Here is a 71547-nt window from a genome sequence, read left to right as displayed (position 1 = left end):
CCCGCATTATACTGGTGGGCAACCTAGAACTTAAATGTATTCCCGCATTATACTGGTGGGCGACCTAGAACTTAAATGTATTCCCGCATTATACTGGTGGGCGACCTAGAACTTAAATGTATTCCCGCATTATACTGGTGGGCGACCTAGAACTTAAAAGTATTCCCGCATTATACTGGTGGGCGACCTAGAACTTAAATGTATTCCCGCATTATACTGGTGGGCGACCTAGAACTTAAATGTATTCCCGCATTATACTGGTGGGCGACCTAAAACTTAAATGTATTCCCGCATTATACTGGTGGGCGACCTAGAACTTAAATGTATTCCCGCATTATACTGGTGGGCGACCTAGAACTTAAATGTATTCCCGCATTATACTGGTGGGCGACCTAGAACTTAAATGTATTCCCGCATTATACTTCTTCCGAGAAAATTTTCGACAATCGGCAGAAAATTTTCTGCCCCGATTTTTGGTGGTTTCCCTGGCGTTGCGTCTTGCTGCCATTATCAATTATTTTGTTCTCCTGCAGCAGACAAAAGGATTTAGTCAGTTTTAATCGTGGTGGTAGAGGGTGCCTTTCCGGCGAACGATTTTTCTCTTTTCCCCTTTTCTTGCTCTTTGTCCCCATAATTGATTAATGGGCAGAGTTGCCTGCTGAGGGTCTCTAGCCTGCTGGGGATTGACTTTCAATTAATCCCCTTTTCTGCTTTCTCTTTAAGCACATGCTGTGGGAGTCTGCTTTTAACTCCTGAAACCACTCCCTTTATGAGCTTACTTCCTCCAAAATTGCCGGGCACGATCACTGCATTGCCTGGGATCGGCCTTTAGGACTGTTTGTATTATCCTGCATTGGATGAATTCCCCTCCGGTTTCTGGTAGTAAGCTTTGAAAAATCCTTTCAAGACACATTTTAGGAAAAGAAGTAAAAGGTAGAAAAAGGAGAAAATCTTTCTGAACCGATACTTTGGTGGGAGGAGAAACTCAAAAGAACTTATCTGGAGTATATGACTGGTCCTCGTGATCATGTCATGCACCATAGATTCCCGACCCAGTCTATTTGTATCAATCGATTTTCCCGATGGTCTGATTTGCTGGGGATGATAAAGGAGTGTCCATTTCGTTTCGAATGTGGTAGCTTTTGGTGGATCTGTCTTGTCGCCTCATAGTGCCCTTCGAGGGGTTTTCACTAATGAGACTCTCTCTTTTCTCTCATCTCCCGGCGCCTTATGGTGCTTGTGAAGGTATTCACCAATAAGACTCTCTCATTTCATATCCCTCATCTTACATCGCCTCTCGGTGCCTGTGAAGGTTTTCACCGATAAGACTCTCTCATTTTATTTCTTTCGAGGAATCGGGGCGTTGTAGACACGATCCTCTCTTTTGGGGATTCCTTTGACCATCAATTCATTCCCAGTCTTGCGATCCTCTTCTTTGCTGGGGATCGGTGTATTATCCTCGGCCGTATTTGCCTGACTCGACATCTCTTGAACATTGATCGGGAGGTCTTTTGGACGTTGATGTTGGCACTGGTGTGGGGTTGAAGAAAGGCTATAAAACTGAAAATAATTTGATGGGTGATGTGCTACAACTTTTGGAATTAAACCTTTGTTGGAACTTAAAACATAACCTCTGCCCCAGTTTTCTTGCTTGGGGAATTTATTTTTTTACACTTATGTTGCGCTATGTGCGTTACGCACACTGTGCCTATTGTGCACACTATGTACACTATGCATCCTATATTCGCTATGATGCACACTATGACCGAGCCGTGAGGCGCCTACGTATCCTCTTCGAGGAATCAGGTCAAACGTAATTCCCACGGTTTTATATTCCTTTTTATTTTTTCTTTTCTTTCTTTTCATTTTCTTTTCCTTTTCTTTTTTTTTCCTTTCTTTTCTTTTCCTTTTTTTTCATGTCTTTTCCATTAGTGATTCCAAAAGAGGGGTATGAAAGAATAACTTAAGGCTCAAAGGGGGAAACAAGGGTTAAAAAGTGTTTGGATAGAAGAAAGAATTGCCTCCGTCATCTCATTATCCAATAAATGCCAAATACAAACAAGTAAACCAAAAATTGCCATAATTAAATAAATTACGCATAATATCTCTTGACTGCATCTGAATTGATAGCCATGTCGACACATCTACCTTCGACATCTGTCAAACACAAAGCACCGTTGGACAATACTCTGGTCACGATATAAGGCCCTTGCCAATTTGGGGCGAATTTGCCTTTTGCCTCGACCTGATGTGGGAGGATCTTCTTCAATACCTGCTGCCCTACCTCAAACTTCCTGGGGCGCACCTTCTTATTATATGTTCTTGCCATTCTCTTCTGGTACAGCTGACCATGACACACTGCTGCCAATCTTTTCTCATCTATCAGGCTCAACTGTTCCAATCGAGCTTTTACCCATTCATCATCATCAATCCCGGCTTCAGCGATAATTCGGAGGGACGGAATTTCGACCTCCGCCGGTATTACGGCCTCAGTTCCATACACCAACAAATAAGGAGTTGTGCCTATGGAAGTTCGGACGGTAGTGCGGTAACCCAACAAAGCAAAGGGTAATCTCTCGTGCCATTGTCTGGAACCTTCCACCATCTTTCGCAGTATCTTCTTGATATTCTTATTGGCTGCTTCGACTGCTCCATTCGCCTTGGGACGATATGGGGTGGAATTGCGGTGGGTAATCTTGAATTGTTGGCATACCTCTCTCATCAAGCTGCTATTAAGATTCGCACCGTTATCCGTGATGATCACTTTTGGGATCCCAAATCTGCAGATGATATGGGAGTGAACAAAGTCCACCACTGCCTTCTTGGTTACTGATTTGATGGTTTTAGCCTCAACCCATTTGGTGAAGTAATAAATGTTCACTAGAATGAACCTATGACCGTTGGATGCTGCCGGCTCGATGGGCCCAATGACATCCATGCCCCATGCCACAAACGGCCATGGTGCTGACATCGTATGTAACTCTGTTGGCGGAGAATGAATCAAATCTCCATGTATCTGGCACTGATGGCATTTCCTCACGAAAGTGATACAGTCGTGTTCCATGGTGAGCCAATAACACCCTGTTCGAAGGATCTTTCTTGCCAACACATATCCGCTCATGTGTGGTCCGCAAACTCCCGCATGTACCTCTACCATAACTGTCGTTGCTTGACGGGCATCTATGCATCTCAACAATCCCAAATCCGGGGTTCTTTTGTACAATACTCCTCCACTGAGGAAGAAACCATTAGACAAACGCCGAAGGGCTCTTTTTTGGTCCCCAGAGGCATGTTCTGGATATATCCCCATCCTGAGGTATTCCTTGATATCATGAAACCAGGGTTCGCCATCTGCTTCTTCTTCTATGGCATTGCAGTAGGCGTGCTGATCACGGACCTGGATGTGTAGAGGATCAACATACATTTTGTCAGGGTGGTGCAACATTGATGCTAAGGTGGCCAAGGCATCCGCAACCTCATTGTGAACTCTCGGGATGTGTTTGAACTTCACCGATCGAAATTGCTTGCTCAGATCATGCAAGCATTGTCGGTATGGTATGAGTTTTAGATCTCGTGTTTCCCATTCACCCTGAATTTGATGTACCAAGAGGTCCGAGTCTCCCAAGACCAAGACGTCTTGGACATCCATGTCAGCAGCCAAACGCAGACCCAGAATGCAAGCCTCATACTCGGCCATATTGTTGGTGCAATAGAAGCGTAGTTGAGCCGTAACCGGATAATGGCGTCCTGTTTCAGAAATGAGTACCGCTCCTATTCCAACCCCTTTTGCGTTTGCAGCTCCATCGAAGAAAAGCTTCCAACCCGGTTCCTCGGGCAATTCCAACTCATTTGTATGCATTACCTCTTCGTCAGGAAAATACGTTCTTAAGGGCTCGTATTTTTCATCAACGGGATTCTCTGCCAAATGGTCTGCCAGCGCCTGGGCTTTCATGGCCGTCCTTGTTACATAGACGATATCAAACTCTGTGAGCAGAATTTGCCATTTTGCCAACCTTCCCGTGGGCATAGGTTTCTGAAAGATATACTTCAATGGGTCCAAACGGGATATGAGATAAGTAGTATACGAAGACAGGTAGTGCTTCAACTTCTGAGCTACCCAAGTTAAGGCACAACATGTTTTCTCGAGTTGAGTGTACTTGACCTCATGTACTGTGAATTTCTTGCTAAGATAGTAGATGGCCTGCTCCTTCCTTCCTGTGTCATCGTGTTGCCCCAATACACAACCAAATGAATTTTCCAAGACCATCAGGTAAAGAATTAGGGGCTTCCCGGGCTTAGGCGGGACCAATACGGGTGGATTAGACAGATACCCTTTGATTTGGTCGAAAGCCTCCTGACACTCTGCCGTCCAACCTACTGCAGCATCCTTTCTCAGCAGCCGAAATATGGGCTCACAAGTTGCTGTGAGTTGAGCGATGAACCTGCTGATGTAATTGAGTCTACCCAGCAAACTCATTACCTCTGTTTTGTTCCTTGGCGGTGGCAAATCTCGGATGGATTCAATTTTGGATGGGTCTAACTCAATCCCCCGTCGACTGACGATGAATCCTAGCAACTTTCCTGATGGAACCCTGAATGCGCATTTGGCCGGGTTAAGCTTGATATCATACCTCCGGAGTCTTTGGAAAAATCTCCTTAGGTCTGCTACATGGTCCTCCTGACGCCAAGATTTGATGATCACATCATCGACGTACACCTCGATTTCCTTGTGTATCATGTCATGAAACACAGCAGTCATTGCTCGCATGTACGTTGCCCCGGCGTTCTTTAACCCGAACGGCATTACCCGATAGCAGTAGGTTCCCCATGGCGTAATAAACGCTGTCTTCTCAGCATCCTCTTCGTCCATTAGGATCTGATGATAACCCGCATAGCAATCCACAAAGGATCCGATCTCGCACCCAGCGCAATTATCGATCAGGATATGAATGTTGGGTAACGGAAAATTGTCCTTGGGACTTGCTTTGTTGAGGTTGCGGTAGTCGACGCACACCCTGATTTTTCCATCCTTCTTTGGGACTGGTACCACATTGGCCAACCACTCGGGATATCGAGTGACCCGAATGACCTTTGCCTGCAACTGCTTAATCACCTCTTCTTTGATTTTTACACTCATTTCTGTTTTAAATTTCCTTAGTTTTTGCTTGACCGGAGGGTATGCCGGGTCAGTGGGCAATTTGTGAACCACTAAATTGGTGCTTAATCCAGGCATATCATCATATGACCATGCAAAAACATCTTTGAATTCCATGAGAGTTTTGATCAATTCTGCTCTGACATTCGGCTCGATGTGGATGCTAATTTTGGTCTCTTGGACGTTATCAGCGTCCCCTAGATTCACAGCCTCAGTGTCATTTAGGTTAGGCTTGGGTTTCTCTTCAAATTGGCATAATTCTCGGTTTATCTCTTCGAAGGCTCCACCTTCGTCACATTCCGATTCATCGTCACAAACGACCTTTTGCATCATTGAGTCGGTTTCAGATTGATTTATTAGACTAGGTCGAAGATCCGCTGTGCATGCCATGTCATTAGAACCAGTAAAAAGAGAACTGTTCAGAAAGAAAAAGAACAAAACAAAATTAAGATAGGACAAAAGAAAAGAACTTTATTAAACTTGCGGGATAAAAGGGTTCACACTTTTACAAAAAACGAAAGTAAAATTTGGATTACACCCTTGAATAATCCGAACAAAACAAAACACACAAAACATAAATCAAAGCCTACTACCAAGACTCCCCTCGTACAGGAAGAGGAGTAACCGTCCAATTGTTGGTCCTGGCCTCAGGCCCCACAAACTGTATCTCTGCTCTGCTGGAACCTTCTCCAGCTTCCACCATACTGACATCCGCGAATAAACTCTCAAAACTCTGATTCAGGTCTTCCTTTATACCGATCAAATGTCTTAGAATCTTTGGGACCGGTGACCCCTTGGCACTTGCTTTGACAAAAGACCTTGAGAGGCGTGGCACTGGTTTAGGCAGAAACCAGACCCTCTTCTTCATTTTTCGCGCTTGCTTCCTATCTGCTGCGGTTGGTTTGAACCCCAATCCGAAAGTTTCCAGATTTTTAGGAAGGGAGACAGGTTGGACAATCCCTTGAAGCTCGACTCCCAGGCCTTTTCCCGGCACAAATCCATTACCCAGCATTTCTGAGACCATCATGACTGTTGCGGCAGCTACCCTAGGGTGCGGGATGATTTCTCCTTCAGAAATTTTGTTGGCCGACCCTGTATCGAAAATCTGGTAGACCCAAGGACCTTTGTCATCAGCGGTCTCTATGAAAGGTACAATGGTTCCGCCCATGGTGCACGTTGTATCCTCGCCGTGTAACACGACCTCTTGTCTTTCCCACTCGAACTTCACCATCTGATGTAGGGTGGAAGGCACCGCTTTGGCTGCATGAATCCAGGGTCGTCCCAACAGCAGGTTGTAAGATACTGTGGCGTCCAACACCTGGAATTCCATGGTAAACAGGACCGGACCAATGGTCAGTTCAAGTACAACATCCCCCACAGTGGCAGTTCCGTTTCCGTCAAACCCTCGGACACAGATACTGTTCTTGTGGATCCTTCCGTGGTCGATCTTTAACTGGTTCAAGGTAGATAGTGGGCAAATATTGGCGCTTGAGCCGTTATCCACCAATACTCGAGTTACCACCGAGTCTTCACATTTGACAGCTAGGTATAGGGCTTTGTTATGCTCCGTGCCTTCCACCGGCAGGTCATCATCTGAGAATGTTACCCTGTTCACCTCGAAAATCTTGCTGGCAATGGTTTCCAGGTGGTTTACAGAAATCTCACTGGGTACATGAGCCTCGTTCAATATCTTCAACAGGGCCCGACGATGCTCCTCAGAATGGATCAGCAATGACAACAGTGAGATCTGGGCCGGTGTTTTTCTCAGCTGCTCGACCACAGAATAGTCTTGTACTTTCATCTTCCTCAGGAATTCTTCAGCCTCTTCTTCGGACACAGGTTTCTTGGTTGCAACTGGGTTGGTTCTTCTTAGCTCCACCGGAGCAAAACATCGACCTGATCGAGTCAGCCCTTGCGCTTCACAACTGACTTTTTCCACCGGTTTTCCTTTGTACATCACCACCGCCTTTTCATATTTCCAAGGCACAGCCCTGCTGTCAATCATTGGCAGCTGGACCACAGGCTTTATGGTCACCCGTTCTCTACATACCCCTTTTAACATGACCGCCGGTGTGGGCGGGATCCCTGGTATTACCAACTTGCTTGGCTCGGGTTTGCTTGTTATGGCGGACGGGCTCTTTCCTAATATCACTACCGGCTTGACGCCTTCTCCCTGCGACTGTACACTCGTTCCTCCACTGGTTAAGACTTCTTTCGGGGCGGCTTGGATCATCATCACTGTTTGTGAGGGTTTTCTCAATTCTCCTCCCTCACATACCAACTCAATCATGTGAGTTTCGTGGTGCGCTGGCAGTGGGTTTTGGTTGATGTTAGGAGCTTCTGGTGTCTGGACCTCGATCTTATTGGTGTCAATAAGATCTTGTATGGCATGCCTTAATTTCCAGCACTTCTCGGTATCATGCCCGAGCATCCCTGAACAGTATTCACAACTGATTGATCGATCCAAATTCTGAGGTGGGGGATTTGGTTCTCGAGTCTGGACAGGACTAACCAAACTCAATTGCCGCAGCTTGTGGAACAAAGCGGTGTAGGTTTCTCCCAGCTCCGTGAAGGTTCTCTGCTTCCGCAACCTGTCATTCCTAGCATCTGGATTTCCCCGAAAGCCTATTCCTGAAGGGTTTCTATATGCCCTTGGTGGAGGGTAGGTGTTTTGCGGTGGGTAGTTATTATGTGGAGCTGGGTATGTGTTGTGGGGGGCTGGTGCGCGCCATTGTGGGCGAACCGGAGGCTGAGTGTATGCCTGGGCTTGGTGTACGGAACAATGTGGTTCTCGAGGTGGATAGAAATTTTGTGGTGGGCTGTATGGGTATTCTGACCTGTGAGGTCTGGGTTGGTTGTAGTGTGGCCTGCCAGCCCTGGACCAACTGCCTGCCTCGATCGTGGCAACCTCTTCTTTCTTTCTTCTCAACGCACCTCCCGTGCCGTTTTGAATGGCCTGGGTTGTGGCCTTGAGTGCCGAATAGTTCAAGATCTTGTCAGACCTCAAACCCTCTTCTATCATGACCCCTATCTTGACCACCTCGTTGAAAGATTTTCCAACCGTTGTCACCAAGTGACCAAAGTAGGTTGGATCCAATGTCTGCAAAAAATAGTCCACCATCTCTCCCTCTCTCATGGGAGGATCGACTCTAGCTGCTTGCTCTCTCCAGCGGAACCCGAACTCGCGAAAACTTTCCCCGGGCTTCTTCCCAGTTCTCAATAACGTGAGACGGTCAGGGACTATCTCTAGATTGTACTGGAAATGACCTGCAAAAGCCTGCGCCAGATCATCCCACATGTACCACCTGCTGAAATCCTGCCTGGTATACCATTCCAGTGCAGATCCGCTCAGACTTTGGCCGAAATAAGCTATCAACAGCTCATCCTTGCCGCCTGCCCCTCTCATTTTGCTGCAGAATCCCCGCAAATGTGCCATGGGATCACCATGCCCTTCATATAAATCAAACTTAGGCATCTTAAAACCAGCCGGGAGTTGGACGTCTGGGAAAGGACACAGATCTTTGTATGCTACACTGATTTGATTGCCCAATCCGTGCAAGTTCCTGAAGGACTGCTTCAGGCTTTTGAACTTCCTCAACACTTCATCCTTTTCAGGGGCCTTAACCGGCTTCTCAACCTCTGCCGGTACTTCCAAATGTGGATTGTAATCCTGTGGTTCGGGTGCATGAAACGTAGGCTCGGGGGGATAGTATTGTGTATCGTGAGCCTGAAACAATGGCTCACTGGTCGTTCTTTGCAAAGGGGCTGAGGTTGGTCCTACAAAAATGGGAATATTGGGTGTTGGGAGAGGTTGATGGGGTGGTGGAGCTTGGGAATCATGAGGGCTTCTTTCTTGATGATAAAGGGGATTTGGACGGCTTGTGGAAGGGCCAGAGTGAGGGTATTCCGGCAGGTGTCCCAGTGTTTCAGGGCTTTTTTGTGTTTTGGCTAGGGCTAGCTGCATTGCATTCATCTCTAGTCCCATCGTTTCGATCTTTTCCATCGCTTCTTTTAGCAACTGGCTCATTGGCCTTTCTTCCTTATTACTATTCTCTGAAGTAGTCATGCTTGTTGCTACCGGTCCTTTGGATCTGGTTTGGTAGGAGTGTGTTGCCAGAGTTCTTTAACAACTAACTTGTCTGAATCAGACAGCAACAAACTTTGTTAGCGTTAGAGTTTAACAGATTTGATCATAACACATAGAGGATGCAATGCACCTAGGCAGTTAACCGTTTCTACATGCTTTGCTTCAAACAACATGCGTCATCCCGGTTTGCTCATTCGTCCCCCCTTTTAAGTATTTTGGAAAAACCCTGTGTTTTATGTTATTATGTATTTTCTTTTCTCTCTTTATTAGAAGCGGTCGAATCTTATGGGGATTGCCTACGTATCACGTCCCCGCGTGAATCAGACCAGGCGTAGTTCTGCCTCGAAGTAAAGACACATAGAAATTCTTCCGGAGTCGCTTAATTTCATTATCAAAATTTGCTATTACACATCGCTTCAAACAAAATAGCAACAGTACAGACTTCACGGTTTTAAACTTGGTTTGAGGAAAAGAAAACAACATATGGGGAAACAACAAACAAAATGACCAGGACTCGATCAACAACTAATTTTCCAACTTAGGGACCCACGAGGCATCTTTCGGCCCTTTCGCGGCCCTAGGTGTAAGGTCTCTTTGCAAGCTCTTCAACTTGTTCATAATCCGGTGGACGCAGCCCATGATGGAAGCAATGAGGGTTTCCCGAGGTGTTTGCTCGCATGCCAAACATTTTAGGTAGATGTAATGCCCGATTTCGTCAATTCTTGCTCGAATGTTGTCCCTTTCTGCGAACAACTGCCTTATCTGTTGGCTCTTTAATCCTAGCGTCTGTGCATTGGTGGCGAGCTGATCCTGGAACATATCCATTTGCCTTTCCATTTTTGTCATTGCATTGTAATAGCGTCTCCTATCGGCTTGGGCATCTTGTGTTTGCTTGAAGATCCGCCCTTGCAGGGCGGAATTTGTTTCCTTTGCTGCTTTGACGCTCAGTTCACAATTCCTCATGATTTGCTGTAGGCGCTTCCTCCGGGCCATTGTACCTTCTGCCCATTTGACCCTCATCCTTGCTATGCAAGCCTCTGATTGGTCTAATTCTTCTCAGCTCTGGATGACCTGATTTCTCAAACTGGCTATCATTCTTTCGTCGGAGCAGCGCTTCTGTCGGTCGATGTTATTATTACTGGCTTGTCGAAGGCGGGCCTTCAGGGTTTGGTTCTCTTGGGCTAGCTTGTCTTTTTCAGCCTGCTCTTGGGCGACTTGCACGTTGTTTTCGAATACAATCCTTTCAACTTGTCGCTTCAGCTTCCTGATTTCAACCAGGTAACCTTCTTCTCTTGCGAGCCAGTCCCATTGTTCTTGCGATGACTCAACAAATTCTTGGAGGTGAGGCCGTTTGGTGGGCCTCTTGTTATGCCAAGTGAGATAGGCCGGCGAGACTTCACCCCTAGACACATCATTTACCCGGGTATTTGCCGTCAAGTACTGGCATTCACTCCATATGCAACGAACTGTCTTTTCAGGAAATTGGCCGTCACTGCTGACCTCGACTGCATAAGTGCTGAGATCTTCGTCCGGGTGTAGTACTTGACATCTTCCCAACTGTCTCATTACCCTGTAAGGGGCATAAGGTTGAATACCCCTGAGTCCCATCAAGAGGAAATGAGGACCAGTGGCGGGCATGTATATGATTTCTTCCACAGAAAGCCAACCCAAAGTACAGTTTATTTGGTCTGCGGTGATGACCCGGAGATAGGATAACCATTCTTCAAACCCTCCCGGTGATCGAAAACCTAAAACCCTTAGGCTATAACCCTCGATGCAGCCCCCATTTGTAGACATGTAGCGCATATACTGAGGATGGTGACACAAGTGTTCGATCATCCACATCTGTAACAACAAGTTGCACCCTTCGAAGAAGTCTGCTCCGGCCTTACAAGCCGTGAGGGCTCGGTATATTTCTGACATTATCATAGGAGCAAGGATGCTTTTATCGTTGGTAATCAGGATTTTGACGATTCCAGCCACCTTCAGGTCGATATTTCTATCTTTTCGGGGAAACACCACAAGGCCCAAAAATGCCACCATAAAAGCGAACCGCCTATGCTCCTTCCATTTTACCAGATTTCCCCTGCTGCAAATACCACTTTCTGGATCATTAAATCCCCCTTTGCTCCCGTACCTCTGGTATATGAATTGTAGGGTAGAAAAACCTCTATCCAGTTTAGCGTATGGGACTCCTTTGCTTATCTTCAACAGATCCATGAATTTGTGTGAATTCACAGCCCTTGAAGCGATCAGGTATTTGTATCTCAAACCTTCAGTGACGTCCATGTAACCCGCCATTTCTTCTAAGGTTGGGGTGAGTTCAAAATCTGAGAAACGGAACACGTTGTGGGCCGGATCCCAAAATGTAACCAAAGCCTTTATGATGTCGCACCGAGGCCTGACCTTCAACAAATCAACCAGACCTCCCAGGTGCAGTTTGACCTTGTCTTGCTCTGACTTTTCCAAATCCTCCCACCATAATCGCACTTCCAGGGGGATTTTGCTTCTAACTGTTACCGGCAAACTTGAACTCATGCTCATTCTGCATGTTTATTGGGGTGATTAAGCGAAGATCCAGACTCATTGGACTCAAATACACAAATTGACACACTATTTTTTCTAGAAAAACGAAATTTTGGTTGTTTCCGAAAAAGCACGATGTTAAAAACTTTCGTTATTTGGATTGTACCTATATTTTGAAAAACAAGTTGAGCCCGATGGGGGTTGCCTACGTATTTTGCACCCTGCGAGAATCAAACTGACGTAGTTCAGGCATAAGCCGAATTTTAGAGACACACTATTTCTCTTAGAAATGAATCAAAGACCCTTACTAAAACAAATTAATAAGACACACATTTTCTTTTCTTTTTTTTTTTCAAAATTCTGGCAGAGTTTTAACCATTTTCTGGGTATTGATCTTTCAAAAGTAATTATTTCCTTATCCGTTATTCAGAAACCGGTCGGCATGCAAGCCTTGAAACAAGTAAATGCATAAAGCAAGCAAGATGCAGCAGGACGGTCTTTTCATATCAGGTTGCTAGCCCTAGACGGACCCAACCCCTGTGTTGAGTCCCCTAAGTCAAATGCGCATGATGCAAATAAACGTTCCTACTAGGGATCCGGCATGTGGCTTTGTTATACTAAGTTCATAACCTGGGTATTTGTTCTAGACCTGGCTTACCCGAGCGGACAACTCGAGCCAAGGATGGGAGCTGTGTACCGGTAACCAAAAGGCCATCCGATTTTTCAACTCCTCCGAATCCTCGTTCTATTTTGGTATATGACACTAACAGAAAGAAGTCACGACCAGCGTGCACTCCTCAAGAGAGAAGAGAAGGGTTTCGGCACAGTTTATATGTACAGTTCCAACAATATCAAAGCAGTAAAAGCAGCATTTAGCACATTAGGCTCAAAACATGTAATAAAATCAGATAATAAATAAAGCCAAATAATAGCAATTACACTAAGCTCGAATTCTTAACCCTGAACCAGTGGTTCTGGGTTACAATCCCCAGCAGAGTCGCCAGAGCTGTCACACCTCCTTTTTCCGCACCCGAGGGGGTGCAAGGGAGTTTTTTCCAATTAAAGGACAATCGAAACGGGATTTGTTTATTTATTTCAGAGTCGCCACTTGGGAGGTTTAGGGTGTCCCAAGTCACCAATTTTAATCCCGAATCGAGGAAAATAATGACTCTATATTACAGTCTGCGTACCAAAAATCCGGATAAGGAATTCTGTTAACCCGGGAGAAGGTGTTAGGCATTCCCGAGTTCCGTGGTTCTAGCACGGTCGCTCAACTGTTATATTCGGCTTGATTATCTGATTTTATACAAGTGTGAACTTATGTGCAAAATTTAACTTTTAACCGCTTTTATCATTTACTGTTTTTATCAAAAATTGCAACGTTGTGAGAATGTATCTCGAACCGCGTTACAATCGATGTACCCGTGGTCGTCAACATACTTTGACTCCGTTGAGATTTGGATTTGGGGTCACATCAATGTGCACCCGAGTTTAAGGAAATTAAATTATTAAAGGCGCGCCCAAAGCGACTAGCGTATTTATTTTGGGTAGGACCGTGGAATTTTGCTAAACGGTCCTTCCTGAAATCTAAACAATTTTTAAAAAAACAAATATTTACTGAGGGCCCCGTAATTTGTATTTTATTTGGTGAGGCTCATCTCATTCTTATTTTAAATGAATTTGCAACGTCATGGACACGTACCTCGAACCACGCCACAATCAATGTACCCGTGGTTAGAAACACGTTTCGACTCCGTTGAGAATTGGATTTGGGTCACATAAATGTGCACCCGGGTTTAAGAAGGTAAGATTTATTAAGGCGCGTCCTAAAGAGTCTAACGTATTGTTATTTTAGGAGGGTCGTGAGCTTAGCTAAACAACCCGTCCTGGAAACTAAATGCTTCGATAATATACATTTAACAAGGGCCCCGCATCTGCGCGTTTTGTTTATTTTTCGTCGAGGCTCATCTCGTTCTTATTTTAAAGGGGTATCCTATAACAACTACGTTTCTTGTCGTGTTTGTCCCTATCAATTGAAAACAGTAGATAGTCCTAATTAATTACATGCTTGCAAGTTATTTGTAACGGAATTCGGAAATGCTTAAAAATCAGGAACGAAACTGCGTGCACAGTCAGTCGAATAAATAATCATGGGCCCAAATCCAACCCATGCGTGATGGGCCAAATCTGGGCCACTGCTTGCTCGAAGCAAGCCTGCTTGGCCTGTTTTGACCTGAACTCGACCTTTACGTGGTTGAGATTGCAGGTTTTGTGTTCTTTGTCTTAACATGGAGTTTATTAGTTATATGAGACCATTAATCAGTAAAGGAAGAACTTAACCCATGATGTGCAGTTTTCATACTTGGCATACATTACAACATATACTGCAAAGTAAACTAAATCTGAGATGCAACCTATTTCATTGAGCATATTATCACCTATCAGCATACGTATGTAAGCTATCATTTAACTAACCTATATTGATACACTGGGCATACAGACTGCTTCTATTGTCAACACAAGAATGAAAATTATCATACAGTACATGATATCTAATATAACAATCTATGTATGAAAATCAACTTCAGGTCTTTTCTTTTCACATTCATGCTCAATGTTCCAATTACATTTGATAGTGCCTTGGTTGTGTACCTGATGTAGAGGAACAGAAGAAGAAGGAAAAGGATCAGCTGAGTAGTACGCAGCAAACAACAGCAACAGCAGATTCACAGCAACAACACAACAACAAACCAAACCAAATGTTTTCCACAACCCTCAGACAGCCAACAATATTTCCTAGAACAAAGAGGACCAGCAAATAGTCGCGTGCCAAACCAGTAATCCCAGAAAAAGAGTAATGAAACCAGAAATAAAAGAGTGTCCAATGCAGAAACACCAGCAGTTCAACAATCACAAGCAACTCAGTCGGTGCAAACAACAGAACTTGGCCAAGACAGCTTGACCAATATGGGTTCTTATATAGCTTTCAGACAGTGTGTGGTTACAGTGTTTATTGGAAACTTCCTTATGTTCTTTCAGTTTTCTTTTGAACTCACTAGACCTCTCTTCAGACTAAAAGTTCCAGCCTTAAGACTAAAAATTCCAGCCTTAAGACTAAAAATTCCAGCCCCCTCTTATGTTCTAAAACAGCTTATTTATAAGCCAAATGACCCAGTGCAGTTAAGCTGCCTTCATGCTGCAACTTGCAGTCTGCCCATACTCTTTTAAGCCCATGCGTAAGCATCTTTTGGTGCCAGCCCCCTGTTCCCCACGCCTGGTTTTTGTTTAATCAAGAGTTATGGGCTCATTTTATTTATTCATTTTAAACCCCATACCCTTGTATCTTGTTCCCCATTGAGCATTAGTTTAATCCTAAATTAGTACCCTACTTGTCAGCTTATTAAAAATAATTTTTCTGTTCTTCTCAAACCCCAAACTACCCCTGTTAGCCCTTGATTATTACTGTCCTGCATCACTGCAGCCTCAGGACATTTTGAACTTCTGAAAGTTCCATTTCAGAATTGCCCTAGCCTGATCCTTTTAATTGTTTACAACAATGTAGTTACAAACTAGCATTCATAGATAATGTCCAACACTCAAATCATAATACAGGTCCATTCAGAATATTTGAACATTCAGTCGTAGGAAATTAATCGACGACATTTATCAGGTCGACTATACTAATTATAACATGTAATAATCAGTCGCTCATATAAACAATACATTCAGGGACCTAAAGGGCATCAGACAACTTTTGTTCAATTACTGGGGGCCTATATGAATTAACTCATTTGACGACTAATCTAATTGACGATCACGTTTATCATGGGGTACATTAAGAACACAAACAGAAAACAATTGACCAAATAAGAGGCCTTTGACAGAGATGGAAGAAATCCGAATGAAAAATAACAAAATAACAAACAAACACAACGAAGCATGCTGACAACTTAATTAGAACTAAACAAAGAGAAACGGAAACTTACCGAAAAAGTTTGAAATCAAAACGACCCAAATCTGACTCAACTTCGAACTCTTGAGGCCGAACAAACTTTAATCAGGGTGTTCTCACATGAGAACACCTTGACTAAGGTCTATTAGACCTCAAACCCCTGTTAAGACTGGCCGGATTCCCCAGGTGCATGTGTTCTAAGGTCCAGATTTTCAGATCTGGTTTTTTAGGAGTCGTGGGTAGATTCGGACCAAACCGAGCTTGGTTTGGTCACGAGGAGGGTCAGGGGAATGTCTGGTATGAAGATGGGGTAATTTGGCATAGGTCCGGGTTCGACTCAAATCTTCAAATGAAGATTCGAGACGAAGGAAAGTGATTCGAGGCAAATGGATAGCAGATCCATGTTCAGGAGAGTGAGGGGGACTTAGGGTGTTCAAGAGGTGGTCACCGGCGTTCGTGCCGCCGGGTTCTGGTGAAAGGGAAGCTAGGGCGGCTTGCTAGGGTTTGGGGTTTCAGGTTTGAGCTTGGGGACGATGAAGGGGGGGTTCGGATAGGGGGCGTGGGGAGTGATAGAGGGTTTATATACGGGGTAGGGGATTGGATCTGAGCCGTTAGATCAGATGATCTCAACGGCTTGGATCTGATGGTGAGAAATGAGACGGGGTCGTTTGGTAGTTAAACGGGGTCGTTTGGTTTAAGTGAGGGGTTGGGTCAGACTGGTTATTGGGTCGGGTTTTGAAAACGGGTTGCTGAAAGAGGTCCTGAGCCGTTGGATTGGCCTGGACGGATGGCTCAGATCGAACGCCCTATGCGGCGTCGTTTTGGGGACGTGCCTGGGCAGGCCTGGTTTGGACTGGGTCTTGCCTTGGCTTTGGGCCTCATTTTGGGGCCCAATCCGATTTTCCCTTTCCTTTTTCCAAACCAACAAATTAAACTAACAATTCCTAAAAATTGTAAAAATTAAAATAAACTTACACACATATTGGTTAACACCTATAACAATTAACACACCATTTTAACATATATTTTTGATTTTTTTTTTTTTTTTGGAGTAACTTTCGCGAAGAAAAAATCACGTGCTTACAATCATCACTGCGGAGACAAAAGTAGTAGGGGTCATGTCTTCACATACCCGGCATCTCCTGAAAATGGCATGAGCAATGGCTCTAATCCTGTCTTTTGTTTGCTTCTTTTCTATAAGCAATCGTCTTATCTGATCACTGCATGTCTTTAAAGCTCGAGAGTCCTGCAAATGTTAATCTTGCAACTGCTGCACTTCTACCTCCATTTGGGCCAACAAGTCGTAACAATGTCCACTTTCAATTCCAAAATCTCTAGCCTGCCTAACCGTTTTCCCCTCAAGGGCAACCACTTTTCTCTTCAAATTGGCAACAATTTTCTCGTGGTCCCTTTTCAACTGATTCAAGTACTGGCGACGCTCCTCTGTTCTGGTAGCCCACTTCACTTTAAGCTCTGCCATGATATTATTAGATTTTTCTAATTCATCCTGCCATTCCCTGACTTCATTTTCCAGCCTTTTTATCAATTGCTCATCTGATCGGCTCCTTGGTTGTTTATCGACGGTTATCCTCAATTGCCGGATTTGGGCCCTAAGCGCTTCGTTTTCTCGAGCCAGTCTGTTCTTCTCACCTTGATCCGCGGAAACCTGTACACTGTTCTCGAATTTCAGACTCTCAACTTGCTGCTTCAGTTTACCAATCTCAACTCGATAGCCTTCTTTCTTTGATAACCAGTCCCACTGCTCTTGGGACGACTTGGCGAAATCTTCGAGATGAGGTCTTTTAGCCGGTCTCTCGCACGCCACGTCACCTCCAAACCAATCATGATACCCCGGAGCAACTTCCCCTTTAGCCCTATCTGACACACAAGTGTTCGCCATCAAATGTTGACACTCACTCCAGATTTGGCGAACCTCTTCTTCGGGGAACCGACCGTCAGGACTAATTTCGACCACTTGGGTACTCAGATCTTCATCTCTCGGTACTACTTGATACCTCCCGAGTTGCCTCAGAACCCGATATGGTGCATAGGGCTGGATGCTTTTGAGTCCCATCAATAGAAAATGCGGCCGGGCTGCTGGCATATATATGACTTCTTCGACAGGCAACCATCCAAGAACCCACTGTATCTGGCTGGCAGTGAAGGTCCGAAATAATGATGTCCAGGCCGTGACTCCTTCAGGTAGACTAGCTTCTTTGATTCTTGTGTAAAATTCTCCTATACAAGTTTTCTCAAATGAACCATAACTCAATAGCTGAGAGCGGCGGCACAAATGCTCAATCATCCATATTTGTAACAACAAGTTACATCCCTCAAAAAATTTGCCCCCAGCTTTGCACGCAGTGAGAGCCCGGAAGATGTCAGCCACGATCATAGGTGCTAAAGTGCTTTTCCCCATGGTTTGCAAGGTACTGACGACCCCCGCTACTTTCAAATCAATAGTACCATCTTTCCTTGGGAATACTATAAGGCCCAAAAAGGCTATCATAAAAGCCACCCGTCTGTGTTCCTCCCATTTTTGTCGGTTACTTCTGCTGCATAGCTTAAAGTCTGGATTATTTAACCCGCCCACGTGACCATATCTATCATATATGAAGCGGAAACTGCATAAACCCTTTGCAAAGTCTGGATGATGAACCGTTCGGAGTATTTTCAAGGAATCCAAAAACCGGTGTATGGTAATGGCCCTGGGAGCAATTAAGTATTTGAACCTCAACGGAGCTTGATCACTTCCAATGTACCCCGATATTTCTTCCAATGTCGGGGTGAGCTCAAAGTCTGAGAAATGAAATACATTATGTGCCGAATCCCAATAGGCAACCAATGCCCTGATAATATCCCCCCGAGGCTGAATGTCTGATAAATCCGGAAGATCTTTCAAATATTTTTTCACTTCGTCTTGCCCATCTTTGCCTAAATCATTCCACCATAATTGCAACTCAAAAGGGATTTTGGTCATTATTGAAAAGGGCTCATTTATCATCGTGCTCATCCTGCACATTTATTAAAGCGTTTAAGCAAAAGAAAAACTTTTATTTGACTCAAAAAAAACTATCTATAACTTGACTCAAAATTACCTATATATTTTCAAATTTTACAAATGAAGAACTCGACTCTCAAACGCGGCCTTTCAGTACTTCGGGAACCAAGACGCGAAAGTCAACCGGTCACAAATCGAAAATTGACCAAGATGACCGTTTTTGCAAAGTTAGCCTTCCAGCGTCCCTTTTGGGGACATTCGGCTATTTATGACAAGACGGCTCTACTTGACTTATTTACAAGTCTTTACTTTTTTTTTTTTAAGATAAAAGACCCGGTATTGGAACACGGCCTTTCAACTCCTCGAGGACGAAAACTTAAGGCTGTAAGGGTCGAAAAATGAAAACATGACCAAAGGTGGCTATTTATGCAAGGTCAGCCTTCCGGCGTTCCGTTTGGGAACATTTGGCTATTTTTGACAAAACAGCATCACCCAACTTTGTTATGACGAAAAATAAAAATTTTGACATTTTTTTTTTGCTATTTTTGCAAAGGAAAGGTTGGACCCGATGAGGGTTGCCTACGTATCCCACACCCTGTGAGAATCAAACCGGCGTAGTTCGGGCTCATTAACCGAACTATTTTAAAACAATACTCTTTTCCATTTTCAATTTTTCTTTTTCAACAAACAATAAACAACCTACTTTCCAAACTTAAGAATAAAAACTTTTTTTTTTCAACAAACACTTTTCCAATAATAAAAGACTCTTTTTTCTATTTTTCTTTTGCTGCTAGTAAAACAGACTCTTGGAAATAAAGCATATTCCTTTTTCATTTTCTCAAAATTTCGGCAGAGTTTCGACAGTGTTTGGGCATTGGGTTTTTAACTCCCTACCTGTTATTTCTCGCTCTTTTTCTTTTCTTTTATTTTTTTCCCTCAAATTTCCAACATTTTTGAGATTCAGAAACCGGTCAACATGCAGGTTCGGAACAAATAAATGCACAGCACAAGAGAATGCATCAGGACGGTCTTTTTCATTTCAGGTTGCTAGTCCTAGACAGACCCAACCCCTATGTTGAGTCCCCTAAGTCAAATGCAACGTGATGCAAATAAGCGTTCCTACTAGGGATCCCGCATGAAGTCACGTTATTCTATGTTCAAAACCTGGGTCAGTGTTCTAGACTGTGTACCCGAGCGGACAACTCGAGTTGAGGAGGGGGCAACTTATCGGGAACCAAAAGGCCATCCGGCTTCGTAACTTGTCCAACCTCTTTCTTATTTCAAGGTATGATACTAACAGAATAGGGAGTCTCAACCAGTAAACACATCTCCGGAGGTGAAGAGAGAAGGGTGTCGGCACAGTTTATATACAGTTCAGATAATATCAAAGCGGTAACATTTAACACATTCAACATAAAACATGTAGAAAATCAGATACAATCAAATACAACAATTATCTAAGCTCGAATTCTGAACCCTGAACCAGAGATTCTGGGTACGCGTCCCCAGCAGAGTCGCCAGAGCTGTCACACCTCCTTTTTCACTACACCCGTAAGGGCGTAAAAGAGTTTTTCCCATTTAAAGGACAATCGGAACGGGATTTAATTATTAATTATTCAGAGTCACCACTTGGTAGATTAATGGTGTCCCAAGTCACCGGTTGAACCCCGAACCGAGGAAAAAATATGACTCTGTTACAGTTTGCGAACCAGAAATCCGAGTAAGGAATTCTGTTAACCCGTGAGAAGGGGTTAGGCATTCCCGAGTTCCGTGGTTCTAGCACGGTCGCTTAACTGTTGTATTTAATTTTATCTGATCTTAATACATGCTAGCTTATGTGCCTTTTATAATTATTTTTTAAAAGAATTGCAACGTCGTGAAAATGCGTTTCGAACCGCGCCGCAATCAATGCGCACGTGGTTGTCAACACACTTCAACTTCGTTGAGATTGGGATTTGGGCCGCATCAATGCGCACCCGAATTTAAGAAAGTGATTTAATTAAATCGTGCCTAAAGATTCTAACGTATTATTATTTTGGGTAAGGCGGTGGAATTTACTAAACAACCTTTCCAAACTTAATCATTTAAATAATTCTACTGTTATCTACTTAATTTGTCTCTAAAAATCCTGATTAGTTAAGGCCAATACTTTTCAAATCTGAGTTCAAATATCCAGGAAAAAGTGCATATAAAATTGGTCTTGAACCCATAAGGCTCAAATCATGTAATTGCACATGCTGCGAGCTCAAACTCCTACAGCTCCAAGCATTGTGCCTAACGCAGGCCAAAATTTTAAACCCAATGATAGGCATCTGTAAAGCCCAGGGATCGAGCCCTTGGGGCACCCTTCGGTTTAACTAATTGCTTCAGCCTTTTAATGCACCTAGGCCCAATTCAAGTCACTACTTGACCAAGACAGACCTGGGCTGCCTATTAATACGCCCAGGCCCAAATGAAAACTGGCACAGTACGAAGCTATTGAATATGCAATTCATATTAAAACCAAAACTGAAACCAATCACGCGTATTGAACTCAAAATCAGTTGTAACTTTGCAAATTTAACTTTAACAAACTGCTAAACCTAAACAAACTGAAAGCTACAGCTACATAAACATGGAATGCAACAGTCTGAACAGTCTGGAAATGGTTTGAATTAACAATCCCTAATACGATTCAACCCAAATGAATCAGATATGTACAATCACTTATCAGTCAACTGATTACAGCTATATACATCCAACTAGCACAGATTGACCAAGGTGATTGCATTTCATCCCAAATTGTGATTACATCAAGTTGATTTTGAAAGTGTACCTGGAAATTGGAATGTAAATAGAGAAGGGGAGGTTAGCAGCAGTAACAACTCAGCAGCAGCTCAGAAACTAGAGTAATAACCCAGTCACAGTCAGTGAAGGAGTAATACAGTCCACCCAGGTTCAACAATTCAGAAGAAATGAGTTGAAATGCATAGCAAACTCAATGAATCAACCCAAAACACACTCAGGAATACCAACCATTAAAAATCCTAGATAAATGATTCCAATTTTGACTTGTTTGAATTTAGAAAACACTCGAAATTAAACCAGGAAAAGTGTTGTAATTCAGCTAATAGAATTTCAGATCTGGAGACTGAAGAATATGTTTAGTGGATTTTTTTTAGGCTGAAAATTCAATCCCCTTCCTCAAGGCACTTCAAGCCCTTTTATAGGTGATCCAAGAGGGTTAATCAAATTTTTTGGTTTTCTTTTTAGTCCCTCCCCTATTTTCAGTTTAGTCCCTCATTTCTTGACTTGTTTCCCAAGCTAATCTCCTAAGTTGGCTAAAATCTACACTAAAATACCCTTCTAGAAGGCCCTAGGATGCTCTTCTACCCCTAAAATACCTATACTACCCTTACCCCTATTTTGAAATTACTATTCCCAACGAAACTGCCCTTTTCCATGCCTAAACTACCCTTGAAAGCTCCTCCAAGTTACTGATTCTACCTATATTCTCAACAGCTATAACTAATCCCCTGAATTAATTCAAAACTAATTAGGACTGATTAATTAGAAGTCAGAAATTAACCAATTGAACTAACCAATCCCAATTATTCAATCACCCAAACCCAAACAACTTAAAAAAAACAGGATCAGTCAATATTAATGAAAAAAATGGTACTGAATCCAAACTAATTAATTATGCCGATTCTGCAATTAAAATTGTGATTAACTAATAAACGACACATGCCTCAAACTAAATTAAAAATGCAAAGATGCTTTACTGATCAAGGAGCAAGGAACAAAGAAGATTTAAACTATACTAATACCCACAAAAACAAAATCGTAAAATTAACAGAACATCTTAATGAAATCAAAACTTATAACTAAAACTGTAACTATGCAAGTAAAAAGAAACAAGAAAGCTCACTGAAGCACGAGAAACTCCGGCCGATTGCTATCATCCAAATCTTTTCCAGATTTTTGACACATAACATCCCTAACCATGTGTTCTCTAACAAAAGAACACATGGTTAAGGATTTTATGGTCTAAAATCACAAAGATTTTGGGTTAGGGTTTTGGCCAGAAATTCTTAGATCTGAAATTCGAGCCGCTTCGCCGGGATTCGAAGGAAGATGGTCATGGATTTGGGTTGAGGGAAGTCTGAGGATGGTGTGGTATGATTTTGGGCCGGTTTGGATGAACTTGCGACTTGGCCGGAAACTTCAATCGGAGATTCGACGAGCTCCGGCAATATTCGAGGGAAACCAATGGTAGGAATGGAAAGAGGAGAGTGAGGAGGACAAGGGGTGTAAATTTGGGGGTGATTAGTGTCGGCGCCGCCACCGGCAATCTAGGGTTTTCAGGGCGGCGCGGCTAGGGTTTGTGGGGGTTGAGGAAGACGATGATGAATGGGGTGGGGGGGACCTTCGGACAGCCTTATAGTACGCCTACCCCGCCTCTGAGCCGTTGATCTTGTTAACCTCGACGGTTTGGATTAATCGACGCCAAACGACATCGTTTTGATTTTATCGAATTGGACCGGATGGGGAGAGGGTTCTGGGCCTGGGTCGGAAACTGATTTGGGCTGAAGTTTGGGTTTAAATTTGAGATAAGCCCAATTTGTTCTTGTTTGTTTTCTTCTTTGTAATTTTGTGTTTTTTTTTCTTCTGATTTTGATACAATTACAACAATTAAAATAAAGTCCTAATATATTTCAAAACTAAACTAATTAAATTCTAAAATTATTTAAAACCTATTTTACGCCAAATTTACGATTAAAACAATTAAAATGCGAAAGTGAGCTATTTTGTAATTTAATGTTTGGTTCTAAAACAAACTAACCCCTAATTGATCCTAAAAATATAAAATTATATCCTAAATGCAAATACATATTTTTTGTATTTTGTATGAATTAACATGCACAAATAAAATGCAACCATTATCAGAAAATGATACCAAAATGCAGAAAAAATTGTAAAAATAAGGAAAAATTATTTTGTTGGAATTTTGGGAATTATTCATATATATGGCAAAAATCACGTGCTCACAACATCCATTGAATGAATAAAGATGACATGTCTTCCTACGGAAATACGATCAAATATCCAACAAAGAAATGGCCTAGGCCATCGGCAAAAACATGAGTTCGACCTCATTCGAACTACGATGGGAACCTACTTCGACGACAGTTCAAAGCAATATCCCAATGGCCAAGGCCATCGATAAAAACATGACTTTGACCTCATTCGAACTACGACGGGATCCTACTTCGATGACAGTTTGAAGCAACATCCCAATGGCCAAGGCCATTGACAAAATCATGAGTTCGACCTCATTTGAACTACGACGGGATCCTACTTCAACGGTAGTTCAAAGCAACATCCCAATGGCCAAGGCCATCGACAAAAGGGATCCTACTTCGACGACAGTTCGAAGCAATATCCCAATGGACAAGGCCATCGACAAAAAATATGAGTTCGACCTCGTTCGAACTACGATGGGACACTACTTCGACGACAATCTGAAGCAACATCCCAATGGCCAAGACCATCGACTTAATAACTTAATGGCTCGATAGTTACGCTGAATATCATAAACATTACAAAGAAGAGCCGATAGACAAAATATATTTTACATTGCATCAAAATGCTATTTACATTTGTCTTTACAAACAGGCTCAAGTATGCCCCCCGCAAAAACCCAAAAACAAAAGCAAGTACAAACAAAGACTACACATCATCCTCGGTGGGGTAAGCATCTTCGTACCACGAGTCTGAAGCAAGACGGTTCGCATCATTAGAGTTGATGTCATTCCCGTTAGGAGTGAGGGGGGTTGTACCCGCATGACTCACAAGTTATACGAGCTTCAGTGTGTACGACCTAAAGCTCCACCTCAATAGCCCTTCCCTCGGCTTGAAAAGTCTTATACATGTCAAGACGAGCCTCATCAAGGACCCACAACTCATATAAATGATGGGCGAACCCTGGTCAGCTGAGGCACGAGACATAAAAGGCTGAGAACGTCGATTTGCCTCCTCTGCCCTCAGCAAAGCCATTTGTCCCTGCAATGTGGCCAGCTCCGCCTCTAACTCCCTAACACGCCCTTCGAGCCTTGCGACTTGACGACCGGAGGCCTCCCAAGCAGAGGGCATTATCTAAAGATGCGGTCCCAGAAATAGCTGCCGCCAACTTATCAGTACCAATGCTCAACTCGCCCTTAAGCCCCTCTACCTCCACCGCCTTCACATTCAACCCAGCGGTCAAACCGGCCACCTTTGCCTGCAAGTCGGCATTTTCAGCCATCACCCCCTACTCAACTCAAGCTCGTCATCCTTCACCTTAAGGGAAGCCTCGAGTTCACTATTACGAGCGACAGTCTTCATGAGCTCCTCATCCCGCTCCCTCAACTCTTCGATCTTACGCTCTAGTTGATCCTCCTGCTGTTTGAGCCCCTCACGAAACAACTAAAACTCAGGGTCCTGATGATAAATGTTGGCCATCGCACGATGCTTAGCACGATACTGTTGATATTTGGATGACATTTTCTCATAAAGGCCCGTCTTTCTCCTCTCCCTACGCTTTCGCTCCATCTCCATGACGAGGGTCTGACAAAAAAAGGGAGAAGTTAGAAACAAAATACAGAACGACGATCACCACATAAACCCAACGACGAAAAGGGAAGGAAAGACACCTACCTTCAAGGCCATACCGACCTTCTGAGACAACTCCACGTCGCTCATCGCCCTAAGCACCTCGTTCTCAGGGGCATCACATAGAAGAGCTAAACAGACGCCACTTGCTCGCAGTTCAACAACAAGTTGTAATCCCCCGGGACGACTATGTGACGATCAGACCCTTCCGTTCTGACCTCCACAAGAGTATGGCGATCTACGAATTCATTGACATCCTCTGGGTCGACATCTGAACCTGAGCCATCACCTTCAACACGACGTCCTCCGACGTTGGACGACGCACCACCCTCAGCAGAACTCACTAAGCCAGCTCCCGGGTAAACCCCTTCCACTTGGGGAGATCTCTCCGATAAAATGGCGTTGGCCATAAATACAGGCACGAGAGCCATTTTCGACGCCCTGCTTCTATCAGCGTCCATGGACACACCCTTCCCAAGTTCCAGCCTCCTCCTTTTTCTCGATAACGGCTCGTCCCCGTTAGAGGATTTGCCCAAAGGATGTGGAGCCGGTACCGAAGAAGCCTCTTCCCTCATGACTACGACTCGAGAGGGACCTTCTAATTGAATAGGTTGAGGACGACCCTCTCGAACAGACTCACTCAAAATAAATTGCGCGTCTGCGGCAACAACGGCCTATCGAAACGTAGGGACTGGCGCCCTCCGCATGGAAACTCCTCGACCTGTCACCACAAAGGGTCATATTAATAAACAAGGTCATACGACCAACGAAATGGTAAGGAAAATATTTACTAGAAGAGACTCTAGGGCCGTAACGCTTCACGAAGACGGGCCAATCTCGAGTCTCTACTGCATGAGGCAACAGATGGGCTACCCAATCCCTGATATCCGCAATAGGGCGAGGCGAACGTCCCATAGATGCAAATGGGAAGCAAACAAATTTTATAGTGAATACAGATGAAAGAAGAGTAAAACGAGTGGCGACACTTACGAGTCTCATTCCATCGCTCCGGAAATCTGGCGGAGTCAGAAACGACATGTTCAATTTTGACAAAGAAATAGTTATGCCAAAACTTGCGACTTGCCCGGTCATTCGTCCCAACCACTAGCCCTTTTGTACCACGGAGCCTCAAATGCACCATGGTACCCTTGTGGAAGCCAAACATGAACATGTGCAAAAGGTGGTGGATAGAGACGTTACATTCCGCCAACTCTGCATACTTGGCCAACAACAGAAGTATCTTGAGCGTATACGACGAAAATTATGCCGTACAAACTTGGTAGAACCTACAGAATTCTTCCGCTAAGGGGAAGAGGGGAAGAGTATAACCAATCATGAAAGGGTACTCATAGAAAACGCAGTACCTAGTTCTGTGAATATCTACGTAATCTCTCCCCGCTGCAACCATATCTACGTGAGCGGGAATGCCATACTTTACACGAAGAGCATCAATATGAACTTGCTCTGTCTCAGAGAATACGGGGTCTGGAGTAGGAGGGGGATCTTTGAGGAAGTCACTTCGAGATAAGGGATGCCCCAGTAGCATCTCCTCCACCGTAGGAAGGTTGTCACCCTCTTCCCCTACCGTATCTCCACCGCCAGAAAGGGGGGCCGTGAACAATGGGGTGGCCTCAGGAACCTCTTCACGAGAACGATGGGACCTTGGCATGATATCGGTCAAAGGGGTATCAACACAAGAAGAAGGAAGAAGAAGAAGTTTCGAATGAAGAACGTAAGAAGAAGCAGAAGGGTATGAGGGCAAGCTCAACAGAATGAAGGAGGTTATCAAGAGTGGAATGGCCAAAAACTTTCGAAAAAACAAACCCTTCCCCTATTTATAGGGTTGGGTGGCGCCAGCATCGAAGCGGATAACCACAAAGTAGCGCTAAAACCGAAGCATAAAGCCATCAACTCCTACCTCGAAAACACGCATGATAATGACGCACGTAAAGATGTCATCATTTCCGGTAAAGTATATTACCGGGTGTCTTGCCAAACACGCCAATCTTCCCCCATTGGCCATTTCATAACGTCACAACGACTCAAATTTCTCCATAGAAACGCATGTGTCCGCTCATCGAGGACGCACCCAGTTGCGACCCCGACAAGCGGAGGGACTAACTGTATGGGTCCAAATTTGACCGATCATGACCGACGACGAGTATGACGATTGACGGAGCCTCCTTGAATTGACGCCATAAGGGAGACGACCCTGAGACAAACCAGAGACGAAACGACCCTTGTAATAATGTATGGCCATCATGGGACATTAGGAATATTCCTTCAAATATTTCTTGTATTTTGTCTTTTATAGTTTAGAAGAATTTCTCTCTTAGTATAAAAGGAGGACAATAACCTTGTAACCGATATAAAACACGCTGAAGACATTACTATCTTATGAATGAAAAGAAACCTCGTGACCTATCTTCTCCTTATTTATCGATCTTTCTAAAGATTATTATCCTCAGCTAAGATTTACTCCTTCATTTTTGATTGATTTGCTCAAAAAGGTTTTGATATCTTTTGAGTCAAACAGTCAATAAGTTGGCCCGGACATTACAGTTAAAATAATAAGAGGAGGATAACATTTGTGGCCTAAAATTGGAAATGAGTTCAATTTTTAAGACAAAATGAAAGGAGAAAATAATTTTTATCCATTCTTTTGAATCGTCCATGGTAAACAAAAAAGGAAAAAGAAAAAAGAAAAATCCACACATCTCTGCAGCTAAGCTGAAGAAGGAAAAAACGGCGGCGAATAAACAGCCCATGGTACCAACACGTGGTGCTTCAGCATTGTTTGAACTCGTCGGACGCAGAATATACCGTTCTCTTTCTTCAAACAGAAACACAAGTTACACAACTCTCTTTCTTTTATTCATTCACTTCCCTTCATTTCATTCATATGCAAATGTAAAATCAGTTATATCGTGAGGGTGTCGCTCTGATTACGCTACGTCACTTGTTACACATTCACAAAACCATGGCTTCTCGAAGGTTCCTTTCCTCCATGCTCCGCTCATCCATACGTCACTCTTCCACAAAACCCTCACTCACAACCCATATCCACCGCCCCTCTCCGGCCGGCCACCTTCTCCACCGCGCCGTCAACTACGCCACCTCTGCCGCCGCAAAGGCGACGCCTGCACCTCAGAAAAAAACTCCTCCTCCGAAGATTAAGGAAACAGGCGGTAAGATCACCGATGAGTACACCGGCGCTGGTGCCATTGGGAGCGTATGTCAGGTGATCGGAGCTGTTGTGGATGTCCGGTTCGATGAAGGTCTGCCGCCAATTTTGACGGCGTTAGAAGTGATGGATAATGATATAAGGTTGGTGCTAGAGGTAGCTCAACATTTGGGAGAAAATATGGTTAGGACTATTGCTATGGATGGGACTGAAGGGCTTGTGCGTGGTCAAAGAGTCCTCAATACTGGCTCCCCTATTACTGTAATTTTCTTATATCGCTTTTAAGCTCTATATATATATGTGCAGCTTTGTCAAAACTTGACATTGTAGTTTATTTACATATGCTACATTACGTTACACGGATCCTTAATCTTCCGTGAAGACCCGCGTCACATAGTTGTATTTGGGTATGGATTTCTGCGGATTTTTCAAAATACACTAAAAATTGGTAAAATTTTACACTTGCTCATACAGTCATACCATATATTTTTACGTGCACCCGTAAAAGAATCCATTCATAACTTAAGTTACAGTATATTGTCTCTCAATTGACAATTAAAATGCTGTCTTTTGTATGTTTTATCGGTCTGAATTTCTTCTTAAAAATGTGTGTAGGACACTGCGCATTTGTTTAATTTCCGAATTTGTATAGGATCTTTTACCCCTGAATAGGATGTTTGCAAGTTTATATTAGCACGTTCATACTCCTTCTAATCTTGGTTTTGAAATGTCAGGTGCCTGTTGGCAGGGCTACACTTGGTCGAATTATAAATGTCATTGGAGAGGCCATTGATGAAAGGGGTGATATAAGTAAGAATCTGCCCATTAGCTAAATTCATTTTTTTCTCTTAGTGGCACTACATACGTAATGTTGCTTTTTCCTATTTCAATTTTTGATCTTGATTGGGACGATCTCTTTTTTTATTGTCTTTTCTTTTTTCATATTTGCTTTATTGAGATGTTGTGGATCTACAGAAACGGATCATTATCTCCCGATTCACCGTGAAGCTCCATCTTTTGTTGAACAAGCAACTGAGCAACAGATCCTTGTGACTGGAATTAAGGTACGAGATATTACTTTTCTGTATATTAGGAACTGAACACATCTCAGTGTGATAGATTCAAGGCATCTGTCCTCATTTCTATACTTTTGGTGGAAGCAAAACAGGAGTAGCAAATATTTGATTAGCACATGCAATTTATGAAGTAATATATATTTTCATGTGTATTTGCTTTTGGAAGACGATATACAAATCATTTGCTGCTGAATGCATAAATCACGTTGTTGTCTATTATCTCTGGGTATGATTTAACTTGCTTTTGATGACAGGTGGTGGATCTACTTGCTCCTTATCAAAAAGGTGGAAAGATTGGACTTTTTGGTGGTGCAGGTGTTGGAAAGACGGTGCTTATTATGGAGCTTATTAACAACGTTGCCAAGGCCCATGGTTTGTTACTAGTTGCACTAGGAATGAGAGAGAGTCTTCATGTATTCTTGTTCTTTAAGTGAATTTAATTTCATATTCACTTCCTCGTCCTCAGGTGGTTTCTCAGTGTTTGCTGGTGTTGGTGAACGTACTCGGGAGGGTAATGATTTGTACAGAGAAATGATTGAGAGTGGTGTTATTAAGCTTGGTGATAAGCAGGTCTCTGTAGATAACATTTGCTTTTCAAAACATAGTGCAGGCATTTCTTGCAATTGGCTGATTTTGCACGTATATTTATCCGTAGGGTGAAAGCAAATGTGCTTTGGTATATGGTCAAATGAATGAACCTCCTGGTGCTCGTGCTCGTGTTGGGCTCACTGGGCTGACAGTTGCTGAACACTTCCGAGATGCTGAAGGGCAAGATGTGCTCCTTTTCATCGATAATATTTTTCGCTTCACTCAAGTGAGCTATCTTTTCAAATACCTTAGTTTGAGTATATTTTACTTGCTTAAACTTTTGTAAAATGATTTCTACTCTTTCCCTCCGTCTCTGGGATTGCTCTAGGCCAACTCTGAGGTGTCTGCTTTGCTTGGTCGTATTCCCTCTGCTGTCGGTTACCAGCCAACTTTAGCTACAGATCTTGGGGGGCTTCAAGAGAGGATTACTACAACTAAGAAGGGGTCCATCACATCAGTCCAAGCTATCTATGTGCCTGCTGATGACTTGACTGATCCAGCCCCTGCTACCACCTTTGCTCACCTTGATGCTACAACCGTGTTATCTCGGCAGGTTAGTTTCTTATATTTGCAATTATGTTTCAGAAAAACACTTTTCATGCTATTTTATTAACATCGTCGCTCTTCTCCAATGCAGATTTCTGAGCTTGGTATTTATCCTGCAGTGGATCCCTTAGATTCTACGTCCCGTATGCTTTCTCCTCATATCCTAGGTGAAGATCATTATAATACTGCGCGAGGTGTACAAAAGGTTCTCCAGAACTACAAGAATCTCCAGGATATTATCGCCATTCTGGGAATGGATGAACTGAGTGAAGATGACAAACTAACTGTTGCTCGTGCTCGTAAAATTCAGAGGTTCTTGAGCCAGCCTTTCCATGTTGCAGAAGTATTTACTGGTGCCCCTGGAAAGTATGTGGATTTGAAAGAGAGCATCCAAAGTTTTCAGGTAACTGAGAGCAACTTTCTTACTGAGTTTGTGCGAACAAACACATGTACTTCATTTTTCTGCTAAACTTTAACAATCACCTGCTGTTGGTTTCTTTGACCAGAAATTTTCATTCTGTATATAATTTTAACCTTCATTTTCATTCTGAGCAGGGTGTCCTGGACGGGAAATATGATGACCTATCAGAGCAATCGTTTTACATGGTTGGGGGTATAGAAGAAGTCATTGCTAAGGCTGAGAAGATTGCGAAGGAGTCAGCTAGTTGATTATTTAACTGCAGTTTCTTGTTTAAATGGCATTATTTAAAGAAGTCATTATTTAAATGGCAGAGAGACTGGAGATTTTTAAACGGCTTTATTTTTCTTATGAGTTAGTCTAGACTAAGCATTAGTATTCTTCTGTTTCCTCGTAGTTTTCCACCTAAATTGATTGATGTGAGATTGTGAGTTACAGGATATCAGAAGGTCATTGCCTGTTTTCCATGGCTTCCTGCTGAATATGTAGCATTTTTTGGGGACGAATGAGGATTTCTCATTCCTCCTTTATCCAACTGTTTAGGTTTTGTCCAAAATCTGCAAGAAATTTACTTAATCATCATTTGATTAACGGATCTTTGGTTCTGCTTTGGTAGAAATCAAGGCAATATCACAGTATCGTGGTTTCGATCATTCGATCTCCTTTTATCACAGTTTCTCCACACATTATGTACAAAGCTCAGTCATGAGCATTCTCTGGTGGCAGTGTTTTTTTCTTTTTCCTGTTTTTAATTTCCAGAAGAGTTGGAATTGCCATATAAAATTTTCAATTCTGCAGGGGATTATCTCCCTTGGTTTATGCAAACAAGTGCACAATCACAAAGTTCTGCAAATGCCTCTTTATCGCGCAACTGTTTGGAGGCACATGGTAAGTTTTATGAAGCAACCTAGGTTCCTGGTTTGGATGTATCGGTTTTGCGCTTGAGAAACACAAAGTAGCTGGCCTCTGTTCGATATTTATCATCGTACAAAACCGGATGCGAACCAACTTTTTCAGCATAACGTTGAAACAATTCCTCAATGACGTCTTTCCCAAAGTGTTCCTCAAATAGTCCCTCTGTTACCGCTCGTATAGATAAGACTACAGTCTGGATATCGTGTACTACTTGTCTGAAGGGAGTTGGTAGCTTCTCAAACCTTGCGATGTCAAAGCATCCATGTGCCTTTATCAGTGTTTCCAGTTCCATATGTGATGTGTAATAGTATGGGAGGTTGAACGAATCCAACTTTTCCTCTGATATGATGCCCTGAAACGGAAGATTCGTCATTTTTTCAAGTACCCGTGGAGGGGACAGACAAAAAACTTAGTATTTGATATGATTTGTTATAGGGATGTATGCATATCAAGTTAATAGTTTTAAACTCAGTAGTTTTTTTTTTGGGATAGCGGTGGTACACCCTATTCCATTGGTTATTTGCTATCTTCCATCACATATATTGAATAACTTTGCCCATCTAGACTTAGGTAGATGAGAAGAAACCACCTGCTATCATTTTTTTTGAATGCCAATGGTTTTATCTCACTTCACTGGCCACTAATCAGGTGCAAGAAGACTTTGAATTACCTACATTGACGGTGTAAATTCTTTTATACTATTAATAAATTTTAATTTGTGGTATCATGTTAATGATTACTGATCACTATTTTAACAGATTATCGCAAGTATAATTATGTACCTATAATACCTCATAATTGACGTGATTGTGCAAATATTCACCCCCTTCAATGCATAAAAATTACTGCTATCACTCTTCAAAAATGCTCTTAATATTTATTTTATATTAAGTAGTTTGTTCGATTATTTTTTAACTGCTCGTCGATTACTTTTCCACCATGATCATACTTATCGTGTCCTCACAAAGCTTAAACTATCTTTGTTTCGTTTTCGAAGTGGGGGAGGAGGATATATTAATTAATTAATTAGGTGGTTACCATTTTGGCCATATCCTCTAGGCAAGATCCAAGAATGCTGAAATTGACTCCCATGGAACACTCAGAAGGAAGCACCCCATCAAGAATTCCAAGAGTTATAATCACCATTAATCCTCCTGGAATCAGCTCTTCTGCTCTTGCATCCAAAAATGCTTCTATATCTTTTCTGAACTGAGTTGAATATGCCGCCTCTACTTCTTTTGCTGCTCCACTACAACTGTAATGAATTCTCCCCTTGTTCCACGCTGCTGAGTTTCTGTCCTTGACTTCCTCGGGAATTCTTGACAAGTATAGAAGCGCCATGGAACTGTGGGCAATATGTAGGAACGCCTTTGGAAATACTCGTCCATGGAAAGAACCTAGACATGTAGATAATATATATATCAAAGGATTTAAGTTATATACATTATGCTAACGGGTAGTGTAAGTTTTCTTATATGATCGCTGTAGTATATATTATTATAGCATGTTAGTTACCATTTTATCAAGTTACCAATTAATTTTATCATAGAAATTTTTTATAATTATCTTATGAGAAAACCTGAATTATGTATGTTCAATTTGTCTATACTGTATTGGCTCGTGTGTAGATTTATATTTAAATATCTTATGGCTTTCACTATTATTCTGCATACAGAACATAGTTTTTTTTTTTTTTTTTAAAAAGGAGCTCGGTGAACTAAGCTCTCGCCATGCGCAAGATCCGGGGAAGGGCCGGACAACAAAGGTCTTTTGTACACAGTCTTACCCTGCATTTCTGCAAGAGACTGTTTCCACGGCTCAAACACGTGACCTCCCGATCACATGATAGCAACTTTACAGTCAAGGCTCCCCTTCAAAGCATACAAAAGATCGTGAATACAAAACATAATTACCTAAATAGATCATGAATATATATACCTGGGACTCCAGCACCGAAGTAGTTAGGTTTGTTGCTATGGATGTAATTGAAGAGAGTGTTGAAATCGTTTTGGACTAAATCATTAAAGAACACAAGGAATTCTGGTACTTGAGGATCTTCTTCATTAGATTTATACTTTTGTTCCACTGCTTCAATGATATTCTGAGCTGCAAGATAGGTGTTTCGTCCAGTAGAACACCCAAAATCTGCTATGCGAAATGGGTTACAATGATCAAAATGAGGGTTTAATCCCACATCAAGTTGCTGCTGAATCAACTCATTCATTACTTTCTTTGAATATCCAAGTAGTTGTTTCTGCAAAAACATGTGTTAACGATTAATTTGCAGGCATGGGTTCTGGTCATCAACACAGTCGAATCCAAATTACATACATATGTTTTTGGTGGAAAAAAAAAAGAAAAAAATTATATACCAATTTTTAAGAATTTTATCCATATGTATAGATGATTTGAATGGATTGAATTGAACCTGGTATTCAGAATTCTTAGCATAGCTCTTAAGGTCATCACCGCCATTCATGTGATATTTGTTATCCATACTTGCTAAGTTTTTTTGTTAAAAAAAAAAATTAATTTGGTGGAGGATATATATTTGAGCCTTTTGTGGGTCGAAAACTGTTGGTTTCAGAAGCTAGAGAGCATCATGCTATATTTATAGCCTATAGGTGACGGAAGTTCATTATAAAACCTATAGAGTCAAGCTAAAAGTTGCATAACAACAATTGTCTTTTTGTGAACTTCATAGAATGGGAGATAGATTCCCGTCTCCATATCATAATTCACCAATCATTATGCTCATAGTATCCTTTTTTTTTTTTTTTTTTTTTTTTTACGGCATGGAAAAAGATAAAATAAAACTAAAGAATTAATATGGTGTTTAAATGCACATATAAGAAGGAAATCATCAAATATTACTCAAAATAAAAGTGGTAAGCCGTTAAATTTTGTTGCATGTTCATTGGCGGTAACAATTTGAGGATTTTCAGGAGAACTACTAATAGTTAAGATATCATAATTCAAACTGTAATGTCACGAATTTTAATCTCATTAGTTTGGTCACTACTGTCTAATGAACCTCGTTGGTTCCTGTTAACCGTATGCAACCAAATAAAAAATTCGTAGGTTTGATGTATATTTCACTACATCATCCTTTTTACCTTGGCTGTTGTTTTGATCGCCACTAGACAAGCAGACATACCAATACACAATTTTATTACTATAAGCGCTTAATTAATAACTCCTAATTGTTCAAAAAGATATACGAGATAAGTCTCATCGCTTGATACGAGTAGCTTGCACCAGTAGTACGTTGTGCTTGCCAAATGGTACAGAGTAGTTAAGTTAGTTAAATAGAAGGCTGAAGAGAAGTTTGAGAAATATTAGTTTAGTTCACTTAAGTTTTAAATTACAACTTATAGTAATTACACATTGACGACCCTGTAATTTTCTTTGTCTTTTATACGAAAGGTCCAAGTGACCAAATAGGGAAGGGGCATGGGTGTTAGCTGAGGGAATCTTCCTTCACTCGCTCTATATATATTGTAATTCCTGTTTTTAGCACAATCAATCAGAGAGTATACCCTTTTATTTTTGCGCTAGTTATCTTCTTCTTCTTTATTTCCTTTTGTTACATTTCTGTCGCAACTTTTTTTTTTTTACTATTCCATTGCCATTTTCGTATCAGTGGTATCTGAGCACTTTTTGGCTCTTTGTATATGGCGAGTGAGATGAACGAGGTTATGAGCGCATTACACAAGATCTCTACTGAAATGTCCAGTTTTACAGCTCGACAAGAGCAACTGGAAGCTGCTCAAGAGCAGAGTAGCAAACAACAAAAGGAATCCTTGAATGAGCTGAGAGAGGTTCTCAATGAGGTCATCCATGAAGGTAAACGACCTGAGAGGGACAAGAAGGCATCGCAGGATGAGGGTGAGCTCTACTCTCCAAGTGATAGACCTTTTGATTTTGGAGATCTAGCAACACCTAGTACTAGCAACCTGAACACTACATTTTGGGTGCCCTTGCCTCCCCTGCTAATGCCACTACTCAGAACCCTAGACAAGATACTACTAATATTTCAGTTAGTGGTGTTCCTTCTTCTACACCCCCAATGGTACAACCAATTCACACAGCTATAGCTCAGACTCAACCACAACCCCACTCCCTTCGCTTAGTCATGATAAACACACCTCTCATACAACCCCCTCAATCTCAACCTTATGTGCCTCCAAACCTACCTTCTCCTTACCCCAGAAACACTACACTCCAACCCCAAAACTTCCCAACTCAATCTCTTAATGGAAGGTTTTACCAACCCACAATGAGTTGGAACCAAGATTCACCTATGGGAGTAATGCCTCACTACCTTCCTTACCCCCAAGCCACACAGTTTCCTCCACCCTATTACACTCAAAATGCACACATACCTCCTCCTCCGTACCACCAGACCACCTATATACCAACCCTTTCGCATTATCAGTATAATACCAATACACAAAACCACCCCCAAACACAAAACAATCACACAGTTCCCTTGCCTAATATCTCCTATACTAAATACACTAAGGTTGAGTTCCCTAAGTTCAATGGGGATGACTTAAGAACAAGGTTGTATAAGGTGGATCCATTTTTTGCAGATGAAGATATTACCATTCAGCAAAAGATGAAATTAGTCTTACTACACTTTGAGGAAGATGCTTTACAGTGGCACTTAGGGTATATGAGGAGTAGAGGTCCTATGCCATTACCTACTTGGGATGAGTATTTGTGGGCTCTTTGTGACGGCTTTGGAGCTGAATATTCTGACCCCATGACTGAGTTAATGAACATTAAACATACATGTTCTGTAAAGGATTATCAGAAGGCTTTTGTGAGTGTGATGACAAGGATTAACCTCTCTACAGAATATGATATCAACATTTTTCTGAATAACCTAAAACCCGAGCTTAGCAATGTTGTTAAGGTGGACAACCCTACCAATCTTCCACAAGCATACACTACTAGAAAAACACTAACTTCCGATCAAAATTTTCGACTGAAATTTTTGGTCGGAAATCTCCGACGGAATCCATCAAAATTGTCAAGAAAATATTATATATATATATTTTTAAATTTTTTTCGACCACATTTCTGACCAAATCGGTCGCAACTTTTGGCGAAAAATTTATTTTGACTAGTTTGACTTCATTTCCGACCTATTTGGTCGGTAGTTTTTTCTAAAATAAAATAAAATAATAATTCCGACCGAATCGGTCGGAATTATTTTTACAAAACCCTACAGCCCCTCCCCAAAAAATAGAACCTCCATTTTCAATTTTCTCATCTCTCCATCTCTTCCCCAAGGTCCTTGCTTCCTCTCGTCCTTCTCCCCCGTCCCAAAGCTAGTATTTTGCGCTCTCTCTCATTTCCTCCTCCCTTCTCGCTCTCCTTCCTCCTCCCTTTTCCCCTTAATTAATTTTTTTTACTTTGTTTTGCAGCAGCTAGAGTGGTCGGCAGCGGCGGCAACAACTCCTCAGTCGACTTCTCCATCATTTTTTCCTTCGAGGTAAGTGTTTCGTTGAACCACATAAGTATTAGAAATCTCATTATTTGATTGATAATAGAATTTTTTTGGTAATAATTATGAAAATTACCATTAACAAAAATAAAATAATGCACCTATAGAGCACCTATTGAATACTCACAACATTCAACTTGAATTATTTATGCAAACGATCTATGGTATTTATCTGTATTTCTCACTTAAAATTGTAGCTTTGCAATGTAGTGACAGTAATTGTTAATCTCTAGCTATACTCCTAATAGCCTGTGGAATTTCCAAGAAATCTGGTGAAGTGATAGAACATCAGAACCCTTAGCTGGAAACAACTAAGTGATATGACTATTTCAATGATTAAATCAAATTATTTGGAAGTGGAAAAAACAGTTAAGTTATCTTAATGATTAATATTTGAAAATAATTATTTAATATCTGTTACAAAATAAAGTTAATGATTAATATGTCTGAAGAATGTCATTTTCTTTTCTTAAGGTAGTCAGCATGATGGTTCATCTTTTGTTGCTCCATCATCTTTCAGTCCATCATCATCATCCATTCTCAGCATATCTAGATTGGATATTAGAGGTTCTTGCCCAGCTACATCTAGTGCTGCTTCTGCACCATCTCGTAGACGCAGGCAGAATCTTAGAGGGGATGTAAAATTTGATAGTTATAATCGATTGATAATTTGTAACGATCGAAATGATCGTTTTGAGCTCTAGCGCATAGTTCAACAGTTTGAGTCCATGAGCAGCTTCACTTCAGGTATTATTACTTGTGCGCACGTTCGGAATTGAATTCCGGGAAGTTCGGAGTTGATTTGGAAAGAGAATTCTCATTTCGGAAGCTTTAAGTTGAAAAAATTGACTAAGGTTGAATTTTTTAGTAAACGACCTCAGAATCAGGATTTGAAGGTTATAGCAGGTTCGTATGATGATTTCGGACCTGGGCGTATATCCGGACTAGGTTTTGGAAGACTCGAGAACGTTTCGGCGCCTATTGTGGAAGTTAGCATATTGGAAGAATCTCATAAGTTTGGATTGAAGTGCATTTCAGGGTTATCAATGTCCGTTTGAGATCCCGAGTCTGGGAATAGATATGTATGGTAATTCTGCTATTAGGAGCACGATCGAAAGTGAATCAGAGGTCCGTAGGTCATTTTGGAGTCATTTGGCTAAAGATAGAAATTTGAAGGTTTTTGAGAAGTTTGACTGGAAGTGAACTTTTTGATATCGGGGTCGGAATCCAATTTTGGAAGTTGGAGTATGTCCGTAATGTCAAATATGACTTGTGTGCAAAATTTGAGGTGAATCGGACGTGATTTGATAGGTTTAGTCATCGAATGTAGAAGTTTGAAATTCTAAAGTTCCTTAAGCTTGGATTGGGGGTCGATTCATGATTTTAGCATTGTTTGATATGATTTGAGGCCTCGAGCAAGTCCATAATGTATTTTGGGACTAGTTGGTATGATTCGTTGGGGTTCCGGGGGCCTCAGGTGGATTCCGGATGGTTAACGAATTGATTTTGGAAATTGGAAGAGGAAGTGCAGCAGTTGTCTTCTGGTGTAACTGCACCTATGAGGCTTGGGCCGCAGGTGCGGAGCCGTAGAAGCGGCCAGAAGAGCCGTAGAGGCCCTTGTAAGAGGAAATTGTCCCCATAGGTGAAGTAATTGGTTATCTGCTTCTATTTGGGGGGCCTACGTACACACGAGGTGACGAGAGACTGTGCGTAGCTACTATTATATGTAAGTCTGGGTAGTCTAGGACCCAAAAGCATGCTATACTTGGAATATTTGTAATCTTGTTGACAGTTGAATTGCTTAAATCCTATTGAATCGGTAAATGAATTTCAAAAAGGACTAAACTTAATTTTCTTAAATCGCTAAAAGAGAATTGACTTTTATTTGGATAAACGTTCCCCGATAAATTCTTAATTGGCTGTTTGAGCATGTATTTCTATGTATACGTGCATCGCATGATTCGCGAGCAGAGTGATTGTTTATTTAAATTTTACCGCATCGCATGTATGATTCGCGAGAGGGGTAATAGATGCATCTATGGTTCACGCTGTTCGACCCTCGACAGTGCACATTTTACATTTATGTTGGGTCGGGCCATACGACCTCGGCATGATTTGCGCATGCTTGTATTGCTTGCCTTGAGATTTATTGATATTGATATTTACTTTCCCTGACTTGAGATAATTGAAAATTAATAAATTATGAATCCGGAGACTTTTAATGTAAAAAGGAACCTTTACCTGTTCGTGACTTATTTGAAATTATTGTCGTTCTTAATAAATCCATGATTACTCGCATTAATAATATATTATTATTGGACCACTAGTAAGTGTCGAAGTCGACCTCTCGTCTCTACTTCTTCGAGATTAGACGGGATACTCACTGGGTACACGTTGTTTTCGTACTCATACTACACTTGCTGTGCATTTTTGTTGCACAGGTTTATGTGTGGCTAGTGGCTTAGAGGCATAGCGGCATGGTTGGTACGGAGACTTAGGTGAGCTGCATTTTTGAGACGCCTCGCAGTCGGTAAAGTCTCCTTCAGAGTATTGTATGGTATTTTCGTTTCTGTCTACTTGTATTCCGGACAGTCACTGTATTTTATTTCATTCCCTAGTAAATGCTCATGCACTTATGACACCGGGTTCTGGGATTATTATGAGGTATCTTGCATTAACTTCTTAACATTCATAATTGATTTGAAATGATTATCTTTTACTAGCGAAATTTAAGGAAAATCATAATTTTCAAAATTATTAAAACGAGAATTAAATTAAGTATTTTGGTTGGCTTGCCTGACAGCGGTGTCCGACGCCATCACGACCCTTAGTGGAATTTGGGTCGTGACAGCATGGTATCAGAGCACTAGGTTTCCTTAGGTCTCACGAGTCATGAGCGAGTCTAGTAGAGTCTTGCGAATCGGTACAGAGACGTCTGTACTTATCTTCAAGAGGCTATAGGGCTGTTAGGAGCACTTCCCTTCTTGATTCCTCATCGTGCGGTTTGATTCCTTTGAGGCTTATGCCCTTGTTTCTTTCCTACTCAATCTTACGTAACGCGAATCGCTTGTTATAAATCGAGAATTGAGGGATTGGTAATGGTACTATGGACGTGGTGCGAGTTGTTTCTCTCGGTATAGTTGATTGGGCTACTGTCGTCGCCTTGCGTAAGGATTCTTTTCTATCATTTCGGCTTAGTAGTTGTGCTTCTAAGATATTGGAGGCCATGCATAGGTTGCTATGATGCTCACGATTGATTGTCGCATAGTAATGACTTGATAGCAGGATACTTGCCTATGTGTTGGGGCAGTGAATGATTTGAAAGGAAGCCTACTCAGTGCATGATTCAGAGATCTGATATTTCATTTCCGGCAGAGGAAAAACAATTGGCCTAGGGATATCCAAATTTGGAGTAAGGGAGTAACAAGACTTGGTGATTTTAAGCGTGATAGGATTTTCATCTACGATGTGGTGTCGTCGTCCTCGATTGTATGTGTTAAGTTCGCCGGTGTTATGGTCTTCTGCAATTCGCCTTGGGGTAAGATATTGTGAAATAATGTTGGAGAAACGACTATTAGATATCGCGGGGTATGGTGGTTTAGGATTGAATCGGTGTTTCTAATGTTGACGGCTCGAGAAAGATGACCTTCGGAAATGTTTAAAGTTAGTAGCGATTTGTGGGTTCTAGTGCTACGAAGATAGATTTTAATTAAGGCAACAACTGAGCAGCTAAGGATGAGGAAGGACATGTGGGGAGTGTCAGGCGGTGGTTAAGATTTCTAGAAGTCCAAGTATAAGAAACAAAGGTCAAGTAGTCGATTAAAGGGGTGAGTTCTTCCAAAGTGGGAGAGTGGCGGAGTTGCATATGGGCTTCGTGGTAGGATGACTACGCACCTTAAGGAGAGTTTGGAATAATTTGGGAATTTTAGTAACTGGTGATTGGGGTCTACGGATTTAATTTGAAGTATAGGCTATTATGCGGCAAGAGATTTGATATATCGGAAAGGAGCTGCTTGACATGAAGAAGGATACAACATAAATTTGAATTGGAAGGATGTTGCCGCACATTTAATTGATGTCCGCAAGGGGTGAATGGACTTGTGCAGCTAGAGAGTGAGCTCGGACTCAGGATGGGTTATTGATGTCATAGTGATTGTGCCTCGTGCAACAGCGTTGGAAGATGTCGGCACGTAAATTCCACAGGTGGGTTATCTCCAGTGAGCAGATCGGCGGTCATATGGTTGGCGAAGCTTCTGTGAAGAATTCTATTGGTTATACAGTGTGAGCACGTGATTTTTGTCTCACATGAATTACTCCTACAAAATCCCAAAGAATTAGATTTTTCTTTTAATTGTTTGTTATTTTAGGAATTATTGTAGAATTTTTCTAATTATTTGCATTTTTCTGTGCATGTTTAATTTTATTTAATTCATGAAAAAATACAAAAATATATTGCATTTTTATTTAGGATCTAATTTTACATTTTTAGATTAAAAATGAAAAATCACAAAAAAAAGCTCATTTTTGCATTTTTACTCTTTAATTTTGAATTTTATAGCTTTTCTTTTAGTTTAGGAGTTATTTAATTTTTGAAAATACTTTGTTGAGTAATTAATCTAATCTGATAAATTAATTTAGTTTTTAAAATTAATTTAGGTTTTATTTTTAATTTGAAAAGAAAAAGGAACTTGAAATTGAAAAAGAAAAAGAAAAGAAATAAAAGAATTCTGATTTTGGGCTGTTGCAATTGAATTCCCCCAGGCCCAAGTGTTTAAATCCACAAGATCCGTTCAAATCCGACCCAATCACACCTTTACCCATTCCAAATCAGTAGGTCTTTCAGATGACCCAAACGACGTAGTATAAGGCCAATACTATGTTGTTTTGAGTTACCTAATTAATTAAATCCTGGCCCTTCATCTCAGTGTATCCAATGGCCAGGAACACTTTCCCCAATTTGATAAAATCTGTCCGAAATCCCCATCAGACAACTTAGTCCAAACACCCCCGTCTATCTCTCTCATCGTAACCCTAATGACGCCTCTAAAATCCGCCATTTTCACCGGTAAAATAACTCCAAACCACCACCAAACTAACACCACACACCCCTCACTCATCCCTGACCCCCAATCCATCACCATATTCCCTCGAATTATCACCAAATAGAGACAATTTTGGATCTGAAAAAGGCAGAAGAGGAAAACAAAAAATCTCCCGAAGTTTTTCAGTTTTGACAAGAGATTAAGAGTCGAAGCTGGCCTTGCTCGTTTGTTCTTGACAAGAACACATGATTGAGGCCAATTTCGGCTCAAAATCAACACATCCGAGTTCTTTCAATCCATGACCATTTGTTGTCTTCTGTAGGTACTCTCGTTCTTTTATTTTTTCCGTTCTTTTATTCTTCTTCTAGTCCTCATCTCTTTCTGTCTCCCCTTTTCTTTTTCTTTATTATGTTTTCGTTTTTAATCAGTGTTCTGAGTGCATGATTAGATTAAGAGTATGTTTAGTTGCGTTTGTTTTAATTCTTAGGTTTAGTTTTGATTAATTCTTTCTCGTTTTTGTTTTTGGTTTCACTTCGAAAGTTTTCTGATTTTTGGCAACCCTTTTTAGCCCATTAAATTTGTGGGTTTTGAGTTTGATTTAGATTTGGGCTCTGTCAACAGAGGCCCAAGGAAGGGTATTAGGCCGGGTTTCCAAACCTGATTGAGGATTGATATTGGGTCAACTTGACCCGTATCCAGGTCTTCAGGGTAAATAACATAGGTTTAAAGGTTAGTTTAGGAATTTTAGTTTAGGGAATCTTGTGTAACTGATTTAGGAAGCTGCTAGGAAGGTGGGTTTGGGACTTGTTTAAAAAATAGATTTTAAAATCAAGGACTAACTAGCAAAAACGAAAATTAAAAAAGGATTAATGGGCAAAATCTGAAATCATTTTCTGCCGCCCTAGAGCTTCTCTATAAAATGTTGTTTCTTCATTATCAAGTGAGATTTTTAGAGACTGAAAAACATTGAAAAATTTAGCAACGGTTGAGTTTTCTTTCAAACTCCAAATACTGAAAGTTGCTTAAAATTGGCTTGGTTTTTGGTTCTTTAATCCCCTTTATTAAGTAGAATTTCTAAAAAAGGCTACAAAATCGTACACCTGGGTTTTAAATTGGTTTGAAAGTTTGGTTGATTTGCTGCCTGGGTACTGTTACATTGCTGCTGTCTTACTCCTGCTGCTTCTTCTTAAGCTCCAAGCTTATTTTCCTTGTCATTTTTGTTGTAACCAGGTACTCTTTTGGACCCTATGAGTGTAAGAAATGCATATTCGAAGCTATATGATCAACTTGAACTCCTACGGATGAGTGGAATCTGCTAAATGCTTGGGCTTTGTCATTTTTTTTCTCTAAAGATCCGTCATGCTTTATTTTGAATTAGTATCTCATGTGATGTGTTATGTTATCCTGTTGACAACCTTTGGGATTACGTTTAGAGTTCAGTTTGGCTACTTTGGCTTCAATTAAGACGAGCTACTTTTTCAATATGTATTTAATAGGGATTGTTTGCATTTTGATATCTAATTTGAATGGCTAAATCACTATACTGTCAGAATTCACTAAGGGTGTGAGTTCAATATTTGGTTAGTAGTAATTCTGATTTTTAAACACATATGGTTTGTTGTTCCTCGAGTTTGAAGGATTCTATTTTTGTAGTCTAGGCTTAAGTTATATGGTGAATCTTTTATTTGTCTTTGGTTGAAATTAATTAGTCTAATGTGCTCATATGGTGTTGTTGATACAAGATTTTTGGTGTGTTTGAGGGAAAAATGCTTAGGATTTTGTTGTTGGAAGTAGGAGTTTAAGTCATATGAAGAATCACTTTTAGTCTTCATTCAATTTTGTTCAAATGGCTACTGATTTCCAGATTCATGATTTAGTCAATGAAATTTTCGTTGTTTTATGTGTTCCTTATAATTGGGTCTTTGTCACGAATCACAATTGGGCCTTTGTCATGAGCCCAGTTGTACCCGATTTCCCCCTTTTGTCGATCTTGTTCCTGTTTTGGGCTTCAAGTTGAGCCATCTGCTTCATATAACTGCCATAGGTAGTTCTGCACATGACGTTTGGGCCTATTGCCAATTTAGGCCCTCCAAACAACCCAACATTGGCCTCTTTTTCAGCACTAGGCCGCTAGTTATTGATTTTGATTTAATCATTTGATTAAAATAAAGTTAGAATTTCTTTAAGCCTTCCTTAACTAGTTAGACTCTTTAAATTAGTTCGAGGTGTGCCATATTAGCCAAACGTATAAATTATGGCCCTCAAAGACTAGATCAAAAACTCTTTTAATAGAAGTGAAATTGAGGTGTGCCACGTTGAATAAAATCCCAAAACCCATGGCCCTCGCTTAATTATTTTTAACTCTTTAGAAATCGAGGTGCGCTATCAGTTGAACTTTCTATAGCCCTCGCAAATTTTGTTATTAACTTTAAGGTGTGTTGATTTAGGCGTGCTATTTAAATTGATTTCCTTATTTACTAAGCTCGGGGGTGCATTTCATGTGACCCAATTCCAATTCTCAACAACGTTAAATAAAATGTGTCGTAGACCGCGGGTGCATTTCATGTGGCGCGGTTCAAGACTTGTTTTAGATAACATTGAATCTTCCTAAAATTAATTAAAAATGATTAATAAGTTAAAATGGACCATAGGCTAAAACATGTAATAAAATCAGATAATAGGCCAATTATAATAGTTTAAGCGACCGTGCTAGAACCATAGAATTCGGGAATGCCTAACACATTCTCTCGGGTTAACAGAATTTCTTAGAATTTTTGGTTCGCAGACTTCAAAAGGAAAGTCGATTTTCCTTGATTTGGGATTTTAATATAAACCGGTGACTTGGGACACCAAATAAATTATTCCAAGTGGCGACTTTGAATTAAATAAATAATCTCATTTCGAATAAAGTCACTTAAATTGGAAAAACTCCCTTATATCCCCTCCCGGGTGTGTGAAAAGGAGGTGTGACAGCTCTGGCGACTCTGCTTGGGACCTAAACCCAGAACTTCGGTTCAGGTTTTAAGAATTCGAGCTTAGGATAACTGTTATCGTTGGCTTGTTTTATCTGATTTTACATGTTGAGCCTAATGTGCTAATTGCCGCTTTTATCGCTTTGATATTGTTTGAATTGTATATAAAACTGTTACGAAACCCTCTTCTCCCTGAGTCTTCTAAATCATCTGGGAAGGGTGCACTTCGTGTGACTTCTTTTATGTTAGAGTCTTATCCCAAATTTAGAACGAGGTTCAGACAAGTTGCAAAGCCGGTGAAGCTTCTGTATTCCCAGTATGCTGCCTCCCCTCGGCTCGAGCTGTCCGCTCGGGTAAGCCAGGTCTAGAACAATACACCCAGGTTTTAAACCTAGTATAACAAAGCCTCATGCCGGATCCTTAGTAGGAACATTTATTTGCATCACATGCATTTGACTTTGGAAACTCAACACAAGGGTTGAGTCTATCTAGGACAGGTGTACCCGAAATAAAAAGACCATCCTGATGCATTCTACTTGCTACTTGTGCATTTATTTGCTTCGGATTTGCATGTTGACCGGTTTATGAATAATAGGAGAAAAGTTGGGAAAAAGAAAAATCAATGTGAGAGCTGAGAGAGATAATTACCTATTTTTGAAAAAGACCAATAAGTACCGAAACTCTGCCGAAATTTTGGAAAAAAAAAAGAAAAGAAAATTTTATTTTAAAAATTAGTTAGTGTTGTTTTTATTATGTCAAACCTGCCCGAACTACGCCAATTTTATTCTCACCGGATGTGGGATACGTAGGCAACCCCCATCGGGTCCAACTTCATTATTTGCAAAAATAACCCAAAAAGAGTAAAGTTTTTATTGTTTTGTCATAAATAAGTAAGGTGATGTCATTCTTGTCTAAAATAGCCAAATGTCCCTAAAAGGACGCCGAAAGGCTGTTTTTACAAGAATAGCCACCTACGGTCTGTTTTTCAAATTTTTGGTCGGTTAGCATACAGAACCTTAAAATCTTCTTTTCCGAAGTGCTCAAGGGCCGTATTTGCAAAGACCGGGTTTTTATTTTGAATTGAAATTTTTTGAAAAAACAAAAATAAAAAAAATTGATAACCTTTTCTTGAGTCAAATAAATTATGATTTCTTAACCAATCACCCTAATAAATGTGCAAGATGGGCACAAATGAAAATGAACCCTTCGCAGTTCTTGAGGAAATCCCCTTACAGCTCCATATGTGGTGGAACGACTTAGGAAAAGTCAGCATAGGGACTGTGGTAAAAGTTTTGGGTGGTCTCGTTGGACTTTTGAAAATCAAGCCGAGATTGGATGTGATTGAGGCCTTGATACCTTTCTGGGACCCGACTCACAATGTGTTTCACTTTTCTGATTTTGAGCTCACCCCTACGCTAGAGGAAATTGCGGGCTATGCCGGCCTTAGTGGAAATCTTAGAAGTCGGTACCCGGTGTCATCAAGAACAGTGTCTCCTCACAAGTTTCTAGATATGTTGAGTATCAGTCAGGAGGTTCAGGATGGTAATTTATCCGAAGGGTTTTGCACTTTCCACTTCTTATACCAGCGCTATGGCAATCCCCACGGTTTTGAAGCACCAGATACTGGTATGACCCATGCGGGAAACAAAGATAAATGGGAGGCACGACGGGGTTTGGCCTTTATAGTAGCATTCTTGGGTGTCATAATCTACCCAAGAAAAGATGGCAACATAGAATTGGGTCTCGTGGGAATGGTTGATGTCATGATTAAGAAAGCTAACGACATCCTTGTTCCAATGATCTTAGTTAAGATTTACCGAGCCTTAACCATATGCAGAGAAATGGGAAGATTCTTCCAGGGTTGTAACCTGCTGCTACAACTTTGAATACAAGAATATCTTTGTCACCGTGTCGGGTATATGAACTACGGTATGACCGATCTGAATTGCATCGAAGAGTACGAAAACCGAGTGGTGGGTGTTGAATTTTCAGAAGGTATAGAGGCTTGGTTTGCGCACTTGAGTTCTTTAACATCAGACAAAATTGAGTGGACTTTCGGATGGCTCCCTGTCACCGAAGTCATATACATGTCAGCCGAGGTGTGTTATCTTCTCCTAATGGGTCTCCGGATCATTCAGCCATATGCTCCTCACAGGGTTTTGCACCAACTGGGCAGGTTTCAAACTATTCCCCATGATGAAGATCTGAGACAACAAGTCGTTGAATTGGGCCCAAAGGCTGTATTCCCAGAAGGAAGAGTTCGTCAAGTTTGGAATGAGTGCAGATTTCTAGAACCTAAGACTCTGGTGCGGAATTTAGCTAAAGGCGAGTTAGACCCTAATTACATGAATTGGTTCGGTAAAAGGTTTCAAATCCCTCGAGAGCCCGAAATGCCTGCTAAAAAACCTCACGTCCAACAATTCACTGACGACTCACGGGAGCAATGGGACTGGTTGATGAAAGAAGCAAGCTATAGGGCCAAGATAAGTAAATTGGAGGGACAAATCAGGAACTCAAATTTGACAATAGTGTCCAAGCTGCTGCTGATGAAAGGGAAAAGAAGAAGTTGGCTTAGGAAAACGAAGCCCTTAAAGCTCAGATCCAAAAGATGAAAATAGTTACTAAAAACCATGAAAGAAGCCGAGCAGATGAAAGGCTTATAAGTGGTCTTAGAAAGAAAGTAATCGAGTGTCAAGATGACTTGGAAACATCTGAGGCCAGTCTAGCAAGAGACCGGGCACAACTGATAAAGAACGCAGAAGGACGGGCAAAATTTGTGCAGCAATTGAAAAGAAAATATGAGGGGACGGTCACCAATTTGAAGAGGAAGCTAACTACCGTTGAAAATGAGGTGGCCAAACAGGCTAGGAACTTTAAAACTGAAAGGGAATATTGCTATGCCTTGATGTCCCAGATGGAGGAAGATATGCAACAGTTGCAAAGTCAAAACCATCATGACACCCAAGTGTTAGAAGCTCGGAATCAGCAAATCGGGCGTTTGCTCCAAGAAAAGGGTATTATCCGGGAGAGGGTTAGAGCAATTGCCAACTACATTGTCATGAAATGCCACGAATGTGAGGACATGACTCAAACCACTTTCTTTGCTGCAGTAATGACATTTGTCCGCCAAATAATGGGTGATCTGGAGCATTTTCAAGGGGATCTTGCACATAGGCTCGTGGCAATACCGAATGATGTCCCACGGGCCCCAGGAGTCGAAGCACTTATGTACTCTTGATTTTTCATTTATCGAGTCTGTATTTCTGTTTTTAGTTTAAAATATTGTTTCGAGTCTGTTTGTAGTTTTTTAAAATTCCAAGAAATGAGTATGTTGGAGTCTTTTGTAATATAAAATTTAGGAGTTTTATTAATGAAAATTGAAAATTCCCAAAAACTGTTTCCTTATTTTTCGTACTTATTTCTTGAATTACGTGATGATCTAATTCACGCGGCGTCGTGATACGTAGGGAATCCTCATCGGATCCGGTCATGATTTTTGTAAATAACTCAAGTAAAAGAGGTATGTGGGGGGAAAGAACCGAAAGAAAAACCAAAAAGAAAGAAAAAGAGAGCCAAAGAAAAACCGAAAAAAACGAAAAAAAGCAAAGCAAGAAAAGAGAGGAAATAAAGGGAGTAAAATGGGAATAAGAGGAACAACATCAAAGAGCCAAAGTGGAAAGAAAAGAAAATTGGGGAAATAAGCAAAGCCGGGATGAAACATGCAACCGTTGCGAAACATGTAGAAACACATTTAACTGTATAGGTGCATCACACCCTCAACGTGCGATTACCTATGTGTTAACTGCTTTAAACTGACTGGTTTGTTGTCTACTGTTAAGTACATGTTCTATATTAAGGTGGTTGGTTTTGTGGTAATCTGGCTTCACATCCGTACTTCACAAGGTCAAGAGGAAGTGTTGAAATGTCTTCGGAAAGTCATCTACCAGCAGTTCCTATTCCGGAGGATAGTCCGATCTCGGCCATCCTAACTTCCGAGTCAGCAACTGCTGAGGAAAACAGAATTCTGCGTCTCCGCATGATGGAAATGTGGGACGCCTGGACCAACGGTAGGGAACCACCGAGTGCGATACCTGGATCCCCTGAGTTATTTCCTAGGGCAAGTGGGACTTCAAACATCCCCATAAGTTATCCAAATACCCCACTGGGATATCCTACCATCTCAGCCCACTTTGTTGGGACACCTTCTAAGGCTCACCCCTAGGTTTTAAGTTCAGGTGTGGCCTCAGACATATTCACTACGCCACCTTGTTCAACTACGGCACAACCTACTCTACCCAGGCCTAGCTTTGATCCGTCATCCTTCACCTTTCAAGTACCATCTTTCCCAATGGAACCAACTCAGTTCACTACTAATTCCTACCCTCAGCAACCCCGGTACGAGTTTACCGCGGGGCAGGAGAAAACTACAAAAACCCTTGAACAAGAGGAGATTACTAGAAAGATAAGGAGCATGGAGCAGAGTCTAAAAAATATACAGGGTTTGAGCGGGCAAAAGAGCGTAGCCTATGCTGACCTGTGTATGTTCCCACACGTACATTTACCCTTGGGTTTCAAAACCCCGAAGTTTGAAAAGTTTGACAGGCATGGGGATCCTATAGCCCACCTCAAGAGGTACTGCAACCAATTGCAAGGAGCAAGTGGAAAAGAGGAGCTTCACATGGCTTATTTTGGAGAGAGTTTGGTCGGCATTGCTTCTGAATAGTACATGGATCAAGATATATCTCGTTGGCATATTTGGGATGACCTGGCTCGGGATTTTGTCAGGCAGTTTCAGTATAATATAGATATAGCCCCTAACAGGAATTCGTTGTCAAATCTTAAGAAGAAGTACTCGGAATGCTTCCGAGAGTATGCTGTCAAATGGCGCTAACAAGCGGCTAGATTCAAGCCTCCAACAGATGAAACGAAGATGGTTAGTGTTTTTCTTCAAGCCCAAGAGGCTGATTATTATCAAAATATGATGTCTGCGATGGGAAAACCTTTTGCCGAGGCTATCAAAATTGGTGAAATGGTCGAGAATGGTTTAAAAATAGGGTGAATATTGAGTCAATCTGCTATAAGGGCTACCTCCCAAGCAATTCAAGGTGGGTCTGGAGGTGTAGCGAAATGTAAGAAGAAGGAAGAAGTGGCAATGGCAACTTTAAGCGAAAGAAAACCCCGTCTACCCAGACCTTACTTCCATGCAAGAACCCCACAATATTACTATCCCCATCAGGATGAGGCATATACTATGGTTCCTCAGCCATACACAGTGATGAATGCCCAGCCCTACGTTAGGACACAACAACAATTCAATCAAAACCGATCTCCATTCCCCAAAAATCAACCTCCTCGCTAAGCCCAGTATAATTCCCGACCCCTATAGAACAACTTCCCCTATAATGCCCATGCCCGGGAACCACCCGGGATAGCAAACATCACACCCATTGGTGAGTCATATTCCAGCCTTTTCCCCAAACTTGTCCAGATGGGTCTTTTGCAGCCCGTACCTCAAACAAGGCAGTACCTAGAGTCACCCTCCTATAGAGCCGGTACTCGATGTGCTTACCATTCGGGGGCGGAAAGGCATGACACAGATGACTGTTGGACCTTGAAAAGGGCTGTGGAAAATCTTGTAGAACAAAAGCGGATAGTGATAAAGGATGAAGACATTCCTAATATGACCAACAATCCATTGCCGGCTCACAATAACGGGCCGATCATTGGGATAATCTGCGAGGATAAGGAATTCGATCCTGCTTTGAAAGCCATAATTGCAATTGCTGATGTTGAAAGGAAGCCAAAGGACACCGCAAAACAAGACAAGGGGGAGCAGAAGAGTAAGACCACCCCTTAAAATACAGAAAAGAAAGTAGAAACCAAAACTGTGGCAGCGCCCTCAAAAGATGTCGTTCTCTATGTTCCCCGGGGTCACAGGAAAGGACAAGCGACATTGAGCCCTCTAAGAAGGTTTGAGCTAAACAAGGGATCTAAAATGTATGTGCCTAAAGGGACCTACGTGGTGCGGGGGCCAGTAATTTCCCCAAGGCTGAATGAGCCCGTGGTTATTTGCCGCGCACCGTAGAGGCCCATGACAGATCCCACTACCGTTCCATGGAATCACAACAAGGTGGTAGTAACCTACAAGGGTAAAAAGACATCATGAGAAGCAAATGAAATTAACCCGACCGAGAAATACTTCAATCGGGAAGAAGTGAATAATGCCACGAAGAAGCGTTTCCCACTCAAGAAGCCAGTTAGTGCTGAAGAAGCAGAAGAGTTCTTCCGAAAAATGAAAATGGCAGACTACGAGCTAATTGACCAACTCCAGAAGTTTCCTGCTCAGGTCTCTTTGTTGTCTCTTCTAATGAATTCAACTGAACATCAGAAGGTGTTGATCAAAACTCTCAATTAAGCATATGTTCCCATTGAAACCACTGTGGAACAGCTGGAAAGGATGGCGAAAATATTTTTTGCAGTCAATCAAATTTCTTTCAGCAAGAATGATTTGCCCCTGGAAGGGGCCGCCCACAACAAAGACCTTCATCTGACAGTTAAATGCGAGGGATATTATGTGAAAAAGGTCATGCTGGATGGTGGTTCCGGAGTAGATATTTGCCCTCTCTCAACTCTGCAAAGAATGGAGATCGGTGCTGAGAGAATTAGGCCCAACAATGTGTGTGTGCATGTCTTTGATGGCATCAAGAGAGATACCATTGGCGAGATTGATTTGACTCTGACTATTAGTCCGGTGGATTTCGAGGTGACCTTTCAGGTCCCGGATATGGATACTTCCTATAATTTCCTCTTGGGAAGACCTTGGATTCACGCTGCAGAGGTTGTACCTTCTACTCTCCACCAGATGGTGAAATTCGAACATGAAGATCAGGAGATTGTAGCTCACGGAGAAGATGAGCAGTCGATTTACCGGGACCCATCAGTCCTATGTCTTGAAGCTAGGGAAGGAAGTGAACATATAGTCTATCAAGCTTTTGAGGTTGTGGTCGTAGACCAATGCGAAGAAGGAAACCCTTGTCCTTAACCCTTTCTCTCAAATGCGTCAATTATGGTTGCCAAGAAAATGATCAGGCATGTTTATAAACCCGGGAAGGGGATCGGGACGTCATTGCAAGGAATCACCGAACTTATCACTCTGGCTGCTAGCGAGAAGTTCTTTGTGGTAGGTTTCCAACCCACGTCAGTTGATGAAAAATGGGCAGATAATGAAAGAACAATGGTTGGGTCTTGCCTCAGCCAGTTCTTCATCTTTATAGAACATTTGTCAGGCCCAAGTACAATGAGGAAGAGGAAGATGAGGCCTTCACGGCCGAGAAAATTGAAGAAATTTGTGGGTCTATGAGACAGATGCTATATGAAACCCACATGGTTTAGCCGGGAGAAGGCTCGAGCACCGCTGAGGTGCTGTATATGGGGCCTAATGCCAAGCTGCAAAATTGGAAGGCTACTCCTTTCCCAATCAGGCGGGAATCCCGGTAGTCCAATCCTGCCACCTTTTCTGCATCACGATTTATTTTAGGGTGTAACTCAGATGTTTTCTTTTAGTTTATTGTCTTTAATTTCCAATGTAAACACTGTTATCTTCAAAATTCAATGAAATCAAATCAATATTTCATCGTTCATCTCTTTATTCTTTCTGATTTTGTTACTTTTTCTTATTTCTTCTTTCAGTTCTAATAATGCGACTTTAAATAACATGACATGCTTGCGGACTTCATGCCCAGATCCAAACATGCTATCTAATTGTGAAATAATGAACCAAGAACCGGAATATGATGAAGAAGAGGCTTTTAGGGAAATAAATCGAGAATTGGAACAATTTGAGAATAAACCTAAGCCGAACTTAAATGATACTGAGCCGATTAATTTGGGTAGTTCTGATGAAGTCAAAGAAACCAAGATAAGCATTCACATAGATGAAAAAACCCGGGACGCATTGATCCAACTTTTGTTTGAATTCAAAGATGTGTTTGCTTGGTCATATGATGACATGCCAGGACTAAGTGGCGATTTGGTGGTTCACAAGTTGCCAACCACCCTGATTATCCCCCTGTCCAGCAAAAGCAAAGAAAGTTCAAAACTGATATCAGTGACAAGATTAAAGAAGAGGTCACAAAACAGTTGAAAGTGGGAGTAATCCGAGTGGTTCGATACACCACATGGTTAGCCAATGTAGTTCCAGTGCCAAAGAAAGACGAGAAAACACGAGTGTGTGTGGACTACAGAGATCTGAACAAAGCAAGTCCCAAGGACAATTTCCTTTTGCCGAACATCCACATCCTTGTTGATAACTGCGCCAAATATGAGATACAATCCTTCGTGGATTGTTATGTAGGATATCAACAGGTGTTGATGGATGAAGAGGATGCGGAAAAGACAGCTTTCACCACACCCTGGGGCACCTACTATTACAGAGTCATGCCTTTTGATTTGAAGAACGCCGATGCAACCTATATGAGGTCCATGACTGCCATTTTTATGACATGATGCACTAAGAAATTGAGGTGTATGTAGACGATGTGATCATCAAGTCCAGGACCCAGGATGACCATGTTCGGGACTTGAGAAAATTCTTTTAGTGGCTGCGTAAATATGATTTGAAGCTAAATCCGGCTAAATGTACATTTGGGGTTCCGTCTTGCAAACTTTTGGGATTTATAGTCAGTCGGAGGGGCATCGAGTTAGACCCAACAAAGATAAAGTCTATTCGAGAGTTTCCTCCTCCAAGAACCAAGAAAGAGGTTATGAGCCTGTTGGGAAGGTTGAACTACATTAGCCGATTCATTGCTCAGTTGATTTCCACATGTGAACCCATCTTCAAGCTATTAAAGAAATATGCAGCAATTAAATGGACGGATGAGTGTCAAGAAGCCTTTGACAAAATTAAAGAATATTTGTCGAACCCGCCAGTCCTGGTCCCACCTGAATTTGTGAGGCCTTTGTTTCTGTATTTGACAGTCTTGAAGAATTCTTTTAGATGTGTCCTCAGACAATTTGACGTGATCGGGAAAAGAGAGCAGGTGATCTACTATCTGAGCAAGAAGTTCACAAGTTATGAAGCCAAATATACCCTACTGGAAAGGACTTGTTGTGCCCTAACTTGGGTCGCTCAGAAGCTTAGGCATTACCTACTGGCCTATACCACTTACCTCATCACCAGGTTGGATCCTTTAAAGTACATATTCCAGAAGACAATGCCCATAGGGAGGTTAGAAAAATGGCAGATCTTGCTCACTGAATTTGACATAGTCTACGTCACCCGCACGACAATGAAAGCCCAGGCTTTAGCAAATCACCTGGCTGAAAACCCTGTTGATGATGAATACCAACCTTTAAGCACCTACTTCCCGGATAAAGACGTAAATTTAGTTGAGATAACATCAGAAGACACCAATGCTTGGAAAATGTTCTTTTATGGAGCTGTGAACGCAAAAGGCATTGGAATTAGGGCAATATTGATCTCACCCACTGGTCAGCATTATCCAGCCACAACCCGGCTTTGATTTTTTTGCACAAACAACACTACCGAGTATGAAGCCTACATTATGGGTATGAACATGGCAATCAACCAAGATGTCGAAGAATTGTTAATCATTGAAGATTCAGATCTGATTATCCGACAAGCTCAGGGAGAATGGGAGACCCGGGATGTCAAGCTTATTCCCTATAGGCAACATGTGGAAGATCTTAGCAGGCGGTTCAAGTTAGTAGAGTTCAGATACATTCCTCATTTTCACAATGAGTTAGCCGATGTGCTCGCTACTTTGGTCTCGATGCTGCCATACCCAGGCAATGCCCACATTGACCCATTTTAAATCCAAATCCGAGAAAGGCAAGGTTACTGCAACATGGTTGAGGTAGAACCGAATGTTCAGCCATGGTATCATAATATCAAGAGATTTCTAAGAACTAAAGAATATCCCGAGCAAGCCAGTGGAGACCAAAAAAGAACTATTAGACGGCTCGCAAGCAATTTCTTTTGGTGAGGCCTTATACAAAAGGACTCCAGATCTCAACTTGTTAAGATGTGTTGACGCCGAAGAGGCGGGAAGAATCATGTATGAAGTGCACGCAGGAGTGTGTGGACCCCACATGAACGAGTATATTTTGGAAAAGAAGATCCTTCGAGCAGGCTATTATTGGATGACTATGGAAAAAGATTGCTTCAGATTTGTCCGAAAATATTATCAGTGTTAGATGCATAGTGATCTGATTCATGCACCACCTACAGAACTGCATCCCATATTAGCACCTTGGCCATTTGTTGCCTGGGGTATGGACGTTATTGGGCCGATCGAGCCAAAAGCTTCAAATGGGCATAGATTCATATTGGTCGCTATCGACTACTTCAAAAAGTGGGTTGAAGCAATTACTCTCAAATCTGTCACCAAGAAAGCTGTGGTGGATTTTGTGCATTCCAATCTCATCTGCCATTTCGGTATCCCTGCAACTATCATTACAGATAATGCTGTAAACTTGAATAGTCACCTGACGAGGGAGATATGTGAGCAGTTTAAGATCAAGCATCGAAATTCTACTCCTTATCGGCCCAAAGCCAATGGTGTCGTCGAAGCAGCAAACAAGAACATCAAAAAGATTTTGAGAAAGATGATTCAAAGTTCCAGGTAGTGGCATGAAAAGTTGCCTTTTGCATTATTGGGGTATCGCACCACTATGCGCACATCAGTTGGAGCAACCCCATATCTTTTGGTTTATGGCACTGAAGCCGTGATACCCGCAGAAGTTGAAATCCCTTCTCTTCAGATCATTGTTGAAGCTAAAATTGAAGACAGTGAGTGGGTCAAAACCCGTCTGGAACATTTAACCCTGATCGATGAAAAGTGAATGGCCGCAGTATGCCACGGGCAGTTGTATCAACAAAGAATGGCCCGTGCCTACAACAAGAAAGTGCGGCCTAGAAACTTTGAAGTGGGGCAACTCGTTTTAAGGCATATTCTCCCCCATAATCAGGAAGCAAAAGGAAAATTTGCTCCTAACTGGAAAGGCCCATACATTATCAGAAAATTGTTGCCAAAATGGGCATTATACCTGGGAGACATCAAAGGGAATGACCCCGAAACACAGCAGACGCAGTCAAAAGGTACTATGTTTAATCCTTCTACAACAATAACATTATCTGATTGGGATGACGAAGGCTTTCATTCTCGCTACCCCAAACACTCCAATCTTTTGCTAACCCTTTGAGCCGCTTACCTTTATTTCATTACCCTCTTTGGAACTTGAAGACGTTTGTAAAAAAAAGCATCAAAACAAAAGAAAAAGAAAAAGAAAAGGAAAAACAACAAAAACAAAATGTTTCCCTGAACTACGTTCAACTTGATTCCGAAAGGATACGTAGGCAGCCTCTCTCTGGGTTTCAGTCATACCAAAACAAAAATCCAATTTCCCCCAAAAAGTGAAACTGGGGCAGATGTTATAATGGTTTGGCGATGATCCCGCCTGAACGGTTCCAAAGTTGTAATTCGATCCAAGTTCTTTTACCCAAACCTTGTTCAAGTCCTTCCGATCAATCGGTGAAAGGTTTTCAAAATCAGAGAACGCAGTTGTTTGGATCCGATGCAATCAAAGATGAGAGAAATAAAATGAGAAAGTCTTATTTGTGAAAACCTACGGGCACCGTAAGGCGATGGTAAGAAGAGAAACTGAAAAATGAGAGAGTCTTGATAAGTGAAAACTCGTAAAGAGCACTATAAGGAGACGGTGAGAAGATAATTGAGAGAGTTCGATTGGCGAGAACCCGCAAAGGGCACCGTTGATCGAAAAGAAGAAACCCCTCACCACCATTGGTACTGAAAGAGTCTTGGCAAGGTTTCTCGATTTTAAAACACGGATCACAATGGGTTTACGAGAAGTTGGGTAGTTGTGCAGATCAGGTATCCAATCCAAGAATCATGTCATGTCTGTTGAAGTCTGCATGCACTCCAGATAAATCCTTCTTTCCTCCCCGAAAGGGAAACTTCTCCTTAAATTCACTTTCGTGTCTTTGTTTGCTTTTCTTTGAATCCCTTTCGATCTAACTCTATTCCGAAACTAATACAAAGAAAATGTGGCAAGATTGGTTTTACAGGATTCTGCTTAATAAAAGCCAAGACCAAAGAAAAGTACCCATCCTCAGCGGGTGCATCAAGTCGATCCCGACTGGCCATGATAACTGATGGTCTGAAATCAAAGTTATTGAGAATGAAAAGAAATCCAGAATCAAAAGCCCCTAGATGAAGAATAAGGTGAAAGGGCCAAAGCCCCACACGGGTGAATCGTCATGTAAAATTTTGGAAAGTTGAGTTCCTCGGTTTTAGAAGAGAGATCGATCTTCAAAAAGCCAACAAGCAACTTAGGTTCTCATTAAAAGAGTTGGGCCGAGATCAAGTGATCAAAAACAATCAAGGCCACAAAACCAACCACCGTTTCAAACTAACAATTGCTCTTTGTTTGAAAAATTTGAAACAAGTGCAATCCAAAGCAACCGTGCAAGAATCATGTGCAACCAAAAAAGAAAAAAAATGCAAGTGCTAGAAACAGCTTTGCAGCAACAATCCATAAAAAGGGAAGTCCTCTCCAAATTTTTCCCCGCATTTACTCATTCCATGAATTAAAAAGAAAAAGAGAAAGGAAAACAAAATGAAAAAAAGGGATAAGAAGAAAATTAAAAAAAAATAATAGTTTAGAATCCCCAATCTCAATTTTTTTATGCTTTTCCAACATAAGGTATCCACTCCCTAGTTGAGATTATTTTTAGACATAGGGTCTCCATACCCTAGTCGCCTTTTGCCAACATAGGGTCTCCAATCCCTAGTTGAGATTATTTTTAGACATAGGTTCTCCACTCCCTAGTCGCCTTTTGCCAACATAGAGTCTCCAATCCCTAGTTGAGATTATTTTTTTTAGACATAGGGTCTCCACTCCCTAGTCGCCTTCTGCCAACATAGGGTCTCCAATCCCTAGTTGAGATATTTTTAGACATAGGGTCTCCATCCCCTAGTCGCCTTTTGCCAACATAGGGTCTCCAATCCCTAGTTGAGATTATTTTTAGACATAGGGTTTCCACTCCCTAGTCGCCTTTTGCCAACATAGGGTCTCCACTCCCTAGTTGAGATTATTTTAGACATAGGGTCTCCATCCCCTAGTCACCTTTTGCTAACATAGGGTCTCCGATCCCTAGTTGAGATCATTTTTAGACATAGGGTCTCTATCCCTTAGTCACGTTTTGCCAACATAGGGTCTCCAATCCCTAGTTGAGATTAATTTTTAGACATAGGGTATCCACTCCCTAGTCGCCTTTTGCCAACATAGGGTCTCCACTCCCTAGTTGAGATTATTTTTAGACATAGGGTCTCTACTCCCTAGTCGCCTTTTTCCAACATAGGGTCTCCAATCCCTAGTCGAGATTATTTTAGACATAGGATATCCACTCTCTAGTCGCCTTTGCCAACATAGTGTCTCCAATCCCTAGTTGAGATTTTATAGATATAGGGCTCCACTCCCTAATCTCTTTCTCCTAAAGACACACAATTCTTATTTTATTACTTTCAATAGAGAAATAGTGTATGTTTTGTTACAATAACTCACGAAATTTTCCTAGTGAAAACCGTGGCAGAAAAATTTCGTTCGTTTATTTGTTTTGGTGTCTGAGCAGGTTTGACCTCGAGGCACAGGGTTCGAGATGACCAAAAGAATGAGTCTCAATCCAAAATAAAGAAAAGAAGAAAAAGAGCAAAAAAAAGTGAACTCAAAGTGCTGAAGTGGAGAAAGATGTTGACTGCTCAAGATATGATTGAAGTCACAAGCTTCGCGTGTCCCGCCTTGATCCAAAAGCTGAAGAATGAACCAACAGTTACAGCTGACGAGCATCAAGATTCAGATCGGAGTCTGCAACAAGAACCAGCCAAGACTCAAGATCAAGCTTCAGAAGATTTATAGATAGGAATCTTGTAACTCGTAGTTGATAGGATTAGTTAGTTTAACTTTTTATTTTCCATTTTAGTGTAATAAGGAGTTCAACAAGCAGTAGCAGCAACAACAACAGTGAAATCATAGCTCCCCGGTAGTCCCAGCTACCGAAACTTCCAGAACTATACTGACCTGATTCCTTTATAGTCAAGGATATGTAGGCAACCTCTGAAGCAAGGTTCGGTCAGGCTCTTTCAAAAATGCTTCTCATGGAGTTTCAAACGGGCAAAAATCCCTCATAATTTCTCATTTTATCTTTGCCCGAAAATCTTTTATGTCTCCGAGAAAAAAGGGGCAGTTGTGAGCACGTGATTTTTGCCTCACATGAATTACTCCTACAGAATCCTAAAGAATTAGAATTTTCTTTTAATTGTTTGTTATTTTAGGAATTATTGTAGAATTTTTCTAATTATTTGAATTTTTCTATGCATGTTTAATTTTATTTAATTCATGAAAAAATACAAAAATATATTGCAGTTGCATTTAGGATCTAATTTTACATTTTTAGATTAAAAATGAAAAATCACAAAAACGTAATAGCTCATTTTTGCATTTTTACTCTTTAATTTTGAATTTTATAGTTTTTCTTTTAGTTTAGGAGTTATTTAATTTTAGTAAATACTTTGTTGAGTAATTAATCTAATCTGATAAATTAATTTAGTTTTTAAAATTAATTTAGGTTTTATTTTTAATTTGAAAAGAAAAAGGAATTTGAAATTGAAAAACGAAAAAGAAAAGAAATAAAAGAATTCTGATTTTGGGCTGTTGCAATTGAATTCCCCCAGGCCCAAGTGTTCACATCCCCAAAACCCGTTCAAATCCGGCCCAATCACGCCTTTACCCAGTCCAAATCAGTTGGTCTTTCAGATGACCCAAACGACGTAGTATAGGGCCAATACTATGCCATTTTGAGTAACCTAATTAATTAAATCCTAGCCCATCATCTCAGTGTATCTAACGGTCAGGAACACTTTCGATTAAATCTGTCTGAAATCCCCACCAGACAACTTAGTCCAAACACCCTCTAAAATCCGCCATTTTCACCGGCAAAATAACTCCAAACCACCACCAAACTAACACCACACAACCCTCACTCACCCCTGATCCATCACCATATTCCCTTGAATCATCACCAAACGGAGCCAATTTTGGATCTGAAAAAGGCAGAAGAGGAAAACAAAAAATCTATCGATTTTGTTCAGTTTTGATAAGAGATTAGGAGTCGAAGCTGGCCTTGCTCGTCTGTTCTTGACAAGAACACATGATTGAGGCCAATTTCAGTTCAAAATCAACACATCCAAGTTCTTTCAATCCTTGACCATTTGTTGTCTTATGTAGGTACTCTCGTTCTTTTATTTTTTCCGTTCTTTTATTCTTCTTCCAGTCCTCATCTCTTTCTGTCTCTTCTTTTCTTTTTCTTTATTATGTTTTCGTTTTTAATCAGTGTTCTGTGTGCATGATTAGATTAAGAGTATGTTTAGTAGTTGTGTTTGTTTTAATTCTCAGGTTTAGTTTTGATTAATTCTTTCTCGTTGTTTTTTTTGGTTTCACTTCGAAAGTTTTCCGATTTTTGGCAACCCTTTTTAGCCCATTAAATTTATGGGTTTTGAGTTTGATTTGGATTTGGGCTCTATCAACAGAGGCCCAAGGAGGGGAATTAGGTCGGGTTTCCAAACCTGATTGAGGATTGATATTGGGTCAACTTGACCCGTATCCAGGTCTTGAGGGTAAATAACATAGGTTTAAAGGTTAGTTTAGGAATTTTAGTTTAGGGAATCTTGTGTAACTGATTTAGGAAGCTGCTAGGAAGGTGGGTTTAAGACTTGTTTAAAAACAGATTTTAAAATCAAGGACTAACTAGCAAAAACAAAAATTAAAAAAGGATTAATGGGTAAAATCTGAAACCATTTTCTGATGCGCTAGAGCTTCTCTATAAAAGGTTGTTTCTTTATTATCAAGTGAGATTTTTAGAGACTGAAAAACACTGAAAAATTTAGCAACGGTTGAGTTTTCTTTCAAACTCCAAATACTGAAAGTTGCTTAAAATTGACTTGGTTTTTGGTCCTTTAATCTCCTTTATTAGCTAGAATTTCTAAAAAAGGCTCCAAAATCGTACACCTGGATTTTAAATTGGTTTGAGTTGGTTTGAAAGTTTGGTTGATTTGATGCCTGGGTACTGTTACATTGCTGTTGTTTTACTGCTGCTGCTTCTTCTTAAGCTCCAAGCTTATTTTCCTTGTCATTTTTGCTGTAACCAGGTACTCTTTTGGACCCTATGAGTGTAAGAAATGCATATCTGAAGCTGTATGATCAACTTGAACTCCTACGGATGAGTAGAATCTGCTAAATGCTTGGGCTTTGTCATTTTTTTTCTCTAAAGACCCGTCATGCTTTGTTTTGAATTAGTATCTCATGTGATGTGTTATGTTATGTTGTTGACAGCCTTTGGGATTACGTTTAGAGTTCAGTTTGGCTACTTTGGCTTCATTTAAGACAAGCTACTTTTTCAATATGTATTTAATAGGGACTGTTTGCATTTTGATATCTAATTTGAATGGCTAAATCACTATACTGTCAGAATTCACTAAGGGTGTGAGTTCAATATTTGGTTATTAGTAATTCTGATTTTTAAACACATATGGTTTGTTGTTCCTCGAGTTTGAAGGATTCTATTTTTTGTAGTCTAGGCTTAAGTTATATGGTGAACCTTTTATTTGGCTTTGGTTGAAATTAATTAGTCTAATGTGCTCATATGGTGTTGTTGATACAAGATTTTTGGCGTGTTTGAGGGAAAAAATGCTAAGGAATTTGTTGTTGGAAGTCGGAGTTTAAGTCATATGAAAAATCACTTTTAGTCTTCATTCAATTTTGTTCAAATGGCTACTGATTTCCAGATTCATGATTTAGTCAATGAAATTTTCGTTGTTTTATTTTTTCCTTATAATTGGGCCTTTGTCATGAATCATAATTGGGCCTTTGTCATGAGCCCAGTTGTGCCTGATTTCCCCCTATTGTCGATCTTGTTCCTGTTTTGGGCTTCACGTTGAGCCAACTGCTTCATATGACTGTCGTAAGTGGTTCTGCACATGACGTTTGGGCCTGTTGCCAATTTAAGCCCTCCAAACAACCCAGCATTGGCCTCCTTTTCAGCACTAGGCCGCTAGTTATTGATTTTGGTTTAAGCATTTGATTAAAATAAAGTTAGAATTCCTTTAAGCCTTCTAGACTCTTTAAATTAGTTCGAGGTGTGCCATATTAGCCAAACGTATAAATTATGGCCCTCAAAGACTAGATCAAAAACTCTTTTAATAGAAGTGAAATTGAGGTGTGACATGTTGAATAAAATCCCAAAACCCATGGCCCTCGCTTAATTATTTTTAACTCTTTAGAAATCGAGGTGCACCATCAGTTGAACTTTCCATGGCCCTCGCAAATTTTGTTATTAACTTTAAGGTGCGTAGTTGCTTTACGCGTGATATTTAAATTGATTTCCTTATTTACTAAGCTCGGGGGTGCATTTCATGTGACCCAATTCCAATTCTCAACAACGTTAAATAAAATGTGTCGTAGACCGCGGGTACATTTCATATGGCGCAGTTCAAGACGTGTTTTAGATAACGTTGAATCTTTCTAAAATTAATTAAAAGTGGTTAATAAGTTAAAAATAGACCATAGGCTAAAACATGTAATAAAATCAGATAATAGGCCAATTATAATAGTTTAAACGACCGTGCGAGAACCACAGAATTCGGGAATACCTAACACCTTCTCCTAGGTTAACAGAATTCCTTAATTAGAATTTCTGGTTCGCATACTTCAAAAGAAAATCGATTTTCCTCGATTTGGGATTTTAAAATAAACCGGTGACTTGGGACACCAAATAAATTATTCCAAGTGGCGACTCTGAATTAAATAAATAATCTCATTTCGAATAATGTCACTTAAATTGGAAAAACTCCCTTGTATCCCCTCTCGGGTGTGTAAAAAGGAGGTGTGACATACAACAAAGAGATCGGTCATACGAATGTGTTGATGATTCAGATATAAAAAGGGGTTTTACAGAAAGATTCCGTGAATTTTGGCGGTTGATTGCGCAAGGTTATGTCAATAAGAGATAAAGAATCCTAGTGAATTCCAAAGTTGTGTAATAGTGGCTTCAAGCTAAGTGGGTGAGTCCCACCACCTATGAATGGGTTGTATGGTTAACTACTTGTGAGGTTTCTAGTTATTAGCATATTGATGGATTATTTCAACTACGGGAAAAGAACATAAGCGGTAATTTGAGTAAAGGAATTGTTAAAGGTGTGTTATGCTTAGCCTTATTGGCTCATGTTCAGATTTGGGAAAAGATTCAAGATTTATGCCTTGTATAGATGTGGGTTTCAAGGTGATGGGTTTTCAATGTCTTAGCCTTATGTTTCTTATGTTTTGATGATCTAACAAATTTGTCGTGAAGAACCAGATAGAGAACCTGGCCCACAGGATATACATTTCATGTGAACTGGTCGAAGTCTAAAAATCAGCAAATAGATGAACGACCACAGGGAGGAACACAACAGGGACCTGATGACCTGGTCCCTTGGGGTTATCCGACACAAGCACAAGTCAGTGACTGTATGCAATCAATATAAAGAGGAGCACAACAGGGACCTGCTCCCTTAAGGTTCTCTGACAGAAGTAAAAGTCAAGTACACAACTGGAACGTAGCAGAAGAAAGTAACCATCTAGCAACTGTCACAAAAAAGGAACACAACTAGGACCTGGTTCGTTGGTGTGTCCTGATAGAAGTACAAAGTCCACTATCTAGCTGGAACGCAACTGCCCAGAAGTGGCTGTGCAGACAGTGCAACAGTCATTTCTCATTGGCAAGAAGCGTACACCAAGAGTTGACATTACTCACAATTATGCTATCTTTTGTGATAAAACAACCTGGTACAAGACACACCATTCTTTGTGCATTCAGTGATATTCTCTTAATAAACAAAAGTATTTATCCAGCATTGAAGTCACTGGTGTGTCAAGAATAAGAAGCCAGCTCCACTAAGGATCAGTTTCTAAATGAGTTTATGTACATCTGTAGTTGAGTTGTAATCTTGTTATTTGTTCGTCATTGTAATTCCTAGTTTGCTTTCTTAGAAGCGTTGTCTTAGGAACAAAACAAATTCGTAAACTTCTGAGTTTATGTTATGACTAGGGATAGTCATAAGTTTAAATCCTTTGTAACTAGGAGAGTTATAGAGTGGCTTGTGGTGGTTGCATCACAATTTAGTTTGAAGTCTTTGCAATAAGATTTTTGCAAAGTGGCTTGTAATAGGGAGATTGCAAGTTAGTTGAGTTAAAAGCCTACAAGAGTAGGCCGTGGTTTTTTGATCCCCTTGTGTGGGATTTTTTCACGTAGAAAATCTCTTGCCTTCTTTACATTTAGTCTTTACTACATTTTACGCATCATCTTATAGAGGACTAGGTACTCTATAGTTTGGTGGACTCATATAAACTAACAATTGGTATCAGAGCAGATTTCTCCTATCAAGCTAACACCTAGGAAGGATCCTCAATGGCTGCTCCACCAAACTTTGAAGAAGGACAATCAACCTATAGACCTCCCAGATTCAATGGTCAATACTATGGCTGGTGGAAGATTCGGATGCATGATTTTATGATGGTAGATGATTCAGAGCAGTGGGATATCATCTGTGATGGCCCACATGTTCCCATGAAGAAACTTGAAGAAACAAGACCATTGGTGCCCAAAGGGAGAAGAGAGTACAACGACATTGACAGAAAAGTTGTAGAAAAGAACTATCGTTCCAAGAAAATCTTGATGTGTGGCATAGGACCTGATGAGTACAATAGAGTGTCAGCTTGTGATACTGCCAAAAGAAATATGGGAAGCCTTACAAACCGCACACGAAGGAACTACTCAGGTCAACCAATCCAAGATCGACATGCTCACCACTGAATATGAGCTCTTCAGGATGAAGGATGATGAGTCCATACAAGATATGCACACCAGATTCACCTTTATCATAAATGAGCTTCACTCACTTGGAGATGTCATTCCCAGAAACAAACTTGTAAGGAAAATTCTCAATGTTCTACCTGGGTCTTGGGAAAGTAAGGTAAATGCCATCACTGAAGCTAAAGATCTATAGACTCTGACCATGGATGAGTTGATTGGTAATCTGAAGACATACGAGTTGAAAAGAAAGAAAGACAGTGAAAGAAGAGAGCCTAAGAAGGAAAAGAACCTAGTGCTTAAGGCTGAAAGAAGTGATTCAAGTGATGAAGATAGTGACATGGCCTATCTTACTAAGAGATTTCAAAATATGGTTCGAAGAAATGGTGGTATACCAAAGTGGGGCAGTTCAAGTAAAACAAGGAACAACGATCTCTGTCATAGATGTGGAAAGTCAGGGCATTTCATCAAAGACTGCCCACTCGCGAAACAGGAGCAGTACAAGCAAAATCCTAACAAAGCAGGAAAAAGGAACCTGGTTCCAGATAAAAGATTCAATCGAAAAAATGATGCAGACAATATCGTTAAGCAGTCTCTTGCTGCTTGGGGAGACTCCTCAAGTGAATCCAAAAGGGAATCAGATGCAAAAAATAGTTCCATGATGGCACTGGAAATTGAAGCAACAAAGTACGATTCACTGTTCGCGTTGATGGCTCAGTCAAATGATGATGATGAAGAAGAAGATGAAGATGATGAGGTAAATTTCAAGGACATTCAGAGAAATCTGAAATCCTATTCTTCTAAGAAGCTAAAGTCTTTATCTAATGTCCTAATTGATGCTTATTATAGCCTTGTAAATGATAAGGAGATCCTGACCATAGAACTAGGAGAGGCCGAACAATCTAAAGATGATTTAGTGGTCTGTGTAGTGGACTTAAAAGAGACCATAGCTAATATTGAACAAGAGAAGGAAGCCTTGAATGAAAGAATAACTAGTGTGGAAAATGAGAGGGACGATCTGATGGTAGTAGTTATTGATCTAAAGGAAATAATAGAAGGCCTTAACAATGTTAAAACCACCTTAGAAGAAAAAGTTACATCTATTGAAGAGGAAAGGGATGATCTGTTAGTAATATGCACTGATCTAGAGAAACCATTGAGGGACTCAATAGAGAACATAAGAATGTAAGTCTTGGTAAAGGGAAGGAAGTAGCCAGTGAGACCCACATCATGCTTGAAAAGGAGTTAACTGTTGTAAAAACCAGTCTATGCAGTGAACTCGAGAGGAATCAGCAACTCCAAGTTGAGTTGGAGAAAGTAAGAAATGATCTTGAGAAATCTCTAAAGTGGATCTGGTCCTCAGATGTTGTCACTGCCATGTATCTCAACAATAGTGGGAACAAGTAGGGCATCGAGTTCCAAAGGGAGAAAACTCCCTACAACCCGCACAACAAGTATGTCACTGTACCTGATAACTGCTTATGTACCCACTGTGGGAACAATGGGCATTTTAAAGAAAATTGCCAAGCCAAGGTTCAGTCTTCTCAGAAAAACAAAGCGTTTACTAATGGAGTGACTACTAACAAAGGGCCAGGTACCACTCACAAAAAGCGGATGTTGCCTGCATGGACTAGGAAATCCCTCATTCATCCTTTTTATAATAACAAGGGACCTAAACTAGTTTGGGTTCCTAAATCTAACCCTTGATGTGCATGAGCAGGGAACAGTGAGAGGAAGCAGACTACGATGGACTATGGATAGTGGATGCTTAAAGCATGCAGCTGAAAAATCATGAATCTCTTCTCACTGAAAGCCCTGCAGGAAAGGAATGTATCCTTGAGAAGGAAGTAAAGGGTACATTCTCGGTGAATGAAAAGGTAGAAAGGTTCTTTCGGCACTCAAGTGGGAACAAGCTCTATGTGAATGGCCTAAAAAGTGCAGTCACCAATCTGATGACTTGCCAAGTGGTCTTAGTGGACAAAGGAAACAAGAACATCTACTTCGACTAATTATGAATCTCCACAAGATGGTGGTATGAGATAAGTGAAGTCGCAATCATGGCATGAAGGATTGGTATATGCAAACTTCTCACCTCCGAATAAATTAACTCAGTCGGACCTGGTCTGTGGTCTGCCAAACTCAAGTATCACCTGGACATGAGTTCACAAAATGAAGGAGGAAGGGGAGAAGGGATCACGCACAATTTCTCAACACCAAGGACTCCACAGCAAAATGATGTAGCTGAAAGAAAGAACAAAACTAAAAATGTTGCATGGACAGTGCTCATCGCCTATGGAATCGCCAAGAAATTCTAGGCAAAAGCAGTGAATACTATCCTCTACCTTGAGAACAAGTGCCAGACCAGGTCTCTCTTGAATCAAAATCCACCAGGAGCTGCCAAATGGAAGAAAATGCCTTGTTCTTGACAACAGGAAGGATCAACTTGGGAAGCTTAATGCAAAAAGACGAGCGAAGGAATCCTTCTAGGGTACAATCCACAAAACAAGGCCACAAAGTCTTCAACAAAGGGCACACTAAAAGGTAGAAGGTGCTCATGGGGTATTCAACAAGATATTTTCCCCTGCCAAGAAAGAGACCATGATGATCAATATGATGAACAAACCCTACCTCTAGGAAATATCTGAGGCTTCAAATAGGGAGGATGATAGTGTGAGTAAGATGAAGGAGATTGGTGAAAGACAACGCAACATCATCCTCCACGTCTCACAAAGAACCTGGTGTCACCTACTACCACTGAAGCTGAGGGAAGAGTAAAGATGAAGCTCATGGCACTGCACAAGCAGCAGAACACAAACTGTGGGGAAATCAAATTAACCTCCACATCTCTCTCTTCAATCAAACTTCTATCTCAAATTGGAAAACCAAAGTCTCCCATCTGCGTAACTAGTCAATCACTTTTTTTTACTCTAGAGCTAGGTAAGCATGTTTTCCTATGGAAAAGAAAAACACTTCTGGAACAGTTCACTTATCATGATTCATGCCTCATCTTCCGGGAGACAAGGAAGCAAAACGAAATGGCCTCGTCAACAACTGGAGAGGAATTGCAAAAGAAAGAGGATCAAGCACATTGAAGGGTGAGGTCATCTTCTGAGGGTCAATATGATGAAGTGATTGATCAGTGGAAAGCATTGCAGAACAGAAGACCAAACTCCAGATATCTGCATCAAAGCCTCAAGTAGAGAATATTCTGGATAAATCAAGGTGAAGATGGGGTCACAAAAGTCTAATGAAGAACCTGATCCTCCATCTGTTGGCTGTGTAAGACACCTTCAGGTAAAAGTAGCTAAAGTGTTTTCTGACCAAGCCTAACTCATATCAATACCATTGTAGGTAAACACGCATGATGATCATAGAAGCTAAAGGTACAGTTATGAACTCCGAAAGAGGAGCTGCTAAAATCTTGTTCAAAAGATTGCTCTGGCATCAGGTTCCAGTATCTCAGGTTAGTAGTAATGCGCTTAATTCAGCATGCCCTCTCTAAACAAAAAAAATTGTAACTCAACTGCCACACTATCCGACTTTTCAACGTCAGCGTGTCATGTCTTGTCTTTCAAATCCCTTCATCCCCTCTGCACAGTAACACTTCCCCACAAACCTACCGCCGTTTTCAGAACTATTCAGAACCTGTTTCACTCTCCACTCATCATTAGCCCTTCTTCCAACAAAACATTCTTTCTGTCTCATGACAAGTCATGAACCTTCATCTCCTTTGTATAGCTAGGATCTTCTCCTTATCTCTCTCCATCTCTTTCTCTCTACTCGTCTACCAAGTACTCATCTAATGGCGATCGAACAATCATCTCATTCTCCCACCATTGACACTGCTCCCACTTCGTTATTATCCTTGAAATCATCTCCAACGCGTCATTATTTCACACCTTCTACCACCTTACCCACTCCTGGCTCCTCCTCTACTCCTACAGTTTCCATTTCTGATAAACCCTGTTTACCATTATGTTGAGAATCCTATGTCTTGTCAATCCTACGATCTCATCAAAGACCACACAGGAGGTTTTACTCCTCAAGTGTTAGAATCCCCTGAGGATGATCCTGACCACTATCTGAACTCCTCTATGTTGGACTCAGTGACTCTTAAGGAGTCACCAGAAAAGGAAACAACTCATAACATTATGGCTATAGCTGCTGAGAGTCTGATGAATAAAGAAACATATCTCTCGTGTGAGTACCAGGGGAAAGAAATTCCATTCCTAGGAGATATAAGAACCACATCACTCCTCGAGTCCTTGGCTCATGAGATATTCTCAGAAAAGCCTTCTGATGAACCTGATTCTCTTCCATGCAAACTCACTTCTGCACCTCCTGTTCACTCCAAGCTCTTAGAGTCTTCCTCCAAATCACCCACTACCAGATCACTACAGCAAGAGAGTTTTGAATCCTCATTGCAGAAAAGTAAGAGGAGTGTCAAGATAAGGAAAAAGAGGAAAATGAATCCAAAAGATTTCATCAAGAGTGTGTCAGTAAACCGGATAGACAAAGATGCTTCTAGGGAACCTGGTTCCTTAGTACAACAATCTATGACAGTTGAGGAAACTGTTGAGGAATAGAAAGGGTCATCCGTGAAATACAGCAGCAAGTCTAAACGGAGTAAAGAAGAGCTAGTCGTGTTTGAGGACAATATTATGGGGATAACAAGCTGGAAAGGAAAGTCTGCCAAAGGGTCTAGCAAACGAAAAAGGGAAACTGTTAAAGAACCTGGTTCAATAAGGTCCATGACCTGTGATAGTGGTCTTTGCCAGCAAAGATTAAGAACTCAGAAAGTATTGTGGGGTCGTACATTTGATCCAGCAATTTCGGAGATGGCAGGCATGAGACAAATTCTGGAGATTGTGGAATTTTAACAATGGGAACACTTGTTTGAAGGGAGCATGCCTATGGAGTATGAAGATGCAGTACAAACTCTCTATGCATCTCTTTTCACTATTGAGGGGGATCACATTTGTGCGCTCGTAAACGGAGTAGACATTGTACTCGACGCTTCAACACTGGGAAAGGTTCTCAGAATTCCGTGTGAAGGTATGTCCTTAGTTAAGGGTATGTGTGGAGTAAACTTTCGGGGAGCTATTATGAAAGAGCAAGCTATCCAACAAGAGAACAGGTGCATAAGAAGGTATTGCTTCCTGAGTACCAGCTTTTTTTTGAAATGGTCAATAAAGTACTCTTACCCCACTCTGAGAGGCGCTCTATTGCTACAAAATTGGATATGGTCCTAATGGAAGCGCTTGATGAGTTTGTCCCAATCAATTTGCTAGCAATCATGATTGATCATATGCAAAAGGTGACAAATTTTAAGGGTGGAAATCATGGGTTACCTTATGGCTTTCTCCTCACTTAGATATTCAGATTCTATAAGGTCCCTTGGGGAATCCTAGAGTGGGAACACGCAAGTAGACCTTCTCTAAGACCACTCTAGAAGAATGTGAATGTATAAAAAGAGTTGGTGGAAGCATCTCGACCATTTCTCAGCTGATCAATGCTCAAAATGTAGCCTCTGAGGAAATAAGATGGTTGAGGGCTAGAAATGCCATACTGGAAACTCAACTCAGTCAAGTAGCTAAAGGACCTGATTCTGTAAGTGAGGAGGTTGCACGACTGACAAAGGAAAATAAGAGTCTTCGGGCTCAATTACTTGAAGAACAACTCTCTGCAAATGCTAGACTGGACCTGGTTCTCAAAACTATTGTTGTCTCTTCCTCCAAGCCTCCTTCTTTTAGTGTCTCCTAGGATCCTCTTTGTGTCAAGCTATTTTTTCTCCAACATCATGTGGCTGCTGTTTTACTTTTGTTTGCTTGTTTTTGTGATGGCATGTTGAACTTAACCATTACTGCTCCTGACTTTCTCAGTCAAATGTAAACATTAATAAAACAGCTCCACTTTCGTTGCCTGTACAATATTGTGTTCCTCTAACTTCTCTTTTTTGTCATGTTGTGTGTACATATGTGGCATAAGCTAGCTG

General features: G+C 41.2%; 3 protein-coding genes across 11 annotated transcripts; 2 read left to right on the top strand and 1 right to left on the bottom strand.

Moving 5' to 3' along the window:
* Positions 1-28041: 28041 nt before the first annotated feature.
* On the top strand, positions 28042-31606 carry LOC107772372 (ATP synthase subunit beta, mitochondrial-like). The gene is made up of 9 exons (XM_016591870.2): positions 28042-28799; positions 29273-29348; positions 29514-29602; positions 29869-29986; positions 30081-30184; positions 30270-30428; positions 30531-30755; positions 30840-31151; positions 31304-31606. The coding sequence occupies exons 1-9, from the start codon at positions 28335-28337 to the stop codon at positions 31415-31417; spliced, it is 1662 nt and encodes a 553-aa protein (XP_016447356.1). The 5' UTR covers positions 28042-28334; the 3' UTR covers positions 31418-31606.
* A 330-nt stretch (positions 31607-31936) lies between these two features.
* Positions 31937-34680, bottom strand: LOC107772373 (loganic acid O-methyltransferase-like). 2 transcript variants are annotated; one of them, XM_016591871.2, is made up of 4 exons: positions 34510-34680; positions 34020-34335; positions 33120-33478; positions 31937-32433 (listed from the first exon to the last, which is right to left on the bottom strand). In XM_016591871.2, exons 1-4 carry the CDS (start codon positions 34576-34578, stop codon positions 32074-32076), a joined length of 1104 nt encoding a protein of 367 aa, XP_016447357.1. In that variant the 5' UTR covers positions 34579-34680; the 3' UTR covers positions 31937-32073. The 2 variants fall into 2 exon arrangements, with proteins under 2 accessions (XP_016447357.1, XP_016447358.1); XM_016591872.2 differs by having other exon boundaries at positions 34454-34666.
* A 942-nt stretch (positions 34681-35622) lies between these two features.
* On the top strand, positions 35623-44084 carry LOC107772374 (uncharacterized). 8 transcript variants are annotated; one of them, XR_012707809.1, is made up of 4 exons: positions 35623-35969; positions 37517-37584; positions 40038-40126; positions 43869-44084. XR_012707809.1 is itself a non-coding variant. In XM_075249844.1 (4 exons), the coding sequence occupies exons 1-3, from the start codon at positions 35756-35758 to the stop codon at positions 40059-40061; spliced, it is 306 nt and encodes a 101-aa protein (XP_075105945.1). In that variant the 5' UTR covers positions 35623-35755; the 3' UTR covers positions 40062-40094; positions 43869-44084. The 8 variants fall into 8 exon arrangements, 4 of the variants coding, with proteins under 4 accessions (XP_075105945.1, XP_075105944.1, XP_016447362.1 ...); XR_012707808.1 differs by having other exon boundaries at positions 35623-37002; XM_075249844.1 differs by having other exon boundaries at positions 40038-40094.
* Positions 44085-71547: the final 27463 nt, after the last annotated feature.

Source organism: Nicotiana tabacum, chromosome 3 (genome assembly GCF_000715075.1).
Source record: "Nicotiana tabacum cultivar K326 chromosome 3, ASM71507v2, whole genome shotgun sequence".
Classification (NCBI taxonomy): domain Eukaryota; kingdom Viridiplantae; phylum Streptophyta; class Magnoliopsida; order Solanales; family Solanaceae; genus Nicotiana; species Nicotiana tabacum.
This window is presented reverse-complemented; position numbering and strand designations above follow the sequence as displayed.

What these genes read in the sequence shown, in the direction of transcription:
- LOC107772372 (XM_016591870.2), top strand. Translation starts at nt 28,335, where the DNA reads ATGGCTTCTCGAAGGTTCCTTTCCTCCATGCTCCGCTCATCCATACGT. An exon ending in TGATGAAAGGGGTGATATAA is followed by an intron (nt 29,349 to 29,513) that starts GTAAGAATCTGC and finishes GTGGATCTACAG; the next exon opens with AAACGGATCATTATCTCCCG. An exon ending in AGAGCATCCAAAGTTTTCAG is followed by an intron (nt 31,152 to 31,303) that starts GTAACTGAGAGC and finishes CATTCTGAGCAG; the next exon opens with GGTGTCCTGGACGGGAAATA.
- LOC107772374 (XM_016591873.2), top strand. Translation starts at nt 36,151, where the DNA reads ATGGTACAACCAATTCACACAGCTATAGCTCAGACTCAACCACAACCC. An exon ending in AGCTTAGCAATGTTGTTAAG is followed by an intron (nt 37,003 to 37,516) that starts GTGGACAACCCT and finishes TTTGTTTTGCAG; the next exon opens with CAGCTAGAGTGGTCGGCAGC. An exon ending in CCATCATTTTTTCCTTCGAG is followed by an intron (nt 37,585 to 43,868) that starts GTAAGTGTTTCG and finishes TGTTGTAACCAG; the next exon opens with GTACTCTTTTGGACCCTATG.
- LOC107772373 (XM_016591871.2), bottom strand. Translation starts at nt 34,578, where the DNA reads ATGGATAACAAATATCACATGAATGGCGGTGATGACCTTAAGAGCTAT. An exon ending in CTAAGAATTCTGAATACCAG is followed by an intron (nt 34,336 to 34,509) that starts GTTCAATTCAAT and finishes ATGTTTTTGCAG; the next exon opens with AAACAACTACTTGGATATTC. An exon ending in TAGAGGATATGGCCAAAATG is followed by an intron (nt 32,434 to 33,119) that starts GTAACCACCTAA and finishes CTTCCGTTTCAG; the next exon opens with GGCATCATATCAGAGGAAAA.